The 69,595-nt window shown below is 31.4% G+C and overlaps 8 protein-coding genes, 1 non-coding gene and 1 pseudogene across 19 annotated transcripts in view; 7 read left to right on the forward strand and 3 right to left on the reverse strand.

Annotated features, from left to right (window-relative positions):
* The first annotated feature begins 492 nt into the window (after positions 1–492).
* On the forward strand, positions 493–4,409 carry LOC114184119 (annotated as a pseudogene).
* Positions 4,410–6,836: 2,427 nt separating this feature from the next.
* Positions 6,837–18,268, forward strand: LOC114184833 (coatomer subunit beta'-2-like). Of its 3 annotated transcripts, none has more exons than XR_003604617.1 (26): positions 6,837–7,007; positions 7,285–7,305; positions 7,472–7,533; positions 7,716–7,770; positions 8,696–8,732; positions 8,836–9,161; positions 9,257–9,388; positions 9,525–9,673; positions 10,083–10,151; positions 10,316–10,466; positions 10,561–10,626; positions 11,435–11,623; positions 13,383–13,523; positions 13,616–13,690; positions 13,834–14,010; positions 14,126–14,217; positions 14,303–14,419; positions 14,967–15,081; positions 15,181–15,252; positions 15,674–15,870; positions 15,970–16,063; positions 16,382–16,488; positions 16,620–16,731; positions 16,827–17,044; positions 17,498–17,560; positions 17,916–18,268. XR_003604617.1 is itself a non-coding variant. In XM_028072173.1 (26 exons), the coding sequence occupies exons 1-25, from the start codon at positions 7,005–7,007 to the stop codon at positions 17,512–17,514; spliced, it is 2,718 nt and encodes a 905-aa protein (XP_027927974.1). In that variant the 5' UTR covers positions 6,837–7,004; the 3' UTR covers positions 17,515–17,560; positions 17,916–18,268. The 3 variants fall into 3 exon arrangements, 1 of the variants encoding a protein (XP_027927974.1); XR_003604618.1 differs by having other exon boundaries at positions 16,827–17,018; XM_028072173.1 differs by having other exon boundaries at positions 16,827–16,968.
* A 2,884-nt stretch (positions 18,269–21,152) lies between these two features.
* LOC114185020 (nuclear pore complex protein NUP50A-like) lies at positions 21,153–24,115 on the forward strand. 2 transcript variants are annotated; one of them, XM_028072500.1, is made up of 3 exons: positions 21,153–21,239; positions 21,380–21,420; positions 22,500–24,115. In XM_028072500.1, exon 3 carries the CDS (start codon positions 22,546–22,548, stop codon positions 23,887–23,889), a length of 1,344 nt encoding a protein of 447 aa, XP_027928301.1. In that variant the 5' UTR covers positions 21,153–21,239; positions 21,380–21,420; positions 22,500–22,545; the 3' UTR covers positions 23,890–24,115. The 2 variants fall into 2 exon arrangements, with proteins under 2 accessions (XP_027928301.1, XP_027928302.1); XM_028072501.1 differs by having other exon boundaries at positions 21,181–21,239; positions 21,391–21,420.
* Positions 24,116–26,835: 2,720 nt separating this feature from the next.
* Positions 26,836–31,476, forward strand: LOC114184969 (protein MLN51 homolog). Of its 6 annotated transcripts, none has more exons than XM_028072406.1 (12): positions 26,837–27,716; positions 27,810–27,912; positions 28,017–28,231; positions 28,340–29,169; positions 29,507–29,621; positions 29,879–30,037; positions 30,260–30,315; positions 30,405–30,450; positions 30,614–30,677; positions 30,760–30,847; positions 30,959–31,046; positions 31,126–31,476. In XM_028072406.1, the coding sequence occupies exons 1-9, from the start codon at positions 27,244–27,246 to the stop codon at positions 30,639–30,641; spliced, it is 2,025 nt and encodes a 674-aa protein (XP_027928207.1). In that variant the 5' UTR covers positions 26,837–27,243; the 3' UTR covers positions 30,642–30,677; positions 30,760–30,847; positions 30,959–31,046; positions 31,126–31,476. The 6 variants fall into 6 exon arrangements, with proteins under 6 accessions (XP_027928211.1, XP_027928212.1, XP_027928207.1 ...); XM_028072407.1 differs by having other exon boundaries at positions 30,962–31,046; XM_028072408.1 differs by having other exon boundaries at positions 30,768–30,847.
* Positions 31,477–32,696: 1,220 nt separating this feature from the next.
* On the forward strand, positions 32,697–36,845 carry LOC114185164. Of its 2 annotated transcripts, none has more exons than XM_028072722.1 (6): positions 32,697–32,919; positions 33,270–34,360; positions 34,834–35,410; positions 35,506–35,728; positions 36,289–36,345; positions 36,487–36,845. In XM_028072722.1, the coding sequence occupies exons 2-6, from the start codon at positions 33,370–33,372 to the stop codon at positions 36,730–36,732; spliced, it is 2,094 nt and encodes a 697-aa protein (XP_027928523.1). In that variant the 5' UTR covers positions 32,697–32,919; positions 33,270–33,369; the 3' UTR covers positions 36,733–36,845. The 2 variants fall into 2 exon arrangements, with proteins under 2 accessions (XP_027928523.1, XP_027928525.1); XM_028072724.1 differs by having other exon boundaries at positions 32,719–32,919; positions 33,279–34,360.
* A 2,302-nt stretch (positions 36,846–39,147) lies between these two features.
* LOC114185616 (F-box/kelch-repeat protein At1g80440) lies at positions 39,148–40,673 on the reverse strand. Its single transcript, XM_028073455.1, has one exon. The coding sequence runs from the start codon at positions 40,435–40,437 to the stop codon at positions 39,355–39,357; it is 1,083 nt and encodes a 360-aa protein (XP_027929256.1). The 5' UTR covers positions 40,438–40,673; the 3' UTR covers positions 39,148–39,354.
* Positions 40,674–55,090: 14,417 nt separating this feature from the next.
* Positions 55,091–60,161, reverse strand: LOC114183140 (centromere protein C). 2 transcript variants are annotated; one of them, XM_028070044.1, is made up of 12 exons: positions 59,888–60,161; positions 59,576–59,775; positions 59,416–59,504; positions 59,204–59,318; positions 58,957–59,108; positions 58,140–58,817; positions 57,613–58,061; positions 57,432–57,504; positions 56,503–56,612; positions 55,765–55,858; positions 55,580–55,687; positions 55,091–55,376 (listed from the first exon to the last, which is right to left on the reverse strand). In XM_028070044.1, exons 1-12 carry the CDS (start codon positions 60,032–60,034, stop codon positions 55,252–55,254), a joined length of 2,340 nt encoding a protein of 779 aa, XP_027925845.1. In that variant the 5' UTR covers positions 60,035–60,161; the 3' UTR covers positions 55,091–55,251. The 2 variants fall into 2 exon arrangements, with proteins under 2 accessions (XP_027925845.1, XP_027925844.1); XM_028070043.1 differs by having other exon boundaries at positions 57,613–58,817.
* A 100-nt stretch (positions 60,162–60,261) lies between these two features.
* TRNAS-AGA lies at positions 60,262–60,343 on the reverse strand. The gene has a single exon. It is a non-coding gene; the product is annotated as a tRNA-Ser (tRNA).
* An 80-nt stretch (positions 60,344–60,423) lies between these two features.
* On the forward strand, positions 60,424–64,408 carry LOC114183430 (DNA-repair protein XRCC1). Its single transcript, XM_028070450.1, has 8 exons — positions 60,424–60,497; positions 60,670–60,974; positions 61,053–61,241; positions 61,945–62,056; positions 62,610–62,695; positions 62,816–62,926; positions 63,164–63,250; positions 63,939–64,408. Exons 2-8 carry the CDS (start codon positions 60,744–60,746, stop codon positions 64,278–64,280), a joined length of 1,158 nt encoding a protein of 385 aa, XP_027926251.1. The 5' UTR covers positions 60,424–60,497; positions 60,670–60,743; the 3' UTR covers positions 64,281–64,408.
* A 1,620-nt stretch (positions 64,409–66,028) lies between these two features.
* LOC114185286 (N-terminal acetyltransferase A complex auxiliary subunit NAA15-like) overlaps positions 66,029–69,595 on the forward strand; it is a 13,428-nt gene continuing 9,861 nt past the window's right edge. Inside the window, exons 1-8 of the mRNA XM_028072931.1 lie at positions 66,029–66,306; positions 67,083–67,161; positions 67,356–67,438; positions 67,528–67,677; positions 68,245–68,360; positions 68,877–68,982; positions 69,383–69,454; positions 69,552–69,595. The exon at positions 69,552–69,595 is cut by the window's right edge and continues 72 nt beyond it. Coding sequence (XP_027928732.1) covers positions 66,256–66,306; positions 67,083–67,161; positions 67,356–67,438; positions 67,528–67,677; positions 68,245–68,360; positions 68,877–68,982; positions 69,383–69,454; positions 69,552–69,595 — 701 coding nt within the window. The 5' untranslated portion in view covers positions 66,029–66,255. The remainder of the gene's footprint in view (positions 66,307–67,082; positions 67,162–67,355; positions 67,439–67,527; positions 67,678–68,244; positions 68,361–68,876; positions 68,983–69,382; positions 69,455–69,551) is intronic.

The following is a 69,595-nucleotide window of genomic DNA, read 5'->3' on the forward strand; positions in this document are numbered from 1 at the left end:
GTAGGAAGAAAAATTGGGGGTGCAGGAAGAAAAATATTTTCATGTGCAGATGATGGGCCAAATCAACCCGTTTTTTCCGATACAAAAACGAGACGGGCCGAAAGAGACAAACTCACCCGGGTTATCATCCTTAGTAGAAAGAAGGGTCATTGATCAATGCCCTCAGCATCATTAGTTGAGTTTAACCTCCAAAATTATATGACCCACAATCTCATAAAATCATGATTTTATTTAAATAAAACCAGTTTTCTCCTTAAGATATGGTTAAACATGGCTGAGTGATTTTCCACCAACACGTTACAATGTGTGGTGGTGGAAAAATACGAGTGTTGACAATAAAAAAATGGACTTTGGTACGCGTGACGGCCATACAAATTTGAATGAAAAATGGCGTTACCTTCTGATGATGATGGTCTTGGAATTTTCAACCCAAATCTGCTAATTTTTTCCTCCATTCCTTAACTTAACTGCGAAGCATCCTTGACTATATAACCGAAAATTATGCTCAGAAAGCTCTATAACAAAGTTTCCTCACACTTCTTTTCCTATCTGCAATTTCTCTTAACCCTTCTATTTGGTGCTACCAAGTTTATAATATGGTAGGTCACTTCATTCTTTCTCTTTTTATTTTCAAAAAAACAATCTCTTTAATTACATTATTTGTATACTTTCCTAATCCCTGTGCAATTTTTTTAGAGTTTAATGATTGTGTACTGATTTAATTGACTTTTACATCATTATCACTTCACAGTGTGCATTTCTTATTTTCTCACCAATTTGCAATTAAAACGTCATTACAAGTAAATTTTTGCTTTATTTTCTCAAATTTAAATATTTGAATTCACTTATTTCGATCATTGTAATTTGCTTATTTGACTCAAGGTCCTGATTATCCTACTGTAAGGATGACAATGTGGGTCGGTTCGGTTTGTTTAGGTCTGACCTGTATAAGGTCCGTATATTGCAGATTGGCCTCCTCCGTACAATTTATACGGATTGTAATTACTGGTCCGTCCCGCACATCACTTGGCCTGTGGGCTCGCGGGTTGGTCCGTTTTTTTTTTTTTTTATGATAAAACTTTCAATGTTTAAAAATTGGGAAACTTTAAAAAATTCAAAATTAAGTAAATGTTTTGGGGAGTTGGACGATAAATTGATAATTTAACATTTTCATCATATTCATACTATGAGATACACAATGTATTCTTTAAATTTTAGGCACATTAAAAAATACATAATACTTATCTTCTCTAGTTATACAATAATTTGTAATTTGTAACATTAATACAAAAGTTCATAAAAGAAGTAACTAATATTTGCAAGTATTGTGTAATTTATAATTTTTATACGAATTTATGGAACTTATACGGGCCGGGTTACTACGGGTCTGCAGGTTCACTACCCGGCCTGCCCCGTATTTTTTCACGGACCTGCAGGTCAGTCAGATGAGCCAGATTGATATTACCATCCCTACCCTACTGATTTCACAATTAAATGTTTTCTTTACTAAATTTAAATATAAAAGTTTTCGCGTGATGTTTTTTGGGTTGGCCCAATGCTTTAGTAACACTGGTATAATCTTAGCTTGACGAAACATGTTAACTATGAAGTTACTAATCTGCTTATTGCTTCTCCTGATTTCGATTCTGTAGGAACAAACCCTCTCCTTTGAATTTGAGGTATTGTTACTTTCTAGTTATATTTCATCTGTTCATATTCAAATATTGGTTTCCTATAAGCTTTTTAACATTATTTTCCCGATAATTTATTGCATATCAGCATGAATTTGTTCAAAACACCGAAAGAGTAAAATCTGTTGATTTGCATCCAACTCAGCCATGGTATGTAACAAAACTTCTATTTTTGTTCATTTAACATTTTCTACAGCATCTACAACGGATACTTATATCTGATACTTTTTCTCATGTAGGATTCTACTGGGTTTATACTCAGGAACTGTTTCTATTTGGAACTATCACACAAAGGTAATCAATTATACACGCACCGACAATAATGATTCCAGATTTTCTACTGATTTTTTAGTGTTGTCTTATGCTGAGCGTTAAAAATATATCGGTATTAATATTTTAAATATCTTTTTAATATATTTTAAAACGTCAAAATTAGTGGTAATCAGTGTATTATTACAAAGACACAATAGAAAAACGGCATAAAAAAATTAGGAGAGTCCAAATTCAACTGAACTGGTAATTGTTGTTCTGTATTTTTTTGCTTGGAACTTCAGTGTTGTTAACCTCCTTTTTTGATTCATTTGTTTGGTATATATATATTTTGATAATGTGGCAGTCTGAAGAGAAGTCTTTAAAAGTCAGCGAATCCCCGGGTAAATTAATTACAACATTTGTGTGATTCACAAATTTTTTCTTCCTTTGTTCTGTGTTTTTTTTAACTTCTCAATGGTTGCAGTGAGATCAGCAAAGTTCATTGCTCGGGAAAACTGGATTGTTGCAGCTACGGATGACAAATACATTCGCGTCTACAATTATGAGAAAATGGAAAAGATTGCAGAATTTGAGGAACATAAAGATTATATAAGGAGTTTGGCAATTCATCCTTTCTTGCCATATGTAGTGTCAGCTTCAGATGATAAAGTTCTAAAATTGTGGAATTGGAAGGAAGATTGGTCTTGAATTTTGAAGGTCATTCACACTATCTGATGCAAGTGGCATTTAACCCGCAGGATCCCTCTACCTTTGTTAGTGCATCCCTCGATGGTACCTTAAAGGTCAGATATTAACTTGTAAACTTTACATCTATTTTTGGTCGATTTGTGATTTTTTACACAATGTCAAATTCTTTTAGAAATTCCATATCGACTAAAGATAAAACCTAAAACCAATTTATAATATATAAGTAGGTGCAATCCTCATCTTACAAGCTGATTTTGTGAAGTTGAGTTAAATTTAAAGTCTATTTCTAACAAACTCATTTATTAACATCTTGCCGCAATTTTCTCCTTTTGTAGATTTGGAGTCTTGATTCCTCTGTTCCAAAATTTACCTTGGAAGGACACAAGAAAGGAGTGAATTGTGTTGATTATTTCGTAAGCAATGGCAAACAATATCTTTTAAGTGGTTCTGATGATTACACTGCCAAGGTTTGCTTGTCAATAATTACTCCTTAAAAATAGTTTTTTCAGTCTTTTGAGCTGTTTCTTATCAAAATCATAATCCACATTTCCACAGGTTTGGGATTATCAGTCTAGAAACTGTGTGCAGACACTTGAAGGACATGAAAACAATGTCACTGCCATTTGTGCTCATCCTGAGCTCCCTATAATAATAACAGCTTCAGAGGATTCTACTGTTAAAATATGGGATGCTGTCACTCACAGGTATTTCATTATCCATTTGACGTCTCCTTTTTACCCGAGTGCTCACACTTTTTTTTCTTTCCTTTTATTTTGGTACGAACCATATATGTCAAAAATTTACAATTACATATGTTTGTATTACTTAAACTATAATGCAAAATTATTTTCGTTCGTGTTTCAAATTTTGATAATTTTTAGTCTTCAAACTATGTTGGAAGTCCCATATCAATTAGAGAAGATAATTTCATAATATATAAGTGAAATGCAAACCTTATGTTTTGTGGGAGTTAGGCTTAAACTTCACTTCTAACATGTTATCAGAGTCTGTTAGAGTCTATCTTATCTACTCGTTCACATCTTTAACAGTTGTCACTTGCCATTAACTTGCAGGCTTCATACCACGTTGAACTTTGGTCTCGAGAGAGTATGGACTATTGCCTACAAGAAAGGATCATCTCAGTAATTATCTGAAACTTCCTTTAACTTAAAAAAAAAAGAATAAAAAAAACTCTTGCTATAATTTCTTACTGATTGCAATGACATCGCTGCTTCGTGCAGGCTTGCTTTTGGATGCGACAAAGGCTTGGTCGTCGTTAAGGTCAATCTCGTAGCTGCCAAATGAAACAGGTTTTGAGACTGTAATATCCTTATACAAACAACTAAATAAAAAATTATAATCAAGATTAAAATCTTGAACAAAAACTCTGTATACGTAAAATTTTATAATCTTAGCTACCAATTTTAAATTAATTATTACAATTCTGCAATTTAATTACCTTCTAAAATATACTTCTCACTTTATCATCTACACCCTTTTTGTTCAGATTTCAGAAGCAAGAATCTAATAAGCCAACCTCTGATAGCCGCTGAGCTTAACCGCTGAGACAGCATGATATTCTGCATTAAAGCTTGGTTCTAAGTTGTTCCTAGAATAAATAAATATATGTATAGTCTAAATCTCTCTTTTATGTACGTCACTTTGTTATGTAATATACTAGTGTTTGTACCTGTTCGTTTTAATTGATGAATTTTCGTTTGTGTAATATATTCAATAAAATGTGTAAAAAGTGTAAAATAGTTTGAGGAATTCATTTATATTTGTAGCAGTTAAATATTCGAACCAAATAATTAGAGCAGGTATTAAATAGAAGAGATAATCTAAATATTACAAACAAAACATATTGAATATAATATTATTATAACAGTTAATGAAATAAATAATTTATTAAAAGATAATAAGATTTTCATAAAGATAATTGCAAAAAAATAACCAATTTCTATAATTTTATTATAATTTTTTAATGTTGTAGACTTTTCTTTTTCATTGTGGATAATTATTTGAATTTGTTATGGTTCAAATAGACTTCTTATATTTCTTTTGGGACAAATAACTTTATTTATGATTTTATTTTATGTAAGAATACTCTTGTAGATTTTCTTTTCCTAAATAAAATCATGTTAGAAATTACTAAAAATTTTGATGATATCCAATGTTCTTCGGTCATTATCATCTCACATGAACAATTATTAAATAAATAAAAAAACACAAAACATAATAAATCACACAAAACTCATATAAAAATTATATTTTACGAAACATAAATTTATTATATCTTTTATAAAAAAATCTAAATAAATTCATAGATATAAAACATTAAACTACTCAAAATATTTTTTTTATAAATAAAAATCAAATTAACTAATTTATCTAGCATAATAATATTTCTAATATAAAAACTTTAAAATAAATATATTTAAAAAAGTACAAATATTATCTTCTAAAACATGATCAATAAACCATTCTATAATTGATTTCTAATTCTTGACGATAAAAATCCATTAGGAATTGGATCATTGCTCATAACAAAGACCAAATAAAGTTAACATAAATATTACATGAATAAATAAATTATAAAAATTAAAAGCAAAAACGATTATTATATACAAATATATATATATATATATAACAATAATAAAAAAAAAAATTTCTTTTGTATCCACATTTCATAATACCAACTCTATCCTTTATAATATAATTATTTATTATATTTTTTAAAATTAATAGTTATTTTTACCTATTTTTTATAAAATTGTTTATCTTTTTTTTTATTCATCAACAATTAATTTTTTTATTCATTTCACTTTATTTTTAACATTTCACTTCATTTTTAATAAATATAAATTTATTTTATATATTAACTTAATAACATTATATTATTATCATCTACTAAAATATTATCATTCATATTTAAAAAATACGTATACACAAACACTATTGCGTCTATATGTACGTTAATATATATATATATCAGTACAAAATCTGGTTGCTTATGCTTTCGTTCGTTTGTTTCACAAGCAGAGTTAGTATTGGAAGCTGCAAGTGTGTGTGAGAAAGAGAGAGATACGTTACAGAGGGAAACCAAAGCAAAATCTCAAACCAGAGGGGATAGAGATAAAGAGAGAGGGACGTGGTGTGTTGTTTCTCTGAGTGGTGTGCACCAAGCAACGCAAGTGGCCATAAAATTCAACCTGGTTTCTCGGGATTCTTAATTTTCATCATTATATATATATATATATATATATATATATATATATAAACTTATGTCTTTAAAATAATCATTCTATCACTAAAATTTCAAAGAATTATGAAATAATTTAGTAATTATGTTATTAAAAATTGTACACACATCAATAAAAATATTTTTTTTGGTGGCATAAATTTTAAATTAATTTATGTAAATGTATTTTTTTATAATAACATAAAATTTATTAATTGACCCCAGAGTACAATTTTACATAGTCTATTTATGATTAGTAGAGTACTGAATTCTTTAAAATATTGATAATAATTTTCGATTATCAATAAACAAATTCACACCAAAAATAATTATAGCGCACACCATAAAAATTCACTTCATAACAATAATATTGCCATTAATCTAGAAAACAAAAAATACCATTTGATATTGAAAAAATAATTATTTCTACAATCATTAATAGAAATATATTTATTATACAATTATATTAGAAAATTTTCTAATTCAACTAATTAAAATTTCATTTAAAACCGTTACTGAAAATATTTTAGAAAAAAATCTATAAAATTTAGCGAATAGAAATTCACCATACAAAAACAAATACCCTTTTCAGATTGATGTCAATATGTGTTTTTCAACAATTTTTCTTTAAGAGTAAAATTCAGTATAACATATTAAGCCTCTTCATTTATAATTTAACGAATTAAACCTGACAAAAGTTATCCATAAAATAAAATATGAAAAAAAGGTTATAAAAGCAAAACAAAAAATTGATGTAGAAAAAGTGGGTCCTAAGAGTCACGTGGCAATCATGTCATTGCCACGATGTCACCATTCCGTGCTTATTTCCGCACTACCATGAAGCATACGGTGTGACAAGGCACAGGGTAATATGGATCCAGTGGCATTTTCGTAATCTCGTTGAACTGCATAACACCGCTCTCCTTCATTGGTTCGTTCATCCTCATGGTATTTACACCGTGCTTTCTTACAATACAAATAAACACATTTCTCTCTCTCTCTCTCTCTCTCTCTCTCTCACTGAGCTCGATCTCCTTGGGCTCGTCGAATTCGGTTTCTGATCTCCGAAGATTGATCTCGATAGAGGCTAGTGCACTCTCCAATCTGCAAAAATGGTGAGCTTCCTCTCTGATCTGCTCCTTCGCAAACGCTTCTGCATTCTTATCAACCTTAGATCTGGACTGAATTACCTTCGATTTCATGATTTATCTTTCCGCCCTCCACTCTTTCAATGTCGAATGCTTTTCTACATGTTACTTGAAATTCGAGCCTCGCAATTCGCTTTCCTAGCTCTTGCTATTTCAATTTCAATGTGATCTACCGTTGAACCGTGCACTGACTCGTGTTTTTTGTTCGTTTGTTTGCTTTCTCTCTTGTTACTTGCACTTGCAGCCTCTCAGACTCGAAATCAAGGTAATTCTGCTTGTATTCTGATTCAATGTATATTTGCTTTTGGTTTCCCGTAGTTTTTTTTTTTTTTTCATTGCCTATGAGATTAGATTTCTTGGAAACTAAGCGCAGTGTGAATGATTAACTTTCTGGCTACTTAATCTAACTTGTTATTGTGGTATTTGATCAGCGAAAGCTTGCGCAAAGATCAGAAAGAGTAAAATGTGTGGATCTACATCCAACAGAACCATGGTAATGCCTCTTATTCTGCTGTTGTTTTGTTTCTGAATTTAATTTATGATGTGAGGAAACTTTATTATTGGGAATATATGTAGTTCGCGGGGGGTATTTTAGTCACTAGTAGTGATGTTTGTCATCCAAGGTTACTGTTGGTGTCATTTAATTAAGTACCTGAAGCAACCTTGTCAATGCAGGATTCTGGCGAGTTTATACTCTGGAACTGTCTGTATCTGGAACTACCAATCTCAGGTATGCAATTCTTTATGTATATTGTTTTTTTTTTTTTTCTAACCGAGAAATGTAATGGTTGATATATCTTGGCACTTAGTTAGACACAGGTGTTTATCGATTGATCTACGAACAAGCCACCTTTTGCATGGTGCCAATATATAATGAGCTACTGATTCAAATCGAGGGGACCTATTCTATGATTCCCTCAAATTTTTCAAGTATCTATATTATATAATTGATTAAACATAGTAGTGTATGATGTAGTGACTCATTACATGGAGGAAATATTGAACGAACAAATGGTGCTCTTTAAGTGATTTTGTCTTGAAGCATGGCTAGAAAATGTTACAGTATTTTGTACTTTACAATGAATAGAAACTGGGACTTGTGTGAAATTTACATACTGGTCAGTAATTTGATGAGTAGACTTTGTGCCTTTTTAATCCAAATCACACCCTTTTGAAGTTTCCAAAGTAAGACCGGTTATTAATCTTATTTAACAGATCTTATTATGTGCTTCTGAATATTTTTGGTGCCTTTATAAGGCTTTCTGTTGAGCTGTGAGACTTAAGCACGTTTTCATAGATTGATAAAATTAGAATAACTGTAGATATTATGATCATCGTTTGGCATTTGCTTTGCTTTTAACACTTCATATTATGCAAGGTTGATTTTTGCAGTTTCTAGTGTATCAGGTTAGGATTTGTAGTCTTGTTTTTCTATGATGGGTATTGGTCTTGTTTTTCTAGTGTATCAGGTTATAATTTTATAGCTTGTGACACACTCCTTCTATCTTCATAGATTGTTCATAAGGGATGTTAGTTTCTCAGTCTCCTGTTTTATATTTAAATTCTTCACAAAACTGGTGCTTTAAATGGGTTGTTGTTAATTTCAATGGACATTTGCTTCTGTTATTAACATAATTTTATTTATTATATTTCAGACCATGGCCAAATCTTTTGAGGTTACTGAGTTACCAGGTACATGAAGTTGTGAATCTTATTTAGTCCATTTGTTTGTATAACTAGCTCTTGATGCATTTTCTAAGAACCACTAGAGCTCTTATACAACATAATTTTGCAGTTAGATCCGCCAAGTTTATTGCACGCAGACAGTGGGTTGTTGCCGGAGCAGATGATATGTTTATTCGTGTATATAATTATAACACGATGGATAAGGTCAAAGTATTTGAAGCACATACTGATTACATTAGGTGTGTGGCAGTTCATCCCACCCTTCCTTATGTGCTTTCATCATCTGATGATATGCTCATAAAACTCTGGGATTGGGAAAAAGGCTGGGTCTGTACCCAAATATTTGAAGGGCATTCTCATTATGTCATGCAAGTCACATTTAATCCCAAAGACACAAACACCTTTGCCAGTGCATCTCTTGATCGGACCATAAAGGTATATTTATGTTGTTTCCTTCTGTGCCAAAAAAGTAAATAGATCTATGATCCTATGATATAATGCATCAACACAACTGTTTTCTTCTTTTTCAGATTTGGAATCTTGGCTCACCTGACCCTAATTTTACATTGGATGCGCATCAGAAAGGAGTGAATTGTGTTGATTATTTTACAGGTGGTGACAAACCATATCTAATCACTGGTTCTGATGATCACACTGCCAAGGTTTTGTTTTAATATTTGCTTTTTTGTTTGTCTGCTTCATTGATTTATCTGCTTATGCAATTATGTACATACATATATACATATATATATGCATATAACATATGAAGAGGAATAACAGTTGAAACTTACGAAACAGGTATGGGATTATCAGACCAAAGGTTGTGTCCAGACCCTAGAAGGCCACACACACAATGTATCTGCTGTATGCTTCCATCCTGAACTTCCTATAATCATTACTGGTTCTGAAGATGGCACAGTACGCATATGGCACTCCACAACTTATAGGTAAAGTGGAATGCACAAATTACTGAGCTATGAGGTTTAATATTATGCTTATTGCATTTGTCACTTTGCTCTAGATTTTTTTCTTCAATCGTCATCACTTGTGTTCGAAATTGGATTATTGGATTATTGGTTTATGGTTGACTTTTGACCTTAGAGAAATAAGACTTATATGGGTTTGCCCTTTTTGTTTATTCTGTTTGTATAGGCACATAAAAAGAGTGGAAAGGTTTATTTTGGTGACTATAATGTCTAGATTTGATTTAAAATTAAGATAGCACATATTGCGATTGACGGGACATATTTATTTCTTCATTTTTCTATTTAATTTCAGGTGTCTGTTTTTAAGCTGTTGCTATATTTATTGGAAGTATATTTTCGAAATTTGTTTTATGGTTTGATCTGCTTGCAGGCTGGAAAACACATTGAACTATGGCCTTGAAAGAGTCTGGGCTGTTGGATACTTGAAGGGTTCACGTCGGTGAGCTTTTTCGCGGATAAATATTTTGCAATTTCTTAATAATTTTTTTTATGCCCTTGAACAGTGTGAGTGGGAGACTGCTGTGGCAAATTGTGCCTGTATTATGAAGTCTCCTTGCATTTACTCTTTTTTCATAACCAAAATTGTCGGGTGCGTTCAAACAGAGTTGTGATTGGCTATGATGAAGGAACAATTATGGTCAAACTTGGTCGAGAGGTACCTGTGGCTAGCATGGACAACAGCGGGAAAATTATTTGGGCTAAGCATAATGAAATTCAGACTGTCAATATCAAAAGTGTAGGAGCAGATGTTGAGGTGTGAGCTCTATTATAAATTTTTGGCTAAATGACGCATGAACTGTCAAGTTCTCTTTATTTTTAGTGACATGTGCAAGTACTATGCTTGTTAGATTGCTGATGGAGAAAGGTTACCTTTAGCTGTTAAGGAGTTGGGCACATGTGATCTCTATCCCCAAGTGAGTTAATATGCTTTTATAGTTTGTTTCACTCTCTTGCCTTGTTTTTCTATTTTTAATTATTTTTGCTCTAATGCAAAATATGGCAAATTCAGAAAGTACCATTTCTACATGATTTAGCAAATTAGACATTTTGGTACATTTACATTGACCTCATCATCGGCATTTTCTCATGAATCATGAAACATCATGTTACATAAATTTCTTAAGTTTCTATTTTCTTTGTATTATAAAAGATTGAGTTTACATGTAAGATTAAATTGGTCATCTAACCATCCTGGTTTTATATACCAATATGTAACGAGATGCAAAATTTAGGTGTGTTTGGTTGAGCGCTTACATAATTGATTTAGTTACATGTAAGCTTGAGCTGAAGTAATATATATTTTAAACTTAAATTTGAGACAAAGTGGGACTTAATTTTCTCAACTCAATACAAAAGCTATATTTTTTCACTTTTAGTTAAACATGCTTATAGAAACAAAAGCAGAGTTGATAAAAAAATAACAAACATGTCCTTTTGAGTCAAAATCATGTCTGGGATGCTCAAGTGAAAATTGATAGTTTCCTAATGCATTCCATAACCCAAACATGTTGTAATAGCAGGGATCTTGTGTTGTTAAACTTATGCATCTATGTAATATAGCAAACCAGTAGCTAGTTTTGGAATTATCTTTTATAGTTTCTAATCTCTATTCATTGATGTTAGTTTTAATAGAATAGTTCTTATTTCTGGTTCAATCATATCATCATCAACAATGTTTTATGAGGGGTTTGTTGCTGATTGTTGATTTAATTTTTTGTGCAGAATTTAAAGCACAATCCAAATGGGAGGTTTGTTGTTGTATGTGGAGATGGTGAGTATATTATATACACTGCATTGGCATGGAGAAATAGGTCATTTGGTTCAGCACTGGAATTTGTTTGGTCTTTTGAGGGAGAATATGCTGTCAGAGAAAGTACATCAAAGATTAAAATCTTTAGCAAAAATTTCCAGGTTTGTACTTCTTTAAAAACTTTATAATATTGTGCTTTGTGTAATGAAAGTTGTGATGAGAACTGTTAGAATAGTTTATATATCTTCTAAGCAACTTTGTAAAAGCTGTTTTTTGGTTGAATCTGTCTATCATCTAGAATCCTAGGGGTGTACTTTATTCTGTTTCTTATTTTCTCTCTTTGTTCTTTTTTTGCAAGATACGCATGTGTGTGTGTGCTCTACCTGTTATTGTTTGACGAAGAAAACAATGTTTGCTGTCTTTTGTTGCTGGCTACTGTCTTTCTCTCCAGCATGCACCAGATCCAGAACATCTCTTTGAGTGACAAATAACCCAACTGATCATAGGGGCAAATCCCACCTTACACCACTTATTTGCACCAAGGCATGGGTTCCATGTGCAGCCTCATGCTACGTCTAGTGGTTTCGCTGGCCTCTTTAATCCCTGTTTTAATCCACTTTCTGTCTTTCCTCTACTAGTTGAAGCATTGACCTCCTTGAACACCTTGTGGGTTCCCATCTGTACCCTTTCCTCCAAAAGTGTCTTTCGGACATGCCCACTCTTTTTCTCAATTACCTCGAAACATTTAATGGAAAATTTTCCTAATTTGGTGTGCATTTGTTGGCCAAGGTTTCCATAATCACTTGGAAAAGGATAGTAGTGAAACATCATTAGAAAAATGTTGAACAATGAAATTGTGGTGTTTGGGATGCGATGCTCTTGAGTAGAAATAGGTGTACTTTGACTATCAGTTGTAGCTTTTGACTTAGCAGTAAGTTCTCAATCCAACAAAAGGGTATACTCAGATTATGAGGAAACTTTTTCTCATGTGATAAAAATAACTATTGTCCGACTCTTCTTTGGCATGAGAATTATTCACTGTTGGACTTCTTTTTCAATTGGATATTAATAAAAAATTTCTTCATAGTGATTTGTAAAGGAAGAAATCCTTTTGGAGCTACCTGTTGGATTTGTTGTTAAGGAAAGTCTAGGTTGCTTTTTGTTATTAAGGGAAGTCTGGGTTGCTTTCAAAGTTTTGTTGATCTCTCTATGGTCTCAAGCAATATCCACACGTTTGTCTTGGAAAATTTGGTCACATTGTTCATATCTTTGAACTAAAATGCAATGAAGCATATCATTCGGGTTTTCAGTGTCATACCTCTCTAGTGTCATACCTAATCAAAGGAAGGTATCATACTTTCTCCAAGAAAATATGATGAATATATCTTGAAAGTAACTTGCATGATTGATTGTAGGCTCATGAATATCCTATGTTTCTAAATAAAAAATTAATGGCAGAACTGAGTGAATCTTTCACATCCCAGAGAGATACTCAAAACAAGAATTTAGGAGTAGTCCCTAAGTATTGCAGTATCTCTATCCTTTATTTCTATTGTTGTTCTGTTTTCCATAGTTGTATTGTATGGATTAGTTCCTGGAGTTATATCAGTTACCGTGGTCATGTTCCAAATATTTAGTAAAGTTACTTTTGTTACCAATCTGTTTGTGAGAAGGAGTGTCTAATTAAACTATGTGAGCTATTAATTTACCTCATAAAATAATTATATCAGCACTAGAGTTTGACAAATTTGCTTCAAAGTGAACATCAGGACTTCTATCTTTCATTTTCATTTATTGAATTGCCTTGATCATCACTTTAGGAAGTTCACTAAAATTTAATCCTCATTGTTTTAATCTCCAAATTAAAATAAATTCGCTCTAGGGAATACTAAGTTGGAATTCAAACTATGGGTATTTCAGGAAAAGAGGAGTGTCCGACCAACATTTTCAGCTGAAAGAATATTTGGTGGTGCTTTATTGGCAATGTGCTCCAACGACTTCATCTGCTTTTATGATTGGGCTGAATGCAGGTTGATCTATCGCATTGATGTCAATGTGAAAGTAAGTACTTTGATTAGATGATAGATATTTATCTGCTCCTTTCATTCTCATTCCATTTTAAATTTAATTTTGTTAATTTTCTTGTGTGGCAGAACCTCTACTGGGCTGACAGTGGTGATCTAGTAACGATTGCTAGTGATACATCATTCTACATTCTGAAGTACAATGTGAGGATTCTCATGAACTTCATTTTTTCTTATACTCTTGCCTTGCTAGGAAGACTATTTTGCCCCATACAATTTTGCTGACTGATATTTGTCAGATCTTCACTGGTAGTGCTATTTACGCATTTTGACTTGCATTATTGCAGCGTGATGTAGTTATGTCACATTTAGACAGTGGAAGACCGGTAGATGAGGAAGGTGTTGAAGATGCTTTTGAACTCTTACATGAAACGAATGAGCGTGTTAGGACAGGCATCTGGGTTGGGGATTGCTTTATCTACAACAATTCCTCTTGGAGACTTAACTACTGCGTTGGTGGTGAGGTATTAACTCTTTTCAGATAGAGTTCTAGTTTAAATAAAGAAGTGCTTTCATTCTTTTTTAATTGAATTACAAGCATAATCTGAGACCTTTTGATGCATAATGTTATGTATTTAGGTTACTACAATGTTTCATTTGGATCGCCCTATGTACTTGTTGGGATATCTTGCAAATCAAAGTCGTGTTTATTTGATTGACAAAGAGTTTAAGTAAGTGATACTTTTGTTTTTGATTCTTCAAAGTTTTAAATTGAAATAATCTGACTAGTTTTCTCTTTATCAATTGTTTTCTCAGTGTTATGGGATATACACTGCTTTTAAGCTTGATTGAGTACAAGACACTTGTGATGCGTGGTGATTTGGAAAGAGCCAATGAAATTCTACCATCAATACCTAAAGAGCATCATAACAGGTAAAAGTTACTTCATGTTACATTACAAGAGAATGATTAAAGTTTTTTCAACGTTTAGAAATATGTTTGGTATGGTTAGAGATTATAAATACTTTTGGTAATAGTTATGCTTTATAAAGTTATGTATATAATGTATTACATATTACATTCCCTCTATACTTTTTTCAAAGAAAAGTGCGGTATGATCCCATAGAATTTCAACCTGCTGCAAAATATAACTGCATCTCTAATAGCTGATTTGGTAATCTTTTGACACTTAATAGTTTTGTAAGAGTAATTATTAAATTTAATTGGGACTTAGTAACGTCTTTTTACTTCTCCCCATCTATATTTGCTTGTAATGTTGTGCTTTTATTGTATTAAACTATCAGTGCATAATATTTATAGATAAGTGTTACATTACATGTTCATTTACCTGTTACTTTGATTTATAATTTTGTTCTATTGCTCTTTAGTTCAAACTTCAGAGTGTCTTCATATTTGAAATTTGGTAATTAGTGCTAATGTATTACTTGCATCATAATTGAGATACTTGGTTTTATGATAGTGTGGCTCACTTTCTGGAATCACGAGGGATGATAGAAGATGCTCTTGAAGTAGCCACTGACCCTGACTACAGATTTGATCTAGCAATACATCTTGGAAAACTAGATGTTGCAAAGGTATGTTCATGTAATAAGTATAACAGGAGATTTTGCTAAATTTATCTAATTTCTCTTCATTAACTACTGATTTGACTATTCATCCTCTTTTTGTTGCAGAGTATTGCAATAGAATTGCAGAGTGAGCCTAAGTGGAAGCAGTTGGGAGAATTAGCTATGTCTACTGGAAAGGTGCTTTCTGTGATTTGAATCTTCAAGTGTATTATTGATTTTTCTGATATTTAAAGCTTGATTGCACTCCTAAATATTCATAACCAAATGTATTAAAGATTGCCATGATTGATGTGCTGCTGAATTTGACCACGTGCACATGATGTATATAGACCTAATTGAAACTTTGTGATGCAAGAGACTATAGATTTTAGTTGTGGCCATATTAGGATTTTGCTTCATTGTAAGTTAGAAATTATGGTCATGTGCATTGTGTTGTAGATGTTGATTCTAGTGTATAATTAAGACATTAAATGTTGTCTTTTTCTTGTCAAAATAAATAATAAATTCTAGAAATTGGGGAACATACATATTGCTTCTTGTTGCAAATGTCTCTTGTTCCATTGTAGCTCAGTGCTCACTGCATGTTCCATTCTTGCAGTTAGAAATGGCTGAGGAATGTTTGCAGCATGCAATGGATTTGAGTGGTTTGTTACTCCTATATTCTTCTTTAGGAGATGCTGAAGGAATATCGAAACTTGCATCCCTTGCTAAGAAACAAGGGAAGAACAATGTTGCATTCCTATGCTTATTTATGTTGGGTAAATTAGAAGACTGCCTTCAACTATTGGTAGAAAGGTATTCTTCTAAACTTGTGCTCTTTTCCTTTCTAATATTAGGACAGGGAAGGTTGATTAGACTTTAGTTACATGTATAGCTATGTTGTGCCTTTTGCAGCAATCGAATTCCAGAGGCAGCTTTAATGGCTAGATCTTATCTTCCGAGCAAGGTATCAGAGATAGTGGCAATTTGGAGAAAAGATCTCACCAAGGTAATTTTTAATTCAGGTAGATGATGTTTACTTAGGTCGGAACTTCCTGATTACTTCGACTATAATATTGTGGGACGGAATCTGAATCCTCTACAGCCCTAAAAAAGAACTGCACCTTCTGCTGTGGAAAATATAAGAATCAACACCCATTCAATTGTATTTGGTTTTAATATTTTATCATAAAAAACTATTTTCAAATGCTAAACATCTTCTGATATTAATTCAGTATTGTCAGAAGAAACAACCATTCTCTTCAGATGCCTTGTTTGGCTTGTCTTGCCATGTCGATAAGTTGCTTGTGGATATATTTTGTTACAGGTTAATTCAAAGGCTGCTGAATCATTGGCTGATCCTGAAGAATATCCAAATTTGTTTGAAGACTGGCAAGTTGCACTTGGTGTTGAATCTAAAGCTGCAGAAACAAGGTCAGGGCACAGAATGCGTACTTTCTTGCATCTTATCTTGAAGCATTGGTAGTTAGTAGATTAGCATTTTTGTGCAAAACATCTTCATGAAATGTTTACTTTTTGTTAAACTTTTTTCTTTTTTATGTTAGGAATGTGTACCCTCCTGCAGACCAGTACGTCAACCATGCTGACAAATCACACATTACCCTTGTTGAAGCTTTCAGAAACATGCAGATTGAAGAGGAACATCTAGAAAACGGGGTATGCTATTTTGTTTTGTGCTACATAAATAATAACCTCAACTCATTGTTAATTGTGGTGTGAGACTGTTGGTTTATTTTGTTGTCCTTTCGTAGTTGACTGAACAAAATGGAGAAGAGCAGGACACAGAGGAACAAAATGGAGAGGAAGGAAGCCAAGAGGAGGCAGTTGTAGTAGATGCAGATTCTACAGATGGTGCAGTACTCGTTAATGGTAACGAGGCTGAAGAAGACTGGGGTACGAATAATGAAGGAGCCCCGTCAGCCTAAAAGCAATTGGTTGGGGTGGTGTGAAAATCGAAATTTTGTCTCTGGTGATTAATTGTTTCTGAAGTGCCATTTCTAACTACAGTTTGACGACTAGCTGTTTTTACTATAACTACTACTACCTGGGTCCTAACATTCTTAATTGCTCTCAATTTTTAGAGTATTGGATACTACACTGCAATTAGGCTGTATATTTGAGAATGAGGGAGAGGAAATAGAAAAATAGCATCCATTGTCAATTCTGAAATCATTGACTATATAATATTACTATTGCTTACTAGAAATGAGGGCCCTGTAAATATAGACGTTACAGATACTGACTTTATGAATTCATCCTTGATCAACCATTTATTTGTTATATTTACTTACGAAACTTTATTATTAGATTGTGTACTATTACAGTATTACTGAAAACAATGTGAAAGACAATAAGTTGTTTCTTTTAGAAAAAAATAATAATTTCTTCCTATCCTCACTTATCTATTCATTTTTGTTGGCAGTGCTTGCCCATCACTAGGTCTCATCAAGACAGTCTGTTCCAGCTTCTGGGATATTTATCTGAGGTTAGGATCATATTTCTACATTGCGATGGTTAGGATGTTTATCTGAGCTAAAAGTAGCTTAGTCAGTTTACTAAGAATATTTGTTTTAGCATATCCAGCAGTATATTATTGAATAATAGTTTTTGGTTATTATCATGAACTTATTACCACTCAACCGACTGTTTTTGGATTGATAAAGTATTCCTTCGTTCTATTTGGATGCTTGCATTATGAGTAATGTTGCTAAAGGTAGCCCTGCTCGTTGTTGTGTGCATCTGCCAGTATTGCATGTTTTGTTGGATGATTGTGCATTACATAAACTTAATGTCTTCTACTTTAATATTGTCGGTTTCATGTTCTTTAATTTAAAATGCAGGTCTCCTCAAGGTGACATAAAGAGGTTTTGTGGTCTGGTAGTTTGTTTCCTGGTGTTGTGGTTTTGTAGTGCCCTGAATTTTGTCATTTTGCACGTGGTACAAACAATATTCCATAGGGTCAGTTAGAATTTGCTAGATATATAGCACATTCTTTTGAGGCTTTTACCTCAATATACTCTTGTCATTGTGAATGTAGAAAAAACGGAACTAGAGATGAGTGACTGCTTAAATTTTAGATAGTTTTTATTTTATTTTTTTAAAAATTCATGACCATGATTAAACATTTTATTTTTTCTGGATTGTAAACATGCATGGTTAATAGAGAAAATAATGATTCCCCCGAGTTCTTCAACTTGCTGTTACCAACAAGTATTTCTTGAGTCGCTGCATTATTCCCGAATCGTGTACTTGTGAATCATGAACCAAGATTGATAGTTCGCAGTGCATCGTCTGAGTAAATGAGAGTGGGATGAAGTTTGGTTTCATCATTAACTACCAAGATTGATAGTTCATAGTTCATTGCACTAGTATTAAAGTGTAAAATACATGTCCTTCCTAAAAATAGAACAATTCACCAAAATAAGTATACTGTTTTGTTTTTTGAAAATTTAATTGGCAAGAACTTTAGTTCTAAATCTGGGAAAATAAATGGAAGTTAAATACTATTTAATTCAATAAAATGGGATTCAATGACTTATAATATTTTTGAATGCAATCATTTATACTTTCTATAATTTTTTTTTTACTTTATATAAGAAATACTAAATTTGCTTTCTTCCTGATTATAAAATGTATGAATTTATTTATAGATGTATCTTATCGTATAGGTTGAAAACGAGTTTATAAATGTCAGAAGGGATTTCGGCTTATGATTTATAAAGTTATACTGTTCACAATGACAATGCATTCATAGAACACATGTCTAAAATACAACATTTTAAGTTTCAACTTTTAATAATTTGTTATAGTCCAAACTCATATAATCTAAAATCTATTCACAGGATGGTTTATTTTCAGAAAAGAATGTTTGATGTATTTTAAGTTTTTTCATAACTATGTATTTTTAATTTTATCGCAGTGAATGATAAAAGAGAAAAAAAAATAAAGTATGAACCATTAAATAATTTATAGTTTGAGAAAAAAAATATATAAAGTCTATATTTCAATGAGCTCCTTTGTAAACATTAGCATGGGAAAAAATTAAATTAGTTTATAATTAAATTAAGAACGGTAAAAAAAATTATTGCATCTCTACAAAAATAATTTATGTATCGGTTAATTTTAATTTTTGAATAAATTGTTTTTTCTTTTTTTCTTTTTTAAGTAAGTGCTTATGAAAAAATTCATTCAAATATATCATAATTATGAATTAAATAAAAAATGAATTCACCAACTCCAAACTAACTTTTTGGTATTTTCAAAATATAGTTACATTAAATATTCGTTTAAGTTCGTATTTATTTAAGTTTTCATTCTACCTAAATCCATATTTCGATAGAAAAAATAATTGATAATTTTGTGACTTTATAACTTTTTTATTTAAATTATTTTTTAGCAAATATTTTCGTTTTAAAAAATATCTTTCAATTTTAAAAATTAATTATTATTTTAAATTAGAAAATCAAAGAAATTGTGAAGATTTTATATTTTGTTATATATTTTTTATATTTATCATATATTTAATATCTCTCATATTATCAAGATTTTTACAAATTTTCAACTTTTATAATATTTTATTATCTAATTATATGATCCTAATATTTTATATTGTAATATGATTCTTAAAATTATATAAGTCCGCGTTCTAATTCAGTCCGTATTCCAATTAAGTCTATATTCCAATTAGGTCCCTATCGAATCCTCGAAGTCAAAATACATACTTAAACGGTTTATTGTAAATTTGCTCATAACTTCAATGATCAATTTTATTTTTATTTTTTCACATCATGCTTTTAATATATATATATATATATATATATATATATATATATATATATATATATAATTTATTGCAATGAACAAAAAATAGGTATTATTTAAAAAAAATACATAATGATCAAATAAAAAAATATTATATGCAAACACCAAAATATAAAACATAAGAATTAATTAAGTGTTAAGTTTATGATAAATTTAACACTTCAATTAAATTCTTAATAAATTTTTTATCTATTAAATACTCAAATATTTTATATTTTTTAAATAAATATTTGTTAACTTATTATTACTGTTATCGTTATTTTATAATATTATAGTTATATAAATTTATAAAAAATTTATCCGCTATCTGAAGTACTAGAATTTCTTCCCGATTTTACTGTAATATAAAATCAATAAATCACGAACCAATAGAAAATCAATAAAGAAGTTTATTGAAATGTGAGGGTCTTCAATACTGATACCACACAAGTATTGTTTTTAACGTCCAAAACCTTTACAAGTTTTCAAATCCCCACTTTGTCGCGTCGAAAACCTACGAAGAAATTAAACCTGAGATGATGAATAGAAAAATTTATTATTAAAAACATATTTAAATTTATAAAAAACTTGAAATTTAATTAAATCAAAAGAAGAATAGTTCTACTATTTAAAATAATGACAAAAAAAAATCAACATTTAAAAAAAAAACAAGAAACAAATAGAATTATTAAAAATAATTGCTAAAAATCCAACAACCAAACACGAAGATAATAACTACATTGCATAAATTGTTACTATTCTATAGTGATTTTTTTACCAACTTTTATAGTATGTCTTCTATAACAAAAAATTCAGTAGTGATGAAAACAAATTAAAAACATTAATAGTGGAATAACAAAAAATATATAAATAAAAATTAAGTTAAAAGTGAATTAATTTAAAAAAAACACACATAAATACAATTTAATTTTTTATTATCATAAAAGATTGAATATATAAACTTGAAAATGTCTTTTTATATATATATATATATATATATATATAGCTAGAGATAGATAAATAAACAAATAAATAAATTATATTAAAATATCAATAATGAAAGACAAAATTAATTTATAATGTCATAGATTTATTAAACATTACATTGCTTAATTTTGTTTTATATTTTTTCAAAACTTCCAGTTGAATTATTATTTATTATACATCAATTATGTAGATAAACATTATTTAATGATATTACTATTCAATTTTACGAAATTTGTCTGAATCATGAATGTTAATGTAATTAAAAGCCACCTGTCAATATTCTATTTTTTTTTTCTCCTTAAAGGGAGAGTGCTGACAGCTGTGAGTACCTTGGTGCCACTCTCATCTTCCCTCTCTCTGCTCTCCATCGTTTTAGGGTTTGCACTCTCAACTCTTCATTCTGTTTCTTATCTCTTTCTTTTTTTTTTTTTTTGCTTTTTTCTTATATCTTCTGTTCTTAATTTTAATTTATGTTATATTATTTTCCCTCACATCTATAAATTTTTGAAATTGAAAGGATTCGTGCAGGATCGTTGAAATAGCTTTCGTTGTCTGCCTGTAAGTAGTCCATGCCCTACTTTTTTCCTCTAAATTTCATCATTTCGATGTTTGATTTCCTCTTGTTATTATTTTACTCCAAGGTTTTTTTTTTTTTTTTGTGTTTTTATACTCCCAAATAATTCATATTACTTTCATTATTTAGGTTTTTAGGAACATTCTGTTTCGCAGATTCCCTGATTGATTTTGGGATTTCAATCTGTTTTCCGTTTTCATTGAGAAGGTTATATAGTCACTTTTGTTCATCCTCCTGAAATGTTCTTTCTCTATTCTATTTATCGGTTTGTTTGTTTACTTTGTCTCTTTTCTACCTATAAAGGAGACAATGAAGGGTGATGGATATCACCACCACTTCAAAAATCCAAAGCTGCTCAAATTCTGAAATTTGGATATTTGACCTATTATTATCTTAAGGTGTTACAAAGGTCCAATTTGAATAAACTTCTTCATAACACTTATCAGAGAAGAAAATTAGCTAGTGTGTAAAATAATTCAAGCATTACGTAACAATAACATGACTACCTTCTAGAACTGTGTTTATCGAAGAGTTTATTAAAACAGACCTGCAAAGTCTTCATCCAGAATACAAACTTGTGGAAACGAAATATTAGATTTTGCACCTTGTCACTGGAGTAATTGTTTTTGTGGGACTGGTTCCTGTGTAATGTTACCCTTCAGGTGCTTTCTCAATCTGTTTTTTCTCTCCGTTTTAGTTTACCCTGTGTAGTGCCCAATGTTATCAAATTATTGTGAGTCAATGTACTTGACATAAATAATTTAGGTGTTTGTTTTTTGCTGTGCCTTCTGCAGTCTTCTAAGGGAAAATATATTATGGTTACCTTGTTGGATTCATATAGATGAAATTTCTAATCTGCATGTGTTTTTGTTAGTTGTTTGGTATTCTTTTTAGTTTATGGTGTGTTGGCTATAATGTTTAATCTCTTGTGAGATTTATAATTTTTATTGTGTGTAACTTTGTAATGCTTGACTTGCTTTATTCATATAGATTATTTTGTTAGTTTGAATTTTTGCTCACTTTTTGAGCGTAAGGAATGAGAATTATAATTTCATGATTGCAGCTGCTGTTGTCCTCTGACTTAGTTGACAAGTAGTTTTATTTCTACAATGGGAGATGCTGATAATGCCCTTCCACCTTCAAAGAAAAGGGCTGCTGGAAGGGAACTCACTCGAGATACTCCCGTTGATGAGGAGGAAGATTCTCCTGAGCTTGAGACTGGCACTTTCAAGAGAGCCAGTGATGATGTTCTGGCAACCAGAAGGATAGTTAAGGTTCGTCGCCAACAAACTAGTTCTGCTCCTTCTGCAAACCCTTTTGCTGGAATACGCCTAGTTGCTCCCACTGAACCCAGTGCTAATCCTGCTGCGACAACTGAAGTACAATCAACTGGTGAGAACACTGGTACGGATGATTCAAAGAGTAGTGATGGTATAGCTAAGGATTCTGAGAAAGCTGAAGATGGGGAAACTAAGAGGTCAGAGAGCAAAACAAATGAGACAGAGGATAAACCTATTGAGGATAAGAATGCTGCCGAAGAAAGTAATGCAGACAAGGAGCATACTGCAGAAAAGACAATTACCAATGACAAATCTCAGGTAGATAAAGAACAAAGTAAGGATGCCACAGGAAGTGAAAATGAGGATAAGAAGGATGCTGCACATGAGAGTGCCGGTGAGTTAGATAAAGAACAAAAAGAGGAGGTTAAGGATTCTGAAAATGATGGTAAGAATGAGAACATTGACAATGAGGATAAGAAAGACAGCAAATCTGAAAATGAAGAGGCAAATGCTGAAGGTGGCCATTTGAAGTCCTTTCAACTGCACTCAAGTAGCCAAAATGCCTTTACAGGTCTTGCTGGAACTGGATTTTCTACTTCCTCATTTTCCTTTGGTTCCTTTTCAAATGAAGGGTCCGGTTCTATTTTTGGACTGAAAAGTGACAAGCCATTTGGTCTTGGTTTATCCAACAATGGAAGCTCTGTTTTAGGGGCATCTTCTGTTTCTAAGAATGAGGGGATTGGTTTAGCAATGCAGGAGGTTGCTGTTGAAACCGGGGAAGAAAATGAGGAAGTGATTTTTAATGCAGAATCAGTGTTGTTTGAGTTTGTTGATGGCAGTTGGAAGGAACGAGGGAAGGGAGAAGTGAAGGTTAATGTTGCTAGTGAGACAAAAAAAGCCAGACTTCTTATGAGGTCCAGGGGAAATTTTAGATTGATTTTGAATGCCCGTCTTTACTCTGATATGAAGCTCACAAATATGGACAAGAAAGGTGTTACTTTTGCCTGCATCAATAGTGCCAGCGAAGGTAAAAGTGGTCTTTCAACATTTGCCTTGAAGTTCAAGGACGGGTCCATTGTGGAAGAGTTTAAAGCAGCTGTCATTGCACACAAGGGTGAGACATCAACACTTCTCAAGACACCTGAAAATTCTCCAAAGGCTTCTGATGATTGAGAAACATCATCTCCTTACTCATGTCCCCACAGTGTCTGGCTCCTTAGATGTTCCTTTACAAAGATATTTTACTATCCTGAGTTCGTTTGCCCTTGTGTGGCATACTTAATTAGTGTACTTGAATTTGAGTCAATCTCCAAGTGATAAGGAACTTAATTTTGGATTTAGACTGCACAGTTTTTAACTCTTGAACCTTTAAACTTGCTATAGTGCTGTTATTTCTTGAGCCTGGAGTTTGGACAAATTTGAAAGTGACATTCTACTTTGCTGTTGTGATGTTGCCGCGGCGAAATCACTTTTTTAAAACTATTTTATTGCGACAACCGGGACCGCCAAATAGATAATTTTTTTTGGGTTTCCTTTCATATGCATCATACAAATATGAGTACTTCATGATATTTTCTTCTTCAATGTGTTTTTGATAATTAATTTCTAAAAACATGGCAGTAAAGATGTTCTGGTTTTCCATGAGGGTTGTCTCAAAAAGCGTCCTCGTAAAATAAGGTTGATGACATTTTTGAGAATTAATTTCTCTTCAACATCACTTTAGTAATTAATTTCTAAAGCAGAGATAGTAAAACAAAGCACAAAAGGATGCTGTTACTGTAGAGAAAGGTCGAGTTTATCGCGGAAGGTACTTTTATTAGTGGTGGACAGTAAAAACTACAGAACGAGAATTTATGTGAAATTTAGAGTCTTGTGTGTGTGTATGTTTTGATAGGAAATTGAAATTTCATTTTGTGATAAAATTTTTTGAATTTTGAATTATAAGAATTCACATCTAATTTTATCACTAATGCGTGGGTATCTATCTTATGATTTATCACTTACATTATCATTTTTTTTTTGTGATGCTAATATTTTTTTCTAAATTGAATATCAAATCATTCTTCTTCTTTTTTCGTCAAATGGAATGAACTTCAAACACTTGATAATCAATGAGTTCATTTTTATAGTTAAAACTTTGATTTTTATTTTCAGATTTATGATAGATATTATTACTAAAAGTGCACCTCAACCTAATGCTTACAAATTGTTTATAAGAAAAAAAAATAACAAAGGTACAAGATAATTCGAAAATGTTTGATAAGTATCGAAAAATACATGTTCTAATTGTGACGAAAAAAGAGATAAAAAAATTGTTTGATAAGTAATAAAGAATACATGCTCTAATTGGGACGAGAAAGAGATAAAAAAAAAACAGAAAACAAGTAGAAAATACAAATAATTAAGAAATAAAATAAAATAGAAAAAGTAAAGGAAATTATAAACGAGGAGTTCAGAGAAAAAAAAATAAGAGAAGGAATTGAGAGAGAAAGAGTTGAGAGAAAGATAAATAAAAATTAAAAGTTGAAGGTAAAGAAAATTTAAGAAACAAATAGAAAAGCGAAAAAGAATAACAAAACGAAGGGACAATAAAGAGAAAGAGAAGAAAATAAAGATGATGTTTTTATTGAGTTTTTGTAATAAACATAAATATATTAGTCGGGTAATTAGTTGATAATTAATTGTGAGTAGTTAATGGATTAGTTGCTGAAATCTGTGTAATTAATAAGTTAGTCATTTATACTTGTCAAAACTTTGTGATCATGCAAATCAGATTTTTAATGATGTATATGATACAATAACAGTTGATAAACTTTTTTACAATAGAAAATTTATTATCCACAATTTTTTAATTTATTTGGGTGTTATATTTATCTTAAAAGAAAAATATACTTATGATATTTGAGGACGAATCCAAATATACCCTAAATATTTTACTTATTTAGATTGATGTTTGTTTATAGTGAGAATGATATATTTGTTATTTCTTACCTTACAAACTCATCGGATTCCACTTTTAAGATGAAACATCTAGGTAATTTAAAATGTTTTTTCAATTTTGAGATTGTTTACAAATTTGCTAATATCAATATTTGTCAACAAAAATATATTTTGGATTTTTTCTCTCGCACTAGAAGTTGCATTCTAATTTTGTTTATATTCTTTACCGTGACTTCATTCGCTTGAAGCAATCTTTTAGGTATTTATTTTTACACATATCTTTAGATAAACACTCAATTGACATATCTTATCAATATTACTACCAAGTCAATTCATTATAATCATATTATCACTTATTATACAATTATTTTTTATTATACTAAAAACGAAATATACCGGTACTCATTGCACTAAATAAATTATTTACTCTTTCATTTATATTAATTAAAGAAGAAACTTTTATTTTTTAAGATTTTATTTTTACTTTTACAAAAAATGGATCCTATCTTTCCTTAAATAAGTGATTGTTAAAAAATCTTATATCACAAATTCCTATTTAAAGTTTAAATAAATTGATTTTTTTTTATTGATTTTCAAGTTGTGGCCAAAATATAAATTTAGTTTTAAATTTTTTTCTTTTCATGTATAAACAATATTTTAAGAAAATAGAATATATTAATGTGTATAAATAATTCGTGAAATACATGTAGATGAATATAAAAGGAAGGCATTTATAAATTAGAGTTTATAATAAGTAAATATGTTTTAATGGGTACTAGAAAAAAAAACTGAATGTGTATTCGTATTTTTTTAATTTTTATTTTTAAAATATATTATTAATTTTTAAAATATTTGTTAAATAAGATAATTATTAAAAATAAAAGAAATTTATAAAATAACGATTAAAAATAAATTATTTTTAAAATAATTAAATTTTGAAATAATAAATAAAATTAAAAAAATAAAATATGTATGTGAAATTATTTTTTAAAATAAAGTTTAAAACAAAATTATTTGTGAATAATTAATTTTTAAAATAATAATTAAAGATAAAATTAAAAGATAAAATGTAAATAATATATATTTTGTTATTGATATAGATAACATGATTTAGATCTATATTAAATACTTTAAATGGTGGCATAAACTGGAGCCATCTCTCCCGAGTTGTCCAACTCAGTAGTCAGTAGGCAACCCAATCACTTACTCCAAATCCCGAACCGTGAAGGAAATTACTGAAATGCCCCCGATGATAAGATAATTCCACCACAACCCTTCCACTTTTTAGAGTCTTCTCTCTTCGTCTCTCCGTTTCAATTGCCAACAACACAAAATCAAATGTCCCAAATTTATCTAATCTAGGGTTTCCTTTCGCAAGGCGCAAACCTTTCCTCCCACTCCCACCCCCATAATCTAGGGTTTCATCTATCTAACCCCTTTTTCTTCCCCTCTCGTGCGCTCCAATAATTTTGGCTTTCCAATTCGCTCATTCGCTTTTGGTTTCTTCGTGCTCCTGTCTTTCGTGTGTTTTGGTGGTTGCGATTGATTCAGATTTTTGGGTTTTTAGGTTTTTGAGGGGTTTTAGGAATGGCTACGGCGGGTGAAGAAGGGCTTGACTACGAGAGTGATCCCGAAGAGGCCACGAGATCGCTCGCAATGCGGAGAAGGCGCGAGGCCAGTGATGATGAGGAAGGCGACGCCGACACCGACGCGAGAAACGCCGCCGTCGATCGCCGGATTACTCATTCCGATGTTTCCGACGGCGAGGGTGGCGTGGCAGATTATGATGACGAAGAAGAATTGGAAGAAGAGGAAGAAGAAGAGGAGGAGGAAGAAGAGTTGTTCGAAGAGGAAGAGGATGAGGGTAGGGTTGGAGAGGAGAGAGGTTTGAATGGCACAGTAGTTAAGGACTCTGATGTTGATGTTAAAGGCCCTTTGGAGGAATCAGGGAATGGAGATGATGAAGAGAAGAAGGAGAATGAGCCGTTTGCGGTTCCCACTGCTGGAGCATTTTATATGCACGATGATCGCTTCAGGGATAATGCCGGTGCACGCCATAGGTGTCTAAATCTTTACTGAAACCTATGCTTAATACGTGTGGTTGATTTTAAGGTTTGGTTTTGTTTTTACGTTTGTGTTTGTTGTCTTGTTAGGCGCATGCGTGGTGGAAGGAGACTCTGGGAGTCCAAGGATGACAGGAAGTGGGGACATGATAAGTTTGAGGAAATCACTCTGCAAGAAAGGCAATACAAAGAGGTGATGATTGATTTTTGTGAATTAATTGGAACAAATTTCTTTAACTTTTTATTTTGCTTATTGAAGTGAAAGAGACCTTCTTATGTAATCTGTGTAAAATTTAGGGAAGGAGACCTTCTAAGGGTAGTTATCGAGGTCGTGGAGGTAAAACACGAGGTGTTGATCGCGGTGGAGGATATGTCCGAGGTAACAGAAAAGGGTATGAAAACAGAGGCAATCAAACACAGGCACCCAAGAGTGTTGTGCGAGGGAGAGGACCCCGTAGGTACGAGCCTACTAATAAGAGCAATGATTCAGCATCCCAGGTGCAAAATAAACAGTGAGTACAGACTTTTGTATTATATAAGATCAGTTGGATTTGTGCTACCTATACATGTTATACATATTAAAGGTTTCTGATCGTAATCTTGTTATGTCATTTTCTAAGATATGGGAAGCAGCCGGAGAAAGTTCCACATGGTGGTTCAGGGAAAGCTTTCACCCCTGTCTCTAATTCCGAACCCGATCCTGTACCTTCTAAGAAACAGGTCTTTGCATCAAATTTGAATTATGCTTCTCCCCCTTTTTACCCTTCGAGTTCTTCCAACAAAGATACAAGTGTGACCTCAAAAGGGGATATCCCAACTGCTGCTGCAAGTAGGAACGTTCGGCCTGGTGTTGTCGATGAGAGTTTTTTGGTACAAAACAACGCACTTCTCCGGGGAAAGAATGTTGTCGATCATGTCAGCATGGAGAAGTTGTATATTGATGGGCCTGGCGCTCCATCTGTTGGGAAAGCTTTTAACAGTTTGCATATGCCACCACCTGGAGCTTCTGGAGTTAATGCATCTCAGTCTACTCACCCAAGAGGTACTGGGAGGGGTGGAGCAGTACCAGTGCAGATGAATTATCAGCCTGCTGCCTCTCATAGTCAAGCTGGTAAAATTGATCCAACTCAACTCCAGGGTATTCAGAGAACTGCTCCAGGACGTTCTTCTCCTTCTGTGCAAGCCCCTGCTCCACAGTTGGGTCATCGACCTGGTAGTGGGTCTCAGGCTTCATCTCCCCCAATCACAACCGCTGCAATTGGTTCAGTGGATTCTGGAGAAATTGATGCAGCTTCAGAATCAGGTAAATTGAAGGGTGCATTGGTTGGGAAGGGAAGGGAAGCTTCCCAGGGTAGCGGGAGGGGTTCTTTTGTTTATGGTGGAACTATGGGTACTGCTGGAAATATCAATGGTAATCATGGAGATCAGAACTTTCCAACCTTTTTGCCAGGTCAGTTTTAACCCGCAGTCTTCTTTGTTAGTATCGTAGTGCCATTATAGCGGTAGTTTGGAATCCAATGTAATTATTGTCAATTTGCATTTCTGTCATTGTTATACAATGTTGCCGAGCGCGTGAAGTAAAATTTGTAGCATCAATAGTCTGTGGAAAGTCAAGTAATTGTTCACTGTTAGAGATGGGTCTTCTTGTGTTGAGGGTGTTCTGATTATCAACATCTACTGATTTTGTTGTGTGTTTATACTTGTGAATCTTTCACAACAGATGCATAGATTTTTTTGTATTCTTTGATTAATTTTTCTGATCTTCACTGGGCACTGGTGTGGCACAGTTATGCAATTTGGTGGGCAGCATCCTGGTGGCATAGGAGTTCCTGCTGTTGGCATGGCATTCCCTGGATATGTTGCCCAGCCTCAACTTGGTTTGGGAAACTCTGAAATGACATGGTAAGGGTATTAATGACCGGATTTTATTCGTATGTTAAAATGGTTGAAATCTCCATCCTAAGTATGTGCATCTAAGTACGGTGCACATTGCAATTTTCATAAAGAAATTTATAATCAATATTATATTTAACTACTCTAATCAATTAATGTTTGGAATATCCATACACAAGCGTCTCATTCTTTGTGTAAAATATAAACTTTTGTTATGTTTTAGTTCCCTTCTGAAAAACTAATTAGCTACCTATTTTTTTGTTTAGGCTACCGGTTTTGACTGGAGCAGCAGGAGCTTTAGGGGCAGCTGGAGCTTTAGGAGCGGCAGGTGCTTTAGGGGCTACATATTGTCCACCCTATCTCACTGTTGATGGTGCTTATCATGCACGACAATCAGGGCAGACATCTGCAACAGCTACTTCAAGGTCGGTTCTCTTATAGCTTTATTATGAATTCGTATTGTTTTATGCTTTAACTATATTTTACTTAAAATTTTATGGCTTGGCATGACTGGTGATATTGTATTTTATCAATCTATTCCATTTGTTTTGTGTGGGTTTGGAAGAAGTGTTTATGGTGAAGTTTTTATGTTTCTGTAGCTTTTTGATGGTTTATGGTTTCTGTTTTTTATGATTGAATGTTTGCAGCAAGGAAAATAATGTGAATAAAGGTAGCAATGAATGGAAGGCACCACCAAAGTCTGGTACGCATTGATATTCCTTTCTCTTGATAATGTTTACTCGTTGCCATTGGTTTTAAATAATTTATTTTTCAAAATTGATCTGTATGCAGAGACTGTAAATGATGAGTTTGGACAGCGGCATAATAAGCCCCGCAGGCAAGTCGATTTTTGAGCATTTCCATTCTATTCATATTAATGAGTTTTCTTTTTGTGAATGCTTGAGCATGGTTGTTTTGGCTGTTTTTTTGTTTACTGGTAGCTCTTTTTTTTTTAATTAGATCAACACAATCTCAATGAATGTTGGTTATGTTCCATGCAGATACTCGGAGATGAACTTTGGGCAGTAAAGTATTATATAGAATGCAACTTGTTTGAATAAGAAGGTGAGATTTTTTATTGCCCTCGATTGATGCACATTATTTTGCTTCTTATTGTTACGTTTTTTCTAAGCTTCCGTAATTTTAGTATCACAGGCCTTCTTCCTACTGGTCCTTTGTCCTCCAGCTTTTGTTCTGGAGTACTTTGGGCAGCGATATGTTTCAAGAATATTTAGGTGATTATAGAACTTGTATTTCGCTGTGAATATTTTTTAACTTGTTTTTTAGGGTTTACATTGGACTGTGTACACTGATGGACCTTTTTTTGTTCCCGTATTCAATTTCAGCAGTATATAACCGCCTGTTCACGCTGTTCTCCATTTAAAGAAGGTTAATTGCAGCTTGACAGGTGGTAGTTGCTTGTGTAATTGTGCGGTAAGTATATATGAATTTTCAGTTGATGTCTTTTGTGGTAGTTGCTGACGAAACTAAACGATAGTTGTTGTCTTTGCAGATTTTTCTTGCGTTTTGCTTTCGTTAAGCTCGTGAGAAACATAGGCATGCTTTTCTACAACTATAGATGTGGGGAAAGAACGACGATTGTTTTGCAGCAACTGATTTGCTCGTGGAATTGAGAATTTCTCGTGTAAATGGTTTTCTTATTCCTATGGTGTTTGACTTGTGGTAAATTATCATGAGCTGTTAAAAGTGTAATCCTTTATATTTTTTCCACATTCAACCTAGTGTTTTTTGACTGCGTGATATTTTTACACTTCTGAATATTGTTTTTGTTTTGTTCTATCAAGACTCTAGACTCAGACTTCGTGTTATAAAAGCAAGTAATATAGTATTTTGTTACCAAGAACAGGTTTGGTATTTTTTGATGTTTGGATTTAATTTTTGTTGTGAAATGCTTAAAATAAATTTAATTTTGTTTAGGAACTGAAATTTAAAGTCTTTTGAGATTTAAAGAAATATAGTGTCCTTTGATGATTAGTTCCTTCTGTTGGCAATAGAATAGAATAAAAAATTGTAGAAATACGGGAGGGAAGTTACTTTCAACCTAACAATTCAAAGTAAAATTGTTTAATTTCTTTTTACTTAAACTAGAATACTCAAGTACTCTAATCCGAAAAGAAATTGAACACAATTAGTTTGAATAAATAAAGGTTTAAAGTCGTTTTTTTTGTTTGGTTTAGTGTGTACTTTTTTTCCTGTTTTTTTCTAAATATGTTTAATCTTTTTATTTTAAAAATTTCATGATTTTTATTTTATATTCATCTATTGAAATTAATTAAATAAGTATTTTAGATTAAGGTTCTCTTGGACCAAAACAAAAATAAAACCACGGATTTTTTAAATGAAAAACTAAATGCATTTTGTTTGAAATAAAAAATAGCGGATTGTAGATAAAATTATAATTAAATTGGGAAAAAATGAATTAATATGTCTACTACATGCCAAGTGAGATCGAAAGCTCCTAAAACAGCGTTAAATGAACGATTTAACCTATCACGAATTATTTCCAAGAAAACCTAATGATAAATAAACAGACAATTTCAAATACTATATCATTAATTTTTATAGTACAAATTGTTTTAATAAATATTTAAAATAAATTACATTTAGATGTCCTGATATTTTTTTACCGATGCATATATCTCTATTTTTGAATGTTTACAATATTCATTTTTTAGGAGAGTAGACGTAATGATTTGAAAATAGTTAAGAAAGATCAAAGGTGTACGTGTAATATCATTAAAATTAAAATATTAAAACTTTTTTTGTAGGTCCACTAAAAGAAATATCTGATGAAATTTATAGAGTCTTGTCATTTATTCTATATTTAGCATGTTAAGTAATTTTAAAAAATTTACCGTTACTAAACAAATCACTTTCTAGCTGATTGGATAACTGAACTATAAACAAGAAAAGTCAAAGTGGTGGGACCCAGGTCAAACGCAAGGAGGCCGTTGGATTGATCCAACGGTCAGTATCTCAGGATGAGACTACCGACGGTGCAGTGCAGTTCAGTGAGTGGAATTGAAATGGAGAATGATGGCACGTGCAGGACGCACGCACGTGGTATTGTAATTGTTTCTTTCTATCTCCCTGAAATAACTCTCAGAACTTCTCACTCACAATGACACTGCAAAAACTTTCTCTTTCTCTCTCTGAGCTCTTCAAGGTGTATTGCTGTTGAATGTGTTGAAAGTGTTGAAAGAAGCTTAGCTCAGTGTACAATCGAAGAACAAGCTTCAAGAATCGTTCTTCAAACTCAATCATACACAGATCTTGAACGATCCATGTAATGCCCCTCTATCCTCTTCTGCTATCTTTCCATTTTTACATCATAGGTTTCTTGGTTAAGTAACTCTACCTTCTTCATTTGCCTGCAATGTTATGCGTTTCCTCTTTTGGTTTGGAATAAATAAACAGAAACAAACCCAACTCTTATAAACAGCTAAATAAAATTGTATTACTTTACTTCCAGTGGTTTGGTAGAACGATAGAAGGAGCTATCTTGAGAGTCTAGGGAAGAGAATAACAAGAAACGAACTGTTGAATGTTTTGGAGAACTAGCAAAAACTGTTTTTCTTTCTTTCTTTCTTTCTCTTTGGATGAGTTATGATGGGGAAAATGCTTCTTTTTGTGTAGTGAATTCAGAAAAATAGCGTTCGAGTTTGAAGCGTTCTTGGAGGCCTGTAATTGGATTTCGAGTGAGGCTTTTTTAGTGATATGATAGCTCAGGAAGCTAATGGAGGAAAGCATCAATAGAGGGGAATTTCAGCCTAATTTGGCTAAACAGACTTCATTGAGGTTAGGTGGAAGTTTGAAATCAACGTTATCTGGAAGATCAAGTCCGAGAAATTCGCCGACATTTCGGAGACTGAATTCTGGCCGCACACCAAGAAGAGATGGAAGGAGCAGTTTAGGCGGGGCACTGTGGTTTCGGAGCAATCGTTTACTTTTTTGGTTGCTTCTAATTACCCTCTGGGCTTATCTTGGATTTTTCGTTCAGTCCAGGTGGGCTCATAGTGATAAGAAGGAGGAATTTTCTGGCTTTGGAACAGGGCCGCGAAATACTGGCTCAGACGCAGAACAGGTTCAGCGCCGCGATTTGCGTGCCAGTGATAATTCATTGTCTGCTAATAATGAGACTGATACAAGTATAGCAGGGGCTAGTAAAACCATAAATGTAGCTTTGGCCAAGAAAGGCAATGATGTTCCGTCCAATCGTAAAACGAGCTCAAAGAAGAGGAGCAGGAGAAGACGTGCTTCGAAAGGTAAATCAAGTGGTAAGCTGAAACAAACTACAGAAGTTAAGAACTCTGATATAGAGGAACAGGAGCCAGAAATTCCTACAGCCAATAATACGTATGGAGTTCTTGTTGGTCCGTTTGGCCCAGTGGAGGATAGGGTTCTGGAATGGAGTCCAGAGAAACGTTCTGGGACCTGTAACAGGAAGGAGGACTTTGCACGTCTGGTTTGGTCCAGAAGATTTATCTTGATATTTCACGAGCTTTCCATGACTGGAGCTCCACTTTCAATGATGGAGTTGGCGACAGAACTTTTGAGCTGTGGAGCTACGGTTTCAGCTGTTGTGCTTAGCAAGAAAGGTGGTTTGATGTCAGAGCTTACTAGGAGACGGATCAAGGTGGTTGAGGACAAAGCTGATCTCAGCTTCAAAACTGCAATGAAGGCCGATCTTGTCATTGCTGGTTCGGCTGTCTGTGCATCATGGATTGGTAAGAACAGATTGGTAACAAGTCATTATGTATATTGTGGTTTTTAGTGTCAGAAAGTAGTTGAAGTTTGTCAAAGGTTTAGTTATTAATCTCAAAGTAGTTCTGGAATTATTGGTACAGAACTTCATTTCTAAACCTGTCATGCAATGATACAATATTATATAATTCAATTGTCTCATTGAATGGCATTGGCAGAGGATCTTCACCACCATGCCTTACTTCCTGTGTATAAATATAAACTTCCAGCCTTTTAATAATTTGATGTTTGAACTTTGGAAATTGATAAAACAATTGATTTTGATTTTACCTGGAGGTATGCATATTGCCCTGTTGGTTGATTGGAATCTTCTACTGTTATCAAGTTGAAGACTGGGGTATATTTTGTTGTAGTTTATAATCTGTCAATGCGTATTTGTAATTCCACTTCTCTACGTGTCTTGATAGAAAATAACTATCTTTTTATATGCTTCCAGAACAATATATCGAACATTTCCCTGCTGGTGCAAGCCAAGTTGCATGGTGGATTATGGAAAATCGTCGAGAGTACTTTGATCGTTCCAAAGATGTATTGGACAGAGTAAAGATGTTGGTTTTTCTTTCTGAATCACAATCTAAACAGTGGCAAAAATGGTGTGAAGAGGAAAAGATAAAACTTAGATCCTACCCTGAAGTTGTTCCATTGTCTGTTAATGATGAACTGGCGTTTGTAGCTGGTATTCCTTCAACACTTAACACTCCATCCTTTAGTACTGAGAAAATGATGGAGAAACGGCAGTTATTGCGAGAATCAGTGCGAAAAGAAATTGGCCTAACTGATAATGACATGCTTGTGATATCACTTAGTAGCATCAACCCTGGGAAGGGCCAGCTATTGCTTCTTGAGTCAGTAAGCTCAGTACTTGAACAAGGATTGTTGCAAGATGATAAGAAAATGAAAAAGGTATCAACTATGAAGGAAGGCATATCTACCATGGCTAGAAAGCATCGCAATAGAAAATTGTTACCGATGTTGAAGAATGGCAAAGTAGCTTCCAATGATATCTTAAGCAGGTTACATGAATCTAAAAAAAGGTTTTATAATTTATGGTTGTAAAGTATACAATTTTTGTATGTTCCACTGATCATGAGAATTTTGACATTCACAGGAGGAAACAAGTTTTGCCTAATGACAAAGGAACAATTCAACAATCAATCAAGCTTCTTATTGGTTCTGTTGGATCAAAGAGCAACAAGGCGGATTATGTTAAAAGCCTTCTAAATTTCTTAGAACAGCATCCAAACACCTCAAAATCAATTTTTTGGACTCCGGCCACAACTCGGGTTGCCTCACTTTACTCTGCCGCTGATGTTTATGTTATAAACTCTCAGGTAAGATTAAAGGTTAAATTATTTGTAAAGTAGTACATGAAATGTTTATACATTCATAAATAGGTGTAAGTATCCTTCATTCTTTAGTGTGCATGTGCTTATGAGTATAATTTAAATCTCACGTCCATTATATAATATATAGTTCCAAACAAATCTACTTGTAAATGACAACATTGTTTCAGTATGTCTGAAATATTATTATGATGTCATGGTAAGTTATTTGTTGATGCAGATGAAATATGTGCCTTTTTTTTATCTAATTTGGATTCTCATCCTATTGTCATAAAGACTTGAATTTGTACCTAGCCTCTTTAGTTTCCCTATCAATAAAAAATAAGATTTACTACAATTCTGCACTGAAATTATTAGAAATAACTAGGAATCCAGTTTTTGGTTCTGTTTCCTTCCAACCATAATAAAAAAGCATTTCATTTTGCAACTTGACATAATCTCTAAAACTACACATTCCAGATATTACTTCATGCAGAAATCAAATTAATTGTAGAAAGAACTATTCTCTAGTATGCAAAACTGTTGTTAATTAGCAAAATGGTGAACAGGGGCTGGGAGAAACATTTGGACGTGTGACTATAGAAGCCATGGCGTTTGGTCTTCCGGTATGACTACATTTTCTCATTAAACTCATCATGAGATAGCTGTTGCAGAAGCATATTTACCTTTTCTATTTACTTTTTCTATGAAAGTAGTTGATAACTTAATGGTTTTATGTCATCACATGTGTATTGTCTGCGGTGTAGGTTCTTGGAACTGAAGCTGGGGGAACACAAGAGATTGTTGAGCACAATGTTACAGGTCTTGTTCATCCTGTTGGACATCCAGGGAATCTTGTTCTCGCACAGAATCTGCGGTTTTTACTCAAAAACCAGTTGGCAAGGAAGCAAATGGGGGTGGAAGGAAGAAAGAAGGTGCAGCGAATGTATTTGAAGCAACACATGTATAAGAAATTTGTAGAGGTTATTGTTAGGTGCATGAGAAGCAAATAAGTGAAAGACGTAACTGCTTGGTACTTGCAATGCAATACTCCCATTCTTTTATTAGATTGCACAAACCCTATTCAGTCCAATTTATGGGAAAGATTACCAGCTTTTGTGCTTTATTTCGTTTGGAAATAAATAACGTTCCTGAAAAAGCAATATTGAGGATAACACTAAGCATAAAATATTGAGAGAACAAAAAACTGGACTTGTATATGTTTTCATCCTAATCCAAAGTGCAGCATGTTTTATTTGTTCATAATTGAAGCTCAACTTGTGCCATATATTGTCATCAGATTGGAGATGTTGGAATATGAGGTGGTGCCATGTCAACTTAAGATAATCTTATAACATTTTAGGATATGATTTTAGTGACTGTTTAACTTTATAAAATTGGTTTTGTAAAGATGAATTAATTTCAAAACTTACTTTTAAATAGGTAAACGATGTAGATAAGGAGTTAAGATAATTTCTATTATTAAAAAGTAATATAAAAATATGCCAAAAGATTACAACAAATACTTCTTGAATTTCTCAGTATTTCTAACATAATCACGGACAGGAAAAAAAAATATTTTACACGTCTATTTGAATTCATTAACCAAATTACTTAGTTAACAACTGCCTTTTTTTTTTCTTTTTTTCTGAAAGTATCTGTCTTGTTAGGATGAGGATCACCTACAGTTTTTTGACTTATTTATTAATTTTATACTTAATCTACAAATGTCATTGAAGTTGAAATTTGAAGTATGAATCCACCTTCTTATTATTGCTTCTTATCTGAAATGTTAAGTGTCAATATCATATGAGTGTTGAAGAAGGTAGGGAAATACAAGTTGGAGGAAGTGGCCAACTTGTACAGACTTTTGTCTTAAAAGTAATTACAAATAAGAAATTATAGACAATTTTTCAGTGAATTTATTGGCTTCAATGAAAAGAAGTTATTTTGATTGAAGTAAACATCTTAATAATTAAATGAGTATACGCACAAAAAAAGAAGAAAAAGTCTCAGTGAGTCTATTGTATGAGTCCAAAAAGTAAAGACTTCGTTTATTTTTTATATATTGACTTTATCTTATGATTTATAAGGAGGATATAAATTTACTTATATTATCTATCATTTACTTCCTCTATTATTCCTCTATTAGATGGTATTTTGTCTTAATTGTGTGTAACACTTTTTTGTCATTTTTTTTCTTTGTCTATGTTAAGAAATGTTTTGTTTTAATTGTTTAGGTTGTTTTCTGTTTTTTTTTTTCTATATTTGTAAAAAAAATGTAAAATTCTATGATGTATGTAATATGTTATATTGAGACATTATTTTTGTTTAGATTTTTTTTATATATAATACAATTGTGTTCCTTTCATTCTTATTTTTCTTGTTATTGTGGAATAAACTCACCAATCGAGAAGAGCAGGAAATTAAAAAAAAAAAAAAAGAACAATTTTGAAGCTCATACATTATTTATTTTTTGTGAAAATAATGTTTGATTACGGAGGATTAAGATGAAAATTATCTCAATATAATAAAGATATCTTGATGCAATAAAAAATAAGACGAACATGTCAAACTTCAATTTATGAGACTTTCAAAGTACGCATTAATCCAACATGAGTTTGAACTTATGGTGGACAATCTTATATTCTTATTTTTCATAAACTATTTAGTGAGCAAGATGTGAATTTATATCTTGAATAATAAGATTAAGACTTTTTAAATATCTAAAGAATAACATACTATGATCGATAATCAACAAATAGCCAAATTGAAGTGTTTAGAATTGACAATGAATTACATTATCAAGAGTAGTTTAATGAGTTTTACATGAAAGAATATATAATAATATCTATCTAAATCAGTTTAATAAATTCTAGACTAAATCAGTTTAAGAAGATTACACACAGGTAATTAATTTTGTTTATAAGAGAAACATCATGATGGTTGAAGAGTCTTGTACGCAACGCTCATCTGAACCTCGAAAGCGATTGATCTAAGGGCAACTCATAAAAGCTCTCAGGGTTACAATATCTCTTTTCTCACAAAAAATTATGTTATTCTATTTTTACCAAAATAAAAATTCAATATTTACAACCATTTTAGTCATATACGGTTGAATAATTTATAACAACAATTATATCATAAAGTTTTTGAATAATTACGTAGATACCAAAAGGGATAATCGCTATTAGTTGTATTATGTTTTATAGATAAGAATGGCCTTTAGTGGATGGACGGTTATAATTTATTTTAGATATGATTGACAAGGAATTTAACCATTATATATTTATTTATATATTGTCCACAGTTAGGAGCTAGCATAACATAAAACTGATCGAAAGAGACAGAAAAATTTTGAAAAGAAAAAAAAAAATTAAATTTGGTTTTAAATTTTTTAAACTAAATGTGAATGATGAATGAACAAGTTTAGAAAACATGGCGATTTCATTCTGAGATTTGAAAGGCAAGAGTGTGCGATTGAACACTCCATAAATGTACAATACAACTCCATAAAAGCTTAACTTTAACTAAAATGATGAAGCTTTTGAGTAGAAGGCAAAGCAACTAAAGAAAACAAAAATGTTGCTTCATATAGTATTTACATGAACTCGGCCCAATCAAAAACTCAACTACTAGATTTCCAACATACAACTACATTGCAAGTTCCCAGTGTACTCCTCCGGGCTCACCACTTTGGCCCAAGCCCCATTCTTCAGATCCAAAACAAAGCCCATATGCGGTTCCCCAAACCCACTCGACCCAATAACATACATGCTCTCTTCCCACACTCCCACGCAAGCAACATTCCGAATCTCACTCGGTACCTTCGCAACCCTCCGCCACGTGTCTCCCTGCAACACCACCACGTCACCGCCGCGGCACATGTACATTTCCCCCTCAGCACCATCCCCTCCGTCTACGCATGTTCGAGGACACGCGGCCGCATCCAAGAACTCCTCCTCCACCTGGCCCCACTTCCTAGTGGCCACGTCGAAAACCTCCGCGCTCCGCTCGAACCGCCCCTGCATCTCCGTGCAGTAGCCACCCACGACGCAGAGCGCGCCGCGGCGGAACACGGCCTTGCACTCGTCGCGCTCGCGGGACATGTCCGGGAGCGGGACCCACACGTCGTTCGCTACGTCATACGCAAGCGCTGATCTCAGCGCGTTCTTCTCCTCGTCGTGCCCGCCCGCTACGTACACCGTCTGATTTTGATCCGACGCGCACGCGAAAAACGTTCGGGGCCCACCCGGCATGTCGGCCCCACGCCGCCACTTGGCTGACAGAAAGTTGTAGATAAAAACCGAATTCGACGCTTTCCACGAATCTGGGTCCCACCCGCCCAAAACGACAAGCTCGTACCCGACACCCGCAATCTGACAGAACATGGGTAACCCGGAAGCGAGTTCGGGTCCCAAGGGCAACTCGCTCCATAGACCCGCCTCCGGTTCGAACACGCTCAGCCGGTAAACCGGATTCGCAGAGGCCTTCGCAAGCAAGCCGGTTCGGGTTTTTTCGGAGTCTATCTTGGATTGAACCGTGACAAGGATTTTTTGTGCGTGTTTTGTGGTTCTCCTCCTACGGTGAAACTCCGGCGAGTAAATCTCCGAGTTCCAACCCTTGCAGACGGATGCCACCGCCGCGAATTTCTCGTATGGAACCCTAATTAAACAGTCTCGGGCAACGTCCTCTGGTAGACCTGAAATCAACTCCATGGTAAAACAGCAGAACAGCAGAGAAGGAAACAAAAGACGAATCCGGTGTTCTTGAATCAGAGAAATCCCATGAACAGCAACACGATTAAGAGATCGAAGAGAGAAAGGGTAACAACAAGGGTTTATGGAAAAAGGTTGCTATTTGAAAAGGAGAATCTTCAAGTTTGAAAGAGAGTGAGTGTTGAGAAGAGTACGAGAGAGAGAGGATTTTATAGGGATCACAATGAGGCGCACATGGTCTTCCAGATAAGTTTTCAGCGATATTGAGATTTGTTAACAAAATAAAAAAATATAAATATAAAAAAACGGTGGGTCTTCTAGAAGGTTTTCAGAAACCGGCAACTTGCAATATTGAACCAGGGGTGAACATGGTAAAAGTGCATGGTAATGCTTTCTGCTTCCAACTATAACCAACGGCGGTTGATTTTTCTGGTTGACATATTTAATTTTTACTATTTTTTTATATTATTGTTCTTCTCTATTTTTAATTTGTCTTCTGCAACTCCAGGTCATCTGAATAGTGTCAGAAAACTATTTTTAAATTTAAAATTATATTTTAAGGAATAAAATAGCAAAAATATCATCTGTGTTCTAGAAGGTTTTAACCGGCAACTGGCAAACAGAAAAAGTAGCGGTGAGATGAGCATTGAAAGCAACAATCATGTTAAATAAATACCCATTCACTTGATAAGTTTCACAGTTCCAACCAATCTATTTAAAACAACTTTCAATAATTTAAATTTGTTTTTTACTTTAAATACAAGGTAAACTATTTTAAATATATTTATTGCTTCTATTAGTTTTTAAATTTCAATTAATTTAACTATATCATGAACTATTCTAACTTTTGCATTAATACATTTTGTAATTTAGAATGTCATTTTACTTTTTTTTTCATTTTGTATTAAATTTAAGAATTTAAGAATACGCGCGCCGGAGATATGAAGAAAAATGATATATTAAATGAAATAGTTGACTAATGAATGAAATTAGTTATTACTTCCCACTAATATAATACTCTTTTAAAATAGAAAACAACCAATAATAAAAATTTGAAAAGTTACATAATTTTATTTCTATCCTTAGTGAAATATTCAGATCAAAATGATATGATTGAAATCCTATAAAAAGTACTCTGTATGAATAAATAATAGTTTCCTGTAGCATGACCCAGTCTCTATTTAGTTTAATTATATTTTTAAAGTGCTCTTACCACAGAATTTTCACTTTAAACCTGAACCTTTGTGCGAACATCTTCATTAGACTAAAAGACTTCAGTTGACTAAGTTTATTATGTGGATTGAACTAATATTATATTTTAATAATACAGGAAAAAAACAACCATTATAGTCAAAATAGTTCATTTCAAATTATAAAAATTTAAAATTAAATAAAAACTTACTTAATAAATCAGTTCAGATATAATTTTACGTTAAATACATATTAATTTAATTTATACACATCTTATAAAACAAACATAGTCTTGTCACCGAGATCAGTTGTTACTTATCTTTCTTTAATCCTCAACAAATGTGTAAAAAGCAAATAAAATATTGTTTTATTTTCTTTATGCTTTCCGAGCAATATACGATTTCGAATAATTTTCAGCTTAATTATTTGAAGAAAAAAAAACATATACAGTACTATGTACTATATGATAAATGATGTTATTCAATGATATTTATACTAATGATACGATCTCGAATAATTTTCAGCTTAATTACTTGAAAAAAAAAATATACAGTACTATGTACTATATGATAAGTGATGTTATTCAATGATATTTATACTATATGATAAGTGATGTTATTCAATGATAATTATTAGTGTTTATAGGAACAGGGTGTAAACTGATTAACATTTATCATACCTAGCTATACAGAACTAGGTAATTAAGAAAAGAGGAGGATAACTATTCAAGATTAACATTCTAATTGTTTAATTATGTAAACCATCTTTAATAATGTTTAATTTTTGTATAAATATATTTTACTAAATACATTCTATATAAATTTTTAAATGTTTAAATGGGTCGAAATAAGACTTTATAAGAGAATGAAGAACGAAGTTTGCTTCTTCTTTTTTTTAATATTTTCCATATTAAAAATGAATATTTTGACTTTAAATACATTAAAATGATATTGTTATAATCGATTATATATCTGAAGTATTGTTTATTTTGAAATTTAAAAGTAGATTACACTTTCTTTTTAAATATGTATAAAAAAGTAAGTCAAGATCTTTATTTAAATTATTATTTGTCTTAATTCTTAAATAATGTATGATTATTTGACCTAACGAAATAAGTTTTTGGTTGATGACTACGGTTAAAAAGATTTGATTTTAAAACTATTTTTCACTTTTTTTTATGAGGTTAATGTTTCATTTCAATTTTTCATTCACTTGTATATTCACATATTTTATAGGTTCTCCATCTCTTAGAACGTGTTTGATTTAGTATTAGATAATTGATTTCAGCTCAATCAATTCTCCAATATAGAATTAATAATTAGTTGTTTTTTATTTAATGTAAATTTTTTACTTTTTAATTGATTTTGAAAACCAAATATGTACTGATTATGTGTTAAAAAATAAATTATAATAAATTATACATCAATTTGACGTAAAACCAAACACGTACTTAATAATTTAAGTATCGAAAAAGTTTTTATAGATGAATATTTTCTCAATTTTCATAAACCAAATGGATAATCAATTTTCAAATATACGATTTAACTTTACAAGAGTACTATATTTTGTACCATGGAAATATTAGGTGGTAGATAAAAACATGACTGAATAAAATAGACTATATGTAATAATATAAAAAAGAATCTCTTTATCCAAAAGAAAAAAAAAATCACTCTTATATTAAAAAAAACAATTTTAAGAAAAACTTTAAAAATAAACTAATTTTCATTCTTAATTGTTTTCTTTTAAGTACTAAAATAATTCAAGATAAGTTCTCTTACGTGAACCATCTTTTCTCACGGAAAAACCATGCTATTTTCTGATGAGAATATTATTATAATATAATTATAAAATTGCATTTATCTAATATAAATATATTCTATTTTCTTTTATTTAAAATGAAACAAAAATATTATAAAAATGAAATGACATTTTTTACGACAAATATTACTAGCTTATTTTCCATTAATTAGACCGGTCCTTTTTTTCTGTCAGTACCTATCAATAAACATGGGAATAATACATTTATGCAGCAACACTTTGAAGTCATACCAATTTTTTAGTATTATTGTAAATGAATTCAAATATAGTAAGAAAAGAATAAATTTAACGGAATCATAATAATATACAGTTATAAAAATACTACTACAATAAAATGTCTTATTAATAATCAATTTTAGTGATTAAAAATTGTTAGTTACTATAGTGATCAATTTAGATACTAATTTACAAAATTAAAATTTATTGATTATTAAAATAGTCACTAATATAAAAAAAATTATAATTGGTCACTAAATTTGTTATTAATTAATTAAAGACCAATTTAGTAACTAAGTTATTTTTGTAGCCAAAACTTAGATAGCTAATTTTTAGTGACCAATTTTTTGTAGTAGTCAAAACTATGATAACTAATTTTAAAAACCAATTTAATGACCAATTATAATTTTTTATTCATAATAGTAACAATTTTAGTAACCAATAATTTTTGTACTTTGTAAACTTGTATCTAAATTAGTCACTATAATAACTAACAATTTTTGGTCACTAAAATGGGTTACTAATGAAGCATTTTCTTGTAGTATAATTCTTTAAAACTTAATTTGTTAAAATATTTAAATCTTTTTTAACATTAAGTTAATAATTTCAATTTAATCTATAGATATAATATTTTTTAATAAAAATATTTATTTTTATATTTTACTCAGTATGAAATTGCTACATAATTAGTATCCAAAAAACTCCATAATATGTATCTATATAAAAGTATATGTTTATATAAAAGTTGAAATAACCACAGAAGACCAATCTTCTTACTTTTCTATGTTCTTAGAAAATATTTATCTTATTTGTAATTGAGGTATTCTTTTCTAGCACGTGTTTGAAGAAAAGGGTGTGTTTCTAAAAAACACTTCAATCCTTAAACTCGTTGAAATTTTTGTATATTTGTATATTGATAATTAGTAATCAATGAGAGATACTCACCTTAAATTTTATGTATTTATAGTTTTTAAATAAATTTAAATTAAATATCTTTCTCTAAATATAATGTCATTCATTAATTGTAATCATGTCACGTTTAGGGAATAATTTGTGATATTGTATGGAATTATAATTGTATAATTGCCTTTTAGTGTATTTGATGCAGGAATTAAAATGTAATTTATTTATATATAAGAATTAAAAAAAAAAGTGCAGAACGTAACAAAAAAGTTTGGAAAGATAGATTAATACGTTGAAAAGGAAAGTGGGGCCCACTTGTGAGATAAGAGCGAAGGATGAGTGAAATTTTGAGCCCAAACAAAAAAATCCAAATTGAAAGAAAAAATGCATAATGTCATATCAGTATCACTTTTCTCACTCTCATAATTGCATTTTTATCTCTTCTATCTACAAACTTTGCATACTTTTCTTTCCCTTATCTTTCTTCCATTTTTTTTTTCATAAATCACTGCTTAATTATCGTTATTCTTTTTTTGAAGATAAAACATGAAATTTTTTAATAATGATTTATATTTTTTTCTATAATAAAATTAATATAAACGTATAAGTGAGATTTATTATTCTTATTTATATAATAGAATGTTTGATTTTATTTTTAATTAATATAAATTCACTAACATAATTTCTTGTATTAATGATAGGATAATTTAACAAATTTTATCGTGATAAACTTTAGTTTCAGATTAAGAAATAGGTTTAAGTTTATTTCAACTATGGGTTATTGAAATTTGACTTATTACAATATTTTGAATCTTTCTTTTAAAAAATATTATCAAAATTTAATATGTTTGATAAACGAATTCAAATCAAATCTTAACTTACTTACATTTATTGTGTTTGTCTGATTAAATAATTATAAATGCATTTCTTTAAATAAATGTTTTTACTTGTTTGAAACAAAAAATGTTATAAACCATTTTATCCCGTACTTTTACTAAAAGAAATATATTCTATTTTAATAAAAGAACCCCTTTAATAAATTAATTAAAAAAAAATTCATAAAATTTAAGGTAAAAATTAGAAGATAACTTTCTTTGCTTTTATACAAAAAATTGATTATGTATTACAAAATACCCAATCATGTATACATTCATATACACGATAATTATTATGTACACATGAGAATATAGACATGATTATGCGTATGCGTTACAACGATTACGTATACATATATAACACGTATACATCATCAATTACTAGCGTAACACAAACGCTATAATGTGTATGTATTTTTTAAATATGTGTGATATTATATTAGTAGATGATAATATTATAATGTTATTAAGTTAATATATATATATATATATATATATATATTAAAATTATATTTATTAAAAATAGAGTAAAATATATTAGAACAAATAAAAGAATAACTATTGATAAATAAAAAAGAAGAGAAAAAGCAAAGACAAATTTTATAAAAAATTTGTAAAAGTAACGGTCAATTTTTAAAAATTTAATAAATTGTTATATTTAAAAAGTAAAATCGGTATTTTGAAAAGTAAATACAAAAAGGAGAATCCCCTTTATATATATTGTTATCAATTTTTTTAACATAATTATGTTTTCAACCTTTTACTAATATTTACATTTCTATTTATTATAATAAAATAGAAATTTAATTTAATACTTTTTAAAAACATGAATATTCTTTTTCAATTATATCAATAACATTTATTATAATCTTTTTTCACTAAAATCTATTTTCTTCGTCTTCTTTCAAACGATCTAAGTTTTGTATTCTCGCTTCTCCTTCTTGTTTTTTCTCATCCTTTCCACCTCATCAAATAGAAAACAAACCCTAAATCCATCCAATCGAAAACAAACCCTAAATCCAATTGATAACTGCAATTCACAGATTTCAACGAAAATGATAGGCCATGATTCCTTGCTTGTTCCATGGTTCAAGATGATGGCTGAACTTATCTCTTATTTTTGGAGGGAAAGGAAAGATCTTTATTCATGCATTGGACACTACCCATGACCCACTTCTCAAGCTTTTAACTTTTCCCATTTCATGATCAAAATTCTTTCACCGACAAATCGAGTGAAATTTGACCTTTAATTAGCTTCCATAAACACTTCTTGCTTAAGTTGCTTCATTCCACTCATAAGTCCCAACCAGTAAGGTTCACGTCGCATTTCAAACCAAAGATCACATCAAACACATTAATTTTGCAAATGGCAAATGGCAAATTCCAAACTAAACCAGAAAACAGACAAGTTCTTCACACTCGGTTTTTTAATTATGAAACCTGTTTCAGACAACGTGTAGCGTAGCAGTTTTGTCGTCGCGTTAATATTATATTATAGTAACATAACGTTATGTTAATTTTTGAGATATTTAAAAAGTTACAGTTTTATAGATATTTTTATGTGCCGTTAAGGAAAAGGTAAGAACTAACAGGACATGCCTAATCAACGGCGTATATCGTGCGTGTCTGGTATTTATCGGATATCGATATTTGTATATTTGTATGATAAGTATTAGTTAAATATTCAATTTAAAAGATTTTTTTGTCTTTAATATGATTTTGACATGCCTTTAATATAATATTAATAATTATAAATTTAATAATTTTTTAAAAAACTTATAAATTTGTAAATTTATTGTATAAATTTTTATTGAGATAAAAATAAGAAAAAAATATTATATGATTAATAATTATCATTTTTTTAGATATTAAATTAATAAATTAGATTTATTTTTATGTTAGTTAATAATTTATTAATTGAAAGTTTAAAATTAATATTAATATATATATATATATATATATATATATATATATATGTCGTGTTACATATTTTATATTTTTTAATTTAGTTATATTTTCGTATCCGTACATGTGTTTGTATCCAAAGTTTATAGGATAAGAAAGAAATTTGAAGGGTGGTATTTGTGAGACATGCGATGATGGAGATGGTAATTAATTGCAAAGAAAAAAGTCCTTAATTATTTGAAGCAACTATTAAGGAAAGTGGAAGTTTTGTGGGAAGAACAGTTCAAAGTGAAAAGTTCAAAGCACGAGGGCGAATAAGATGGAAAATTTGATGCAGTTCATTATTATGATTGGAAATTAAAAATGAGATATTGCAGAAAAAATAATAATTATAGTTTTTATTTGGAGGCCAGGGAAAAGGAACAGTAGATGATATGAATTATTGAGAGCGTTGTTCTAGAAGCATTGCTGTCATGTGACCACCGTCCTGGTTCCAAATCAGCCATGACATTAACGTTATCATGAGTCACCTTTCCTTCTAGAAGCTTTTCTGTCATGTGATTCATCATGGCCCCATGCTGCTACTTTTTTAACTGATAAAACCCAACACTTGTGTCATCCACTCAAAATAACACCACATTTCGGATTCTTCACATTTTTAAATTAATGATTACAAACAGTGTCAGTATTTATGTTATGTTCAGAACAGACCCATTTCTATGTTTTTTATTTACACGAGGAGTCATGTTTGTGTGAATGGTATTGACTAAACCTAATCTAGTGGTAATTTTAGTTGCTTCACCGTTACAACCGGAAAATAGAAGCTTTAAGAAAAAAATTTATTATTGATGGACAAAACTTATGGTCATAATTAACTTTTGTCAATAAAACAAAATTTTTGAGAAAAATAAAAATAAAATTGTATTGACAAATAAAAAAAAATTGCTATCACTAAAATTTGTTAATATATTCTGACTTTTTTTTTCATAACTAATTTATTTAAGGTTAATTATGTTTTTATCACTTAATTTTCAGTGTTTATTTCGAAATTTTATATTAATTTAGTCATTCATTTTTTGAAATACGTAAATTTAGTCATTTTAATCAAATTTCGTTAAGTTTATTTGACATTTCAAGCGTGTTTCGTAATAGTATTTGACTTAACATTAAATAAAAAAATGTGTCAAAGAGTATAAACAACTCAAATACAATTTTGAAATGTGTACGAAACATCAAATAAACCTAATAGAATTTAATAAAAAAGATTAAATCCACGTATTTTGAAAAATGAAAAACTAAATTAATTTAAAATTTTAAAATAGACTAATTCCAAAATTGAAAGAAAAAAACATATTTAACTCATTTATTTAATATAAAAAATAGATCCATTTTACATTAGTTATCGAATTTTATCATAAAATATTCAAACTCCAAACAAAAACTTTAATACCCATTACTTTTATGGAATATTAAATCATTCAATCTATAATAAAATTTACTGATAAATATATTATCAATGATATTTTTATTAGTAATAAAAATATTAAATTATCAACTAATTTATTACTAATAAAATTATTAATTCGTATTTTACTGAGAACTGACATGTGAATCTTTGAAAAATGACAATATTAGAGCAAATTAAAAAATTCTTATGTGTATTTCAAAACTGAAATGCAAAATAGTCGGATCCTAACAAGAACATTTGGTAATAAATAACAAATGTCAGAAAAAAATTTCATCAGTAATAAAAACTATAAATGTTAATAATTTTGGCATTACCAACCAATTTTTTTCCATCTATTAATTTTATTGTGGTGAAATAGTAAGAGAATTGATATATTACTTCACATTAGTGAAGACTCTGTAGTCATAAACACAATCGTTTATTGTTATATATTTTGACAAAAGATTAATTTAAAAAGACAATAATTCTATACCTTTAATCACTTAAAGTGTGAGGAGACTTTTCACCAAATAATTTTTCTAGAAGAGACAGTGTGATCGACAACATATGATTATTAAATATTAAATTAGAGGTAGAACTAACACCACATGCAGAAGGCACTGAAGGTGATAGCGTGATAATTGAAGCATGTATATTATTTATTTAGAGTATTATAATTCAACTCTCTTAAAAGTTAGGCAAATGCAGCCAATGTAAACACATGTGTGATGTGTACGTTACCCATTAATTACTGATTTGAATACAACAAAATCGATGAATAAATAAACAAAGTGTTTTTGCATAATTTTTAATATTCTCACACATGATGAAAATGTTAAAATAAATTATATCAATATAGTCGATAATTACCATCATCGTTATTTTTTTATTTTTTATTATTATCTTTCATTATTTTTTAAATATTTTAAATTTTATTTAATAAAATTAAAAAATATAAGTATTTGATTTATATATTTAATATTTTTATATAAGTAAAAATATCAAATAAATTAAGAAAAATATCAACAAAATTTGAGTATCAAACTTACCAGCAAAAGAAAATATTTCTAAGATTATTTATTCTAGTACAAAACCGTAAAATTCAGTGTAATTCAAAAAATCTATAAATAAGAACTTAACAAATATCAAAATCAATCATCTTTTTAGAAGAAAAAAAAATACCATTTTGAGAAGTTCTTTAGGAAGAGAAAGAAAAAATAATTATTTTAAAAAAGGAATTTGACCTAAAAGAAAAACAGAAAGTAAAAAAGCATTTTGAAAGTCGAAAACATTCATTTTCATCGTTATTCTATAACGATGAACGGTAAGAAGTAGCTAAATTTTTTATTCAAGAAGTTGGGTTTGCTTTTTATGAATTTCACTATTCCATCTAATTATTTTTTTCACCACTCTTGTATTATTATTTTAATTACATATTTTAAACTAATTGCATTATTGTTTATAATATTAAAATAAATTAATATAGGTGATGTTAGAAAAGTTATACAACAAAGCTTCACTTGTATTTTGTTTGTATTGATAATTAAAAAAGTTATAATGTATTCATCAAAGTTCTAGACCTCAACAAGTGTTTTTGCAAAATAAATAAATAAATATATATATATATATATATATATATATATATATATATATATATATATATATATATATATATATATATATATATATATATATATATATATATATATAGATAGAAACCAAAGAATTTTCAGAGTCTATAGAATTCACATGGTGAACAGAAAAGTTGATTCTGATGAGAAGTGGAGAGGTTGAAAATATGCACTAAAATGGTATCCATTTTCATGTGATTGAACAATTTCTCTGACTTAGGTATTTTCTTGTAGCCACAAATTATAATTTCAGAAGAATGTAGAATGAGTTAGAAGCTATTAATGTTCGAAAATAGACCACTTTTCAACGTCATTTTACTTTCCAATTTGATCGATAAGTTCCTGGACTCATTCTATCGCAATATAAAATTGATAAATGTACTCAAATTGGTTACGTTTAGTTATTCTTCGAGTTTAGTATTATGGATAGAATTCAAGTCTATTTATGTGTATTTTAATGTTTTCTTTTTGTCAAAATTGAATTTTCATGTCAATAATGTGTGTAATGAAAGTTGTAAAATTAAAAGTTTATGCTAAGAATACTTAAATAAACTATACTTTAATTTTCTCTGATTGGTAAAGCTAATTATAATTACAGTATTTAATCCAATCATCCAAAATGTTTCTCTTTTGTTTACAAGAAAAATAATAAACGAGAATATTTTCGATACAAAAATAAAGAGAGAAAGTACTTATTTATATGCGTTTAAAATTTCTAATAAAATGATTTATTATATTCGATGACGAATGATGCATATTTTAATACCATCGTATAAGAAAATAAAAAGCTTTTATCACAAGCTAAGAACATTAAACAATTATTATTAAATCAAATTATAAAAAAAAATTAAGATCAAAAGATTAATGATTTTTAAAAAAGTTATTGTTCTTATCGTAAACATAATAACATTTTTTATTTATATTTTTTAGATGAATATTTTACTTCTGTTTCATAAAAAAAAAAAGTCATATTTAGGACAAATTACATTTCTACAGTATTTATATTTTATCAACGATTATTCTTTTATATAATTCAACTATCTCTTAAAAGTTAGGCAAATGCGGCCCATTGTAACATGATGTGTACGTTATCCAGTAATTACTAATTTGAATTCAACCAAATCGATGAATAAATAAATAAAGTGTTTTTACATAAATTTTGATATGTTTACATCAAATAAAAATGTTGAAATGAATTATATCAATATAGTTAATAATTTACGTTATTATGTTTATTTTTTCTTTATTTTTAAATTTTATTGTTATTTTATTATTTTAGATTTTATTTAATAAAATCAGAAATTTGGTTTACATATTTATATTTATGAATTTAAATTTTCTATTGATTTTTATGTATAACTTTTCTGTTATAACTTAATGATCATTGATTTTTGAAGTTTTAATATATATTGATTTATTTAGTTTTATATTCTTTTAATAAAATATTCAATAATTATTATTTTCAATATTTTTGATAAACCTATAAGAATATATAAAGAAAATTTCGTCCACATTTCAAACTACCAATTTTACCATTTAAATATAATAATTTATTAAATTTTTAAAAGTTGATTATTATTTTTACAAGTTTTTTATAAAATCGGATGTCTTTACTTATTCTCTTCTTTTTTATTTATTAATGATTATTCTTTTATCTGTTCTGATATATTTCATTTTATTTTTAATTTATCAATGATTATTCTTTTATCTGTTCTAATATATTTTACTTTATTTTTAATAAATATATTTTAATTTATATATTAACTTAATAATATTACATTTAATATAATATAATATTATGCATATTTAAAAAATACATTATGTGTTATCAACGCGCGTGTTTACTCTATTATTATTTTCAATATTTTTGATAAATTTATATAATAAAAGTAAAAAAAATTTCTAATTTTGAGAAACAGAAGAAACAGAAGAAGAAAGTTACCTAGGGTTTGGCGCCTTTTCCCAATTTCAAAAGCGTCTTCTTCCTCTTCCACCCCTCTCAAACCTACCTTTTCAAAATCCAATTACATGTTATCTGAGTTGGTGAAAGACAGAAGCTTCTTGAGAGGTCGGTGAAAGTGGCTGAAGAGGACAACGAGAGGTTCTTGTTGAAGCTCAAGGAGCGTATTAACAGGTTCATTACAGTGTGGCCATATTAATTTGTTGGTAGAGGTAGTGTGTATTGTTTATACATTCATAGATGTGTGGCCATATTATTTTTAAGAGAAAATCTTACTAACATAAGATATACTTTGTTTCTTACATTTTTCTTCTCTAAAGTGGATGAAATTCATTGAAATCACCAATTTAATTAGTGATGATTTTAGTAAACTTATCCAATAGCAGAGAGAGTCTCACGAACCATTATTTCTTGTAAATACATTAAAAAGTGTTAGATTTTCAACAGTTATAAAATTTTGAATTTAAGAAGTCAAGACTTACTTCTCTCCATTTTATATGTTTTTGGTTAATCTTTTGGTTTCTGAATTCTGATTATTTAGCTTTGGTTGCTTAAATAAATGACAGTCCTTCAGCATATCTTAAATAAGGCTTTCTGGCATATTGCCTTGTATCAATAATACATCAGAGTAATACATAAACTTATTTCTCTTCGTTTTCTGTTTGCTTCTTTGTTCTGGCATCTTTTTCTTGGCTTCTCTCTGTTGACCACCGCCACCAGGTGTTTTATTGATATCAAGAGCCTTCAGTGTGCGTGATATGGTATGAAGAGCCTGCAGAACTGCAGAATTTGACAGTTTTCTGATACTTTCCTCTGCTTTCTTGTCCTCTTCATCCCTTTTCTTGTATTCTTTCATCTTGTATTAGATAAGAGAAACTGATACATGAAAGGCTACTGAACACGCTTTTATTTAATCAATAGAAATCAGCTATATAAAGCTGTTTTACAACCAAAAGAACAACTAACTCCATCCCTAATTTATTCGAATGGCCCCTATAAAAGAGTCACCTTCAACTATGACGTGGACTTTGTTCTTCTTGGCTCAGGTTCCGTCACACTTTTTTGTAGGTTTTCCATTTTTTTTTTCCTACTCAGTGAGTTTTTACTGTGCAGCATTATGACAGACTGGGCCAATATGAATTTGCTCATTCTAAAATTGATGAGGCTATTCATCACACGCCTATTCAGTCAAGGTTTGCTTATATTCACGCACCAAATTGTTTCTAATTCCCTATTATATAAATTTGTTTGTGCATGGTGATGTATATAACAGATGTGTCTGGAGAACAAATTAACAGCATTTGTATATAACAGCAATTAAATCCTTTCTTCATTCAACTCTTTATGGATAGATAAGGTCTAGTTTGTATCTTATTTTGTCTTGATATTACTGACATGTGGAAACAGGAGAAGATTTCAGAATGTGATTGTGTTTTTTTTCAAGATTCTGTAAACTATTTTAGAAGACAATTTTCAAAAGCTAATTTAGAGTTAAAAAATAGGGAGAGATGATATAAAAGGGTAGCATTGTTGTGAACTGGGAGACACACCAAGTGTTTGACAGACTGCCATGATATGATGGTAGCTTGGCAGATTACAAAATGCTAGCTGCCTGGGCATGAAATTTAAAAAAATGTAAATATTGAGCCTTGTTGTCTAGCCCAATTCCCAGACCATGGAGGTAGAATTTTTCTGTACCTGTTTTTCGGTGCCTTTCTGGTCAGGGATATTTACTTTCTTCTTAATACTAAATTTGCTTTATTCCTAATTATAAAAAGTATGAATTTATTTATAGATGTATAGGGGGGCGAAAACAAGCTTATAAATGTCAGAAATGTTTTCGTTTTATGATTTATAAAGTTATACTGCTCACAATCACAAATCAAAAGTTGATAATTTGAAATCATAAAATTAAAGTTGGATATACTCTGCGCATGAATATATTGAATAGTTTATTAACTGGTGAAGTATTTTTTACTTTTTAAACTGTTATTAGAGTGATGCACACATTTGTGTGAACATATAGTAATTAACTATACATGTTTGGTGGTTTCTAAACAGTTAGTAATTAACTTAGTAACTTTGGTAGGATGTTCATAACACGTGTACTTATAAGTCTAAACTCTTGGACAAATAATACAATCTAAAATCTTAAGACAGGATGATTTATTTTCATAAAAGAATGTTTGATTTATTTTATGTATATATATATATATATATATATATATATATATATATATATATATACATAAAAGTATGAACCATTAAATCATTTACATTTAGTTTGAGAAAATAATATAAAGTCTACATTTCAATGAGCTCCTTTGCAAGGGGAAAAATTAAATTGGTTTATAATTAAATTAAGAACAATTAAAAAAAAGTTCTTGCATTTCTACAAAAATAAATTATGTATAGATTAATTTTAATTTTTGAATAAAATATTTTTTATTTTCTTAGTAAATGATGTGGTATACAAAGATATAGTTATTATTACTATTATTATTCCAAACCTCTTCTAATTTGATCATTATAACGGTACCTAACTACAATAATCATTTCTTGTAAAATTATTTTTTCCAAAAAGATAAATAATAAAGAACCATTACCAATTTTTGTATTTTTTTTTCAATCTTTCCTTTTCTTATAATAGAGGTGCATTCTGAAATCTAGAAAAAAGAAAAAGGTAAAAGGGCATTCCGAAGTCTGGAGAGAAGTAGAGACAATGATGTGACTAAATAACATGAGGTACATAACAGAATTAACTACTATCACTTTAGTAGTCTTGCCGCTTAACTGATTATAGCTACAGACAATGATGCGATTAGAATCAATGTACTAAACAAATTCGAGGAACTTGTTTTATGTTCAATACGAAGATGCCAACTCGAAAAGCTCTTTGTGCTGATCTGATACATAAGACTTCACTTTCATAGTCGGTTTTCCATCACTTCCTGGAGAGATGCACTTCACCCCAATGACAGTAGCCAAACCTGCAAAATTACAGGTAAAATTCTTTCAATCCTGTGCCGAGAATAAAAAACATCACAATCAAAGTTAAACTTGATGAGACAGAAGAAACTGGCAGAAGTTAAGCTAGAATCACCCTTCAATCAAAAGTTACGAATACGGAATAATAGTTGTTATATAACACACTACTCCACAATGACTGATAGAGCAATATGGTTTTACTTACTTTGGTGTATGCGACCATACACCGGTCTTTCCCCTTTCCAGTATTCCAATGGCCTTGTCCTGATCCTGGAGCTTCTCCTTACTCCAGAATTCCATGATGTACCGGAAGCTGGAACAAAGATAAATTACTTAACAACAAAAGGAGTTCTTGAAAATAAATGGAGGGGATAAATGACAAGTACAAACCAGCAAGGCTTTGCCGTTTGGAAACATTTGTTGGCGCACGTGATTTAACTCTCTTCTGTTTTTTAACAGGCTGCATAGAAGCATCTGTCTTTTCCTGTGACAGAAGTCACAGTCAATTCCTTAAAAAGCAATTAGCGGGTAAAATTTTGATATAGTGATTAATCAGACTTGTGTGGAATCATGCCAGGGCGGCTTATCCTAAATTAGTTTCATAAAATATTAATACAGAAACCAATTTTAAACATGAATATTTGTAAATTTCTAAATACAATTCAATTCCAAACCATACGTTAACTATCCGAATGGTATGGTAAATTTAATTTTACCCTTTTCTAGTAGAATATAGTTAGGAAACTGAAAGCACATGGATAATCAAGTGTAATTGCCTTTCACTAAGTGATCGAACAAATTACGCTTTATCACATTCAAAGTATGGCAAATTATTCCTATAATAAATTTTGACCACACGTATTAACATTCACTGATGCTCTCTATATCTCTCTCTATCACATTATGCATCTCTTCGCTTTTTATGTCATTCATAAATTTATAAATAATAAACAATATTGAACAAATATTAGTTGTATAACTATAATTTTTCTGCTGTAAAGCACCTTGATTGCCCCCATATCTATTTTTACCATTTAAATTGCTGATACATGATAAAATGATTGAATTATAACACAAATGGTTTAAACACTGACAAACGTAAAAAAAGAAATGGACAACTCTAGTAACCTGTACAATATCGGCTTGATATCCAGTGGGATTGGATTGATCATCTTCTGATCTTCTGGCTCGTTTATCCACAGCGTTGGCTTGATATCCAGCAAGATCGGATTGATCAGCTAAGGCAAACCACAACAAAGTTAGTATAATCGAAGGTACATTAATGCTGGTTTTAAAATATATTCGGCTGATTTCACAGATCAAAGGGCAACGTAAGAGGAGAAATCAGGACACTGTTATATGAATCACTGCGAGGGGTAAACTACTAGGATTAAGTGATGTCATTGAGATATTCCATAAATATATGTTTTGGCACAGTTTTTTCGGGCTTTGCATTCACTAAAAGTATAAGCTCCTCCAAATAGCCTCTAAAGAACCACTATTTTCAGGCATGTTTATTAAAAACTACATTTGATAATGATTTTCTATGACTGTGCTTAGCCTGCCCTCTGCTTTAAACTTCTTTGAAGAAGACAAAACAGAAAAGAGGGTTAAACACTATCTTTAAGTAGTTCTATATTGCATGTTCTCGAAACACCATTTACGTAAATGGTAAGAAAGATATCAAATTCACTACCAAATGATCAAATATAAGTGCACTCTGAGCAGTGAGCAGGAACATGACATCATATCAGCAACAAAAGATCATAATATAGTTTGAGTTTTCAAAAGAAGCATTAATGCATGTGCAGAATTACTCAAGAGATGCAGGTTCAAAGAACTCTGCATATCCTAAGCCAACGGATTTTCAATGGAATAAACTAGTATTGCATATGACAGTGTGTACAAATCAATTGCCATTGTTCTTTTTTCTTTTATTTTCCTAATAATGCAAAATGAAGCATTTTGCAGGAAAATACATTCTGAACGTGTTCAGGCATTCTGCTTTCAGTTAGTTATTCAGAATATAACTCAGAAGCATGTGAATAAATACATACCTAGTGGATTATCCATGTTGAGATTTGCATCATCAGTTCGAATGGAAGTTGTAAATGGCTGCATATTTCCTGCCTGTGTCAATCAGAACACAAAAAGATTGATTAAGGTTTTCATTGTTAAAACTCTGCATGAGTCAACAACTTAAATTTATGATACTACTTTTTTCCAAATGAAACATACATTGTCCTCGGATTGACAGGATTCATTTGCCTCAATATTGAGCCTGTCCTCAATGTCATGCATAACCCTTTCACCCATATCACTGCCTCCAACATCTACATCCATGTGAACAAGAGGTTCATATGAATCAACATTATTAACAGACTTGGGTTCCCTTGAATTATCCTCAATGGACTTTTGAGGAGTACTTGTACAATTTCTGGCAGTGTCCTCAGCCAAACTTATCCCACCAACTGCAGTTATATCTTCAATTGAGGACGCAATCAGTTCATTTGATGACTTCTCAGAACTCTCTTCCTTGGAAATATCAGAAGCATGGGTGCAATTTATGTCTGTATCCAAAACTGTACTTGTATTGTCAACAGCAACAACATCTGCGATCATGTTTGGTTCAATGTTCGACTTGTCCTCTGTGCCAACCATTTTGCCCATTCCACTGCCTCCAACATCTATGTCAAAATGAAGTTCACTTGAGTCAATATCAACATCGAACATAGGTTCCCTTGAATTACTCTCCATAGACTTACGAGATGTACTGGTACCATTAGTGACCGTTTCCTTAGCCCCGCTTGTCCCACCAACTCCAATTATATCTTCAGCTGAGGACGCATTCAGTTCATTCAATGATTTCCTAGAATTGTCTTCCTTTGAATTTCCAGATGGATTGGTGTAATTTCTGTCTGTGTCCGAAACTGTACTGGTCTTTGCAACTACAACATCTTTAATCAAGTGAGCATTCAATTCATTCGGCCTCCCAGGAACAAGATTGTGTTCTGAATTTTCCATACCAATTTCATTAAGTGAAAAATGATCCATTGGTTGCCTTGACATTGAAATGTGCTTCTGCAGTGACAAGATTGAAGCAAATGGACTTCTTGGAGGGGTGGGTGAAGATAATTGCTGCACAGTGATCTGTGTAGACTTTTTAATTGGTGTCTTCTTATTCGTATTCATTCCTCTCAACAAGTTATCTATGTCGGATAAAGCCTTCCTTGGCTTTGACTTTTTCCCTTGCAATGATTTCAGATCAGTCACCTGGCTATCTGGGAAGATCGGAACAGAAAATTTATCTACAGCTACGGGTTTGATCTGTAACCTCTCCTGCAAAAGACTAATTGCCCCATCCCCTTCTAGATCCTCAGAATTGCATGAAAGCAATCCATCCAACAATTCATCGAGCTTGTTCCCTTTAGTAGCAGATGAATCTGCGGAAAAAAGACATAATGATTGAAGTATTGAAAAAATGGGGAAGTAAAAATGCACTGAAAAGTCCAATTTTAGGAGGGAAAAAAAAAAGGCCCGGCAGCGCACTCATATAGTAGAATGGGGGTAGCATCCACTCACCCATTACTTTTTTTTTCGAAGATAGCACATAGGCTTCATCTATGTCAGTTCTCTCGGCCACGAGATCAAGAGTCTGAGATCCAAGCGTATCCTGGGAGGACAGAACACTTTCAGAGGTTTCTCTGGGATACCGATGCTTGTATTTGATTGGCCTGGCCCATAAGACATTAAGCTCGAGTTAAACACAGATAAAAAAAATACAAAAATCACAATGCAGACTGGTTATCGTAGTATTATGAGAGAGTACAATTGATCATTCCCCAAAAGCCCAGGTCGACGTTCTCGTGGTCTAGTAGACAAGCTATTCTGATCATACTCAAACGAGGCACCACCCAGCTGCTTCTGTATTTCTCTTTTTGCATCTACCCACCAAATGCAAACCCAATAAGACCAAGAACAAGCCACGGGGAAGTGAATCTCGTTCACAAGAAGAGAAAGAAGAAACAAACACAAACTTACTTTCCAACCGTTCATGGGCCGAGAAGAATTCCGCCGGATCTTTCAAGCTATCAAGGTCCAAAGTCGGAAGCAAACTCTCAACAGAGGGCCTGTTACAAAGAACCCAGTCAACAAAAAACAACTGTAAAATACATTCACGGATAGAATATACAAGCCTTACGTTTTAGTTGGCTTCATAGAGAAGCGTGGACGTTTGAGCCCCAAACCAGGTCTCTGTTGTCGACGAAATTCTCCATCCTCTGCTGCGCCGTTTGTTGTTTGAAAAATTGAGTCTTGCGTGATCTCAGAGCCGAACAGATTAGGGTTATCATCCAAAACAGACTTGGCCCCCTGCACCAGTTTCGCGGGACTCCGCAAGGCCTGTGCAAACACAGTAACATGAAATGGAAGGCAATGCTACAATTAAAGCTAAACGAAACTTAATTAGGTTGAAACGATAGAAGAGAAAAAAAGGGTTATGATAAGTACTCACCATGGATTTGAGGTGAGTGTGGATGGTTTGAAGATCTAAGTCTGAGTTGTAGGGTTGGGAAGGTGGAAGAAGAGACGGCGAAGTAAAGAGGGAAAGTCCCCAATAATTGGCGAGAGGATCCACTAGTGCATCACCTTCTTTCTCCATTGATGCATATTGGTTTCGGAGAATCGAACAACTAAACCCTAGAATCGTGTTTTGGTTTATTTCTTTTGATTCAAAAATTGAAAACGAAAGAGTGAGCGGGAGCAGCTCTTCCTACTTATAAAATAACTAAATAATAAAAGAGTAATATTATGTTTACTTCAACACTCCTTATAAAATAGCTAAAATAATAAAGTCAAAAAAATCTTATTATTTATTAAGAGAAAAATCGTGAACGGCAGGATTCGAACCTGCGCGGGCAGAGCCCACATGATTTCTAGTCATGCCCGATAACCACTCCGGCACGTTCACTTTCGTTATATAAAATTTGGAAAAATAATATTATAATTTTATATGCTAACTATCTAAAGCCACCTTCTTTGCACATTCAGCGTAGGCGCAGCACATAAGCAACCCCAACAACAAAAACGCAGAGCAGCAAAAGAAAGAGGAGAGGAAGCGAAGAGTATTAATTTTTTTTTTTGTTGATTCAGATTTCTCCCAATATTTATATTTATATTTATTTCTTTATTGCTATTCATCTCAGTAGGCACGCACATTCAAATTCTCTTGCATGTTTCTGTTCACTGATGAAGTTTTTGATCAATTTACGAATTTTATTCTGACCCCAAATGCAGATTTCTTCACTAAAACTTCAGTGTTTGTCGAATTTGGTGCTTTTGGCACCCTCCACGTAAGTAGTTTTTCTACTATGTCTGGTGCAAAAAGAAGTGCCAACAACAGCGGTTCCAAGCGGAGCCTGCCATCATGGACGTGTTCAAAGGAGAACGAGGGCGAAAACAGTGAAAAGAAACAAACTTTCGACGGCAAAGGTGAGAAATTCAATGAGGGTGAGGCACCCGAGATGGGCAAAGTCCAAAATGAGAATGGTGGAAAATCTTCTGCCTCAAGTTTGGAGTTTAGAAGCTTCAACAAACTTCTGGTGGGCTTTGGCTTTGCTTGCATTGCTATTTTCGAATGTTTATTGGCTGACTCATTAGTTTAACCGGTTTTTGGACAGGAAGGGGTGGTTTTTGTGCTCTCAGGGTTTGTGAATCCGGAGAGGGGCATGTTGAGGTCACGAGCAATGGAAATGGGGGCACAATATCAGCCTGATTGGAACTCTGATTGCACTCTCTTGGTTTGTGCATTTCCAAACACCCCTAAGTTTAGACAAGTTGAAGCTGATTGTGGAACCATTGTATCCAAGGTTTTCCTTTTTTCCCTTTTCCTTTTGTTTAAACGTGAATGTCAATATTATCTCTCTCTCTCTCTCTCTCTCTCCCTCTCTCTCTATTTATTCAAAATAATGTTTATGTTTAGTTCTATGCTTTTCTAGGTGTCATTTTTATGCCTCCATTTATAAAGGAGTTAAGATATCTGGTATTGATTCATGCTTATTGATAAGCTCATAATTTAAAATAAACTGTTATCTTAATGATCAAGAGAACGCAAGAGCATCTTATGTTCATAGTCATTTTTCTTTGTTCGTGAAATAACTTTATTTGATCGTTTAGGTCCACATTTATTTCAGTGTCAATTTCTGTAATTCCTTTAATTTGTGGTGTTGTTAGACTCCATTACAGTGTTTGAAGATTACACGCAACTTTGCCTTGATTTGTATGAAGCAATTTTCTATGTAATGTGCTAATTGAAACATTTTGTTTGCTAGAGGTTTTCTATTGCTAAATCAAATCAATGCTTTTTCTTTTTCATTAATTTTGTCAGCATTACTTTACTTAAGTGTTGAATATTATTAAGAGCTATCAAACTTTAACACGTTTTCATTTTGGTTGGGAAGTTCTTGTCATGCCACTCAAACTCTTGGTTGTATAATCTTTATATGTATTTTGGACAATATTCTTACTTGATATTACATGATGTACCCTTCTTTTCTTCATTTTCGGGATTAGGATTGGATAATAGATTGTTACACCCAGAGGAAGCTGATTGAAATTGACAATTACCTTCTTCATGCTGGGAAACCATGGCGTAATGGAAATGTTTCAGGAGAAGTCAATGAAGGTGATATAATTGGCTATGTGCTTGTATATAGTATAGAAAGTTAAGTTAGAGGGCATCTTTTTTTTACTATTTACTGAGCACTGTGCTTGTTCCAACAAGCATCTTGTTTATATCTTTACTCTTTTTCTAGGAAAGTGAATAGAAAAATAAAATTATATATTTTGGAACAAAATTGCAATTATCTATTGCTGATTTAAATGATATTATCTCTGTCTAATTATTTCTTAAATTACTCAAAAGTTAAAACACTTCTTTTTTGTTTTTCTAAAGCCGTTTTTACATCCATCTTGATCTTATATATACATATATATATATATATATACATATATATATATATAGATAGATATATAGATATATATTTATATGTATATACACACACTACTTAAATGGATGCTCAATGTAATAATGAAGCTTTGAAAATAATGGCCTGTACTACAACATGTCTTTATGAGATAGTTCTTGTCAAGCTCCTTCCCCTGCCCCAATACTGCTATCTCCATCTAATTTCACATCTATTTTATCTTTATGTGAACCCCACTATTGCTGAGTACAGATAAAAAACCATCTGTACCCAAAAAGTCACCAAAGCGTGTCGATAGAGAACAGCCTTCAAAGTCAACCGCCTCCATTAAATCAAAGGTAAATCTAACAAGATGTTTTATAAGTCACATACTTGAGACTCTGAATAACCTTTATTTCATCTGCAAACAATTAAATCTGCTATAGAGTATAGACTTTTATGTTTGGTGCGTATTCCAGGGAAAAGGCATTGATATTTCTAGGAAATGCTTTGAGCCTTCGGAAGTGAAGGAGTGGGCCATTGATGACTTGAATAAAACAATTCAGTGGCTGGAAAGTCAAGAAGAAAAGGTTATGATCTTCCATTTTCTGTGTGTTTTCAGTTTTTGTTTCCTTCTAGAGGTTACAAAATTCTTATTTGGATTCTGAACTTCCATAGAGTCAGACTAAAGTGCAAAAAAAAAAAGAAGTTTGCATCGAAACTAAGCTCATTTGTTAGAAAATCATAGTTTTTGACTACCCTAGCTTAACTTTGCTAAAGCTTGGCAGTATATACTATATGAATCTAAATTATGTTAATCATTTCAGCCAGATCCAAGTGAGGTGACAAAAATAGCCGCAGAGGGAATTCTTACTTGTTTGCAAGATGCAATTCGTTCTCTAGAGGAAAAACAGGTAATGTACTCAGAAAAATTTGTATCACTCTTGTCAGATAGAAAGCATAGGTAAAATTTCTCCCTTCATAGAGATATGTCAGAATAAACATAAAGAAAAGAATTACCTTATTTAAAATTCAATCGATTTCCTTTAAGGATCACTGATATAGTGTCTAAAACACAATTGATTGTTATTTGAGTGTTAATTGTGTTTTGTCTATCCTAGGAGGTACGAAGTCAGTTAACTAGGAAACATAACAAGCCATAAGAATGTCAAATTTTTTCTTGCATGAACACCCTAGTACCTAGTATTTTCTATTTCCTAATCGTTTCTGATCCAACATTTTCTCGGGTGCTTCTAAGTTTTCTCTGCAACTTTTGTACTTGTTTTTGTGGCAGTGACAATACCTAACGTTGCTGACTAATTTCACTTAGATAGGAATTGGCTGATCAATTGATTGAGTCAGCTCACTGAATGACACATTTCCATATCAAAGCCATTAACGGTTTGATCTTAGAATGTTGTATTTTTGTTTCTAATTTAATACTTTAATTTTATACCTTGCCATTATATTTGACTTCACTGAATCCTGTTCCATAATCACTACTCTTACTTTTAGTTTCAATGCCAGTGCTTTTACAGTAGGGATGAAATAAAAATAAAATATTTCGCAGCTGATGGTCATTGCCTTATTATCTTTAACCAGGATATCCGTAAAGGAACTGAGGACTGGATGTTCTTGCCTCGTGTAGTTGAGGAGCTTGCAAAGTTAGATGTAGTTGGAAACAAGAAAACTTTGTTGTCAAAGGAAGATATTCACAGGCAGGCTTTGGATTGCAAGCGAATTTACGAGGAGGAACTAAGTAGTTTAGATCATCAAAGGAAGAAAAATTCAAAGGTAAATAAAGAACAGACAAGCAAACCTGGAAGAACAAATGCCATGTCTTCTGGTGCAGTTGAGTATGATAGTGATGATACAATTGAGATGACGGAACAAGAAATAGACCTTGCATATAAAACTTTGTCCTCTAACATCGGCCACTTGTGAATTCTGATTGAACTTGTTTCTTTTGGGAAGAAAAGGAGTTGATTTGGTTTAGCTAGACTTTTCTTTGAATATTCTACTGTGTATATCACAAAGTCTTTGTTATTGTTAGCCTTAGATGTTCTCCTGTTTTTGCTGCTTCCATGCATATCACTTTTCTGAGTTTCTATTTTGTTCAAATATCTGTGTTGGGTAAATCAAAACACAACTTTACTTGCAATGTGTTTGGTTAAATGTTAAGTCATGTTGGTCACCATAAATTGGACTAAACATTGGTGATTCAGGAGATGTTCAAATTTTTCTATACTCGTAAATTGGTTAGTTAAATTCTTTGGCACGCAAAGAATTTATAGTAATATTGTGGTGTTTAATTACGATTGTTAAAATTAAAGTAAAATACTATGATTTAATATTTTATAAATCATTTTAAATTTAAATTCTGAAATCCTAATTGTAAAATGTTTTTATTAAATGTTTTTAGAAAGTCTTACATTTTTAAATGATCTTTTAAAAGTTGTCGTGTTTTTTTTATGTAAAAAAGTCATTTGCACATTGTTTGTTTTGGTATGTTTACTATTTATGGGGACGCAAGAGCAAGTAGGTTGTGCTTTTGTTTTAAAAAGTTTGTGGATAATTTGAGTGATGGAATGGAGAAGGATTTTTCGGTATAATGAGGGATGAAATTAACGAATTTTTAATTGTTTGTATTACATAAAAATATCTTTTTAATCTAATTTTATTGATTATATTACCCATGAAGTATTATATAAATTGTTTTTACCTAGAACTCAATCATGTAAAAAGTATTGAAGAGTACATAATAATTCACTTATGATGTTACTATCTAAGATGAGATTAGATAACATTGTTATTGGAAATGATACTCTAGGATAGTATTTACTCGTAATCTAATTTATAAAAATATTTCATTTGTAAATCGTCTTATTTGTAAACTGTCCGGGAATGATAGTCGATGGGATAAGGATATTATCTATTTGTGATTTGATATGTATACATTTAAAAAATACTCGTGGATATTTTAAAACTCGTAAGTATATGTGAATATTTAAATAAAATTGTTTATAAATTTTTAAAATAAATTTTAAAAATAAAATAAAATATAAATATAAATTAAATTTTAATTTTATTATATTTAATCTAATAAAATATAAATTTAATGAAATTTAATTAATAAAACACAAATTAAATTTTAATTTTAATTTTTTTAGGTAACAGATACTTGCGGATATAGATGATATGATACTGAACCTGATCTGTTTATAAACAAATATTAAAATACTCACAGTAATAAATACATACATGTATAACTATTCATCACAAATTTTATCCATAAGTACTCACAAAGGCGAATATTTTTTCATTAGATTAATTATTAACATTATTAGGATCAATATATGAGATATTATCTCTTTTAAAACATAAAACTTACTTATGATAATTTTTTAATTTAAAAATACAACAATATTACTAGTAGTTTATGTATTACTGTGCAAAGAAAGTTTATGTAAAAAACGATAATTTTACATATTATGATTTATGTTTTTAATCGATTAAAATAAAGCATAAAACTTTGTATTTTACTCGTTTTGTATGCAGTATGGATCCAATGTTAAAAAAAAAAAAAACTTAATGGGCCATTGTAGACCGACCCGAACCGACAATTATGGTAATTGTGAAGTACTAGGTAGAAATTTGAGTATGGAAGTTAACTGAATGCGGGTGCAGGCGGCAGAGAAGAGACACGCAGGCACAAGTTCTTTGTTGCTTTGTGCCGTGAAAATTAGGATTAAACAAAAATAGAAAAAAGGAAAAGGAGAAACAGTAGAACGTAGCAGCAGTGCTCCCTCTCTTCTTTTTGACAGTAGGGTTGCGTTGCACTGCATTGCACGCGCCCACACACACACACACGCCATCCACCACCTCCTTTCTCTCCCGTCGCTGCCATTAACCACCACCAATGGGTGCTTCTCTTCCTCCCAAAGAGGCTAACCTCTTCAAGCTTATTGTCGTAAGCTTCCGTTCTCGTTTTAATTTTATGCTTCCGTCCCCTTCTTCGATCCAACTCGGTCATTTTCTTCTGCTTCCACGATTACTACTACTTCGTCTGAAAAACCCTAGATTCTCTTGTTATCCTTAGCACTCTTTTACGCTTTTTTGTTTGGTGATAGTACGCTACAGACTTTATTCAAATTTAAATGATGATAATCAGAGCATTCAGGTTTGGTTGTAGTTCTGCGATGCTTTGATGTGTTGTTTTTTCAGCTCTTATGAGATTTACTTCGAGCGGGATTGAAACTTCCCTAACTCTGCAGTTTTGAGTTTATTGCATTCTCTGTATTTTTATCTCCTTTTCCCCTCCCGGCTATAGGGAGCTGGAAGGAATCCTGATTTGCTCTCACCCGGTTTATGCATGGGGCTGTCTTTATCAATGCATGTACCGATAGCATGGCGTAATCAACAATGGAATAAATGGTGATAAGATTTTTGAAGTAGTGAATTCGTTGACTTGGATATTTTGGGAGTTGTTCTTGTTCGTAGCAGTGGAAGGAACTTTCTGTAGATAAATGTATATGTTATATGACCAAACTCTCAGATTATACCGTGGAATTACTTCTGTTAGGAGTGTTTTTTGGTGTTTGGTTTTCTCAATGTGAAAAACAAATGTGTGCTTACTACTTTGTGTAATTCGATTTTAATCATCTTGATTATTGGGAATTTTTCAAGCAAGTGCTGTTGGTACTGTGGTGGGGCCTGACTTTATTTTCCATGTTTGCATTCTTGCAGAAATCCTATGAAACCAAACAATACAAAAAGGGCCTTAAAGCAGCGGATGCCATTTTGAAAAAATTCCCAGACCATGGAGGTAGAATTTTTCTGTACCTGTTTTTCGGTGCCTTTCCTTTCTGGTCAGGGATATTTACTTTCTTCTTATTCCTTTAAATGAGTACCCACGAAAATTGATGTTATTTCCTAACCTATGTTGTTCTCTCTCCATCTCTTAATTATCCTTTTCTTTTATTATTATTTATGTGTCTGTTCCCTCCTTCTGGTTGATAGAAACTTTATCAATGAAGGGGTTGACGTTGAATTGCATGGATCGCAAGTCTGAGGCATATGAATTGGTTCGCCAAGGATTGAAGGTTGGTTGCCTTTGATTTTGTACCATTTATCTATCTTCCCCGTCAAAGTTTGTAATGTGATTCAAGGTTAGTGTTTTTTTCTGGTGCAGAATGACCTTAAAAGTCATGTTTGCTGGCATGTTTTTGGTCTCCTTTATCGGTCAGACAGAGAATATAGGGAGGCAATAAAGTGCTATCGCAATGCATTGAAAATAGATCCTGACAATATTGAAATATTGCGGGACTTGTCACTTTTACAGGTAGCATTTTCTCATCACATATGCAAAGCTTCATGTTGGTATTATCAAGATGTAGTAAAGTTTATCATGAACTTAACTTACCATGATTGCCAGCAATTGCACTTTTATGATACTCTAATTTCCAATCTAGGTTCATTTATGACTCTTGATGAAGCTCACAAGTAGATATGTATGTTAGTCACATCACTGAAGAGTCTGAGGATGCAGTTGGAGATAAAAATAAGAGAAAAATGATTTTCATTGAATTTCTTGATTGGACAATTCACACTCAGTTAAATGGTTTATATGAACAGATTAATTTTAATTAATATTAATACTTAATACAATTCAGAAGAAGAGTAATTAAACTCTCTCAATTTCCTGATGACCCTAAGCTGCACAATGAACTAAAGCTAATTGGAAAATGGATGGTAAACAATTCTTTATGATTCAAACAGACCCAAATGCTTTTCAATGATATTTTACTATGTATCACTTTTCATGTCATGCACTCGCAGTCAGTGAACTCTTCTATAATTCATTAAGTGTTTTGACTAAGTGTGAATGTGCTTTTACTTCTACTGTTAGGCTCAAATGCGAGATTTAACTGGCTTTGTTGAGACACGACAACAACTTCTGACACTCAAGTCAAATCATCGCATGAACTGGATTGGCTTTGCTGTTGCACATCATTTGAACTCTAGGTATGATTTGTGTGGCTATACATGCATATACAAATACATACATACTAAATTCTTAGGATCCTATGACAATTATTTGTAAAGGTCATGAATTTGGCAATCTCCATGTTCTTGATGCACATAATATTTCTAAATGTCCCAAAAATAATTATAAAATGCCTTAAAAAATTATAATTAAAACTCAAAATTCCTGAATGTCATAAAAATAATTATAAAAATACTGAAAAATGTAACTAAAATGAAGTGCTTCATAAAACAAAGTAATTTCTTTTTCCCATATTTTGGGGACAGGTGGAAGGTTGGGTGGGGTATTCTTGTGGGTCTAGGATGTGATTAGACTTGGTAATGTTGTGGGTGAAGATTTCGGCACAAACGTTGTTTATATTGCACCAAAATCACAATTCTCCTATGAAGCTTTGGATCATGCTAACACCAAGGCTTCAGTATTGATGGCTATTTTTCATATGATATAATTTTATTTTGGTATTTTCTTGTACTGAGCTTTTTCATATGAAACAGTGCATCAAAGGCTATTGAAATTCTTGAAGCGTATGAAGGGACTTTGGAAGATGATTATCCTCCAGAAAATGAACGGTGTGAACATGGAGAAATGCTTTTGTATAAGGTCTTTCCTCCGGCTGTTGCATCATCTATTTTATTATGTTTAATGTTTATTGCTTAATGCTGCTTCACATATTTTTTGTTTGGTGTAACTTTTACTTTAAGTGTCTAGTGTCATAACATGATAGGATTTTCAACAGGCTTCTACTGTAAGAGTTTTTGTTTGATGTTACTTTTACTTTTACGCAGTATTGTTGTTATAAGTCACATAGATAACTTTCTCAGAATCTAATATACATTTTTCGGATATCTTGATCTAGGTAAATTGTGTTGTGTTAAATGTGAATATTTCTGTTTTCAACACTTGTGTATGCTTATGAATGTGGAGTCTTACATACTGTTCATATGCCAATATTATCATTTCCTTGACATGGTGATTTTCTGTATCAAATATATTCATCCAGATCTCCTTGTTGGAAGAATGTGGATTTTTCCAGAAAGCTCTTGAGGAGTTGCAAAAGAAAGAGTTAAAAATTGTATGTTTTTTATTTATTGATTGAGGTAATTTTATAATTCAACTTGGTATGAATGTGAAACATGATATCTTACCTGTTTTTTATTATATGTCTATAGGTTGATAAGCTTGCATATAAAGAGCAAGAGGTCTCACTTCTAAT

Source organism: Vigna unguiculata, chromosome 5 (genome assembly GCF_004118075.2).
Source record: "Vigna unguiculata cultivar IT97K-499-35 chromosome 5, ASM411807v1, whole genome shotgun sequence".
Classification (NCBI taxonomy): domain Eukaryota; kingdom Viridiplantae; phylum Streptophyta; class Magnoliopsida; order Fabales; family Fabaceae; genus Vigna; species Vigna unguiculata.

Excerpts from the sequence above, each read along its gene's own strand:
- LOC114185616 (XM_028073455.1), bottom strand. The coding sequence starts at position 40,437 with ATGGAGTTGATTTCAGGTCTACCAGAGGACGTTGCCCGAGACTGTTTA.
- LOC114185020 (XM_028072500.1), top strand. The coding sequence starts at position 22,546 with ATGGGAGATGCTGATAATGCCCTTCCACCTTCAAAGAAAAGGGCTGCT.
- LOC114184969 (XM_028072410.1), top strand. The coding sequence starts at position 27,244 with ATGGCTACGGCGGGTGAAGAAGGGCTTGACTACGAGAGTGATCCCGAA. Across the intron at positions 27,913-28,016 it reads AAGAAAGGCAATACAAAGAG|GGAAGGAGACCTTCTAAGGG; the intron begins GTGATGATTGAT and ends TGTAAAATTTAG. Across the intron at positions 29,622-29,878 it reads GGAAACTCTGAAATGACATG|GCTACCGGTTTTGACTGGAG; the intron begins GTAAGGGTATTA and ends TTTTTTGTTTAG.
- LOC114183140 (XM_028070043.1), bottom strand. The coding sequence starts at position 60,034 with ATGGAGAAAGAAGGTGATGCACTAGTGGATCCTCTCGCCAATTATTGG. Across the intron at positions 59,505-59,575 it reads TCTATGAAGCCAACTAAAAC|GCCCTCTGTTGAGAGTTTGC; the intron begins GTAAGGCTTGTA and ends TCTTTGTAACAG. Across the intron at positions 55,377-55,579 it reads GTATGGTCGCATACACCAAA|GTTTGGCTACTGTCATTGGG; the intron begins GTAAGTAAAACC and ends GTAATTTTGCAG.
- LOC114184833 (XM_028072173.1), top strand. Across the intron at positions 7,306-7,471 it reads CTCTCAGACTCGAAATCAAG|CGAAAGCTTGCGCAAAGATC; the intron begins GTAATTCTGCTT and ends GTATTTGATCAG. Across the intron at positions 8,733-8,835 it reads TGAGGTTACTGAGTTACCAG|TTAGATCCGCCAAGTTTATT; the intron begins GTACATGAAGTT and ends ATAATTTTGCAG.
- LOC114185164 (XM_028072722.1), top strand. The coding sequence starts at position 33,370 with ATGGAGGAAAGCATCAATAGAGGGGAATTTCAGCCTAATTTGGCTAAA. Across the intron at positions 34,361-34,833 it reads TGTCTGTGCATCATGGATTG|AACAATATATCGAACATTTC; the intron begins GTAAGAACAGAT and ends ATATGCTTCCAG. Across the intron at positions 36,346-36,486 it reads CCATGGCGTTTGGTCTTCCG|GTTCTTGGAACTGAAGCTGG; the intron begins GTATGACTACAT and ends TCTGCGGTGTAG.
- LOC114183430 (XM_028070450.1), top strand. The coding sequence starts at position 60,744 with ATGTCTGGTGCAAAAAGAAGTGCCAACAACAGCGGTTCCAAGCGGAGC. Across the intron at positions 60,975-61,052 it reads GAAGCTTCAACAAACTTCTG|GAAGGGGTGGTTTTTGTGCT; the intron begins GTGGGCTTTGGC and ends GTTTTTGGACAG. Across the intron at positions 61,242-61,944 it reads GTGGAACCATTGTATCCAAG|GATTGGATAATAGATTGTTA; the intron begins GTTTTCCTTTTT and ends TTTCGGGATTAG.